The 72,089-nt window shown below is 40.1% G+C and overlaps 2 protein-coding genes and 1 long non-coding RNA gene across 3 annotated transcripts; 2 read left to right on the top strand and 1 right to left on the bottom strand.

Annotated features, from left to right (window-relative positions):
- The first annotated feature begins 21,984 nt into the window (after window positions 1-21,984).
- LOC108550397 (uncharacterized) lies at window positions 21,985-26,215 on the top strand. The gene is made up of 3 exons (XR_001890421.1): window positions 21,985-22,103; window positions 23,804-24,011; window positions 26,189-26,215. It is a non-coding gene; the product is annotated as an uncharacterized LOC108550397 (long non-coding RNA).
- Window positions 26,216-26,235: 20 nt separating this feature from the next.
- Window positions 26,236-50,284, top strand: Pde9 (phosphodiesterase 9). The gene is made up of 5 exons (XM_017904137.1): window positions 26,236-26,279; window positions 45,158-45,395; window positions 45,790-46,176; window positions 46,397-46,648; window positions 47,178-50,284. The coding sequence occupies exons 1-5, from the start codon at window positions 26,242-26,244 to the stop codon at window positions 48,981-48,983; spliced, it is 2,721 nt and encodes a 906-aa protein (XP_017759626.1). The 5' UTR covers window positions 26,236-26,241; the 3' UTR covers window positions 48,984-50,284.
- Window positions 50,285-56,861: 6,577 nt separating this feature from the next.
- CYP6AQ1 (cytochrome P450 6AQ1) lies at window positions 56,862-61,017 on the bottom strand. The gene is made up of 6 exons (XM_017904136.1): window positions 60,934-61,017; window positions 59,540-60,075; window positions 58,711-59,082; window positions 58,439-58,623; window positions 57,892-58,124; window positions 56,862-56,939 (listed from the first exon to the last, which is right to left on the bottom strand). The coding sequence occupies exons 2-5, from the start codon at window positions 60,060-60,062 to the stop codon at window positions 57,942-57,944; spliced, it is 1,263 nt and encodes a 420-aa protein (XP_017759625.1). The 5' UTR covers window positions 60,063-60,075; window positions 60,934-61,017; the 3' UTR covers window positions 56,862-56,939; window positions 57,892-57,941.
- Window positions 61,018-72,089: the final 11,072 nt, after the last annotated feature.

Below are 72,089 nucleotides of genomic sequence, written 5' to 3'. Positions count from 1 at the left end.
AGCTAGGTCTCTGTCCATGGCTTAACGAGTCTGACAAACAGCTAAGGCCCCCGAGGTCACGTCCAGTTGCCTTTTTCGTGCATCAGCCTCGGGAAATTTATTTCCACGGTTCATTGTTCCGCTCGTTAACAGATTTCTGGACCGCGGTTCTGCTCGCGGCAGCGTGCGATGCTCTCGACCAACGAAACGAGTCGCAGAGGTTTCTGTTTGTCGCTCTATCACTTCCAGCCAATGGCGAAAATTCCTGTGACTTATCTTGACAGTTGTGTTCGTTAGAAAAGGTGCATCCGTTGCTCTGTGACCAATCAGATCCGTCTACATTCCTCCTCCGGCGATTGTATCGGCGAGAGTGTGTGAAAGGAGGAAAGAAAAGAAGAGAAAATGGAAGCGTTTCGTCCTGGGCCTGCTGATAGACACGTCGATAAGACTACCTAGCAGGTCCGTACTTCGGACGCGGAATATTAGGCAGGTTAGGAAGTCCTGTTTGCAGGAAGTAGATGGCTCATTGACAATTCCTCTTGTAGGATTTCTAGGTAGATTAATCCTATGCAGACCGAGATCTGCGCGTCTAACGAACAGCAAATCCCTTTTAATAATAAAACTGGTTTATTTAATTAACATATTACACTAAGTTTCTCTCAATTCTAACTCTCAAACACACGATCCTCTATTCTCTACGTCTCGACTACACACAATCGGCCGCGCCCACGCCCTTGCAGCCTTACTTAAGGTCAAAACTCTCTCTTTCCATACACAGCCTTTCTCTCTCAATCACTCGACCCAGTCATAAATATGTCATCCGTTCGCACGCACTCCAGGAATCGTCCTAAACGCCTAAGTCGAAGCCGATGTCGCTGTTTACTGTTCTCCAGATAGGGTCCTCCTCCGCTCTCGCCGCACACTCTGATGTCGAGTGTAGGGTAGTCGCCATACTTTTAAAAACAAATCCGTCAGCTTGTACACGGTGAGTACCGTGATTGCTTCGTACGAAGGTCTAGCTCGTCAGAGCTGAATGTCCAACGACTAGTAACTATTCGCTTACATCTAGTGACGAATAAGGAAGAACTCAGAACTCAAAACTTGGAAGAACTCGGAAGGAAGACGCTCTGTTTGAAAGATTTGCCGTTTTGATCGAATTATTGGCCAATAGTTGGACGTTTGTCGATGAGATAAATAGTTGGACTTGGAACTTCTTGCGAGGCACGATACTCGAGTAATGGATCTGTACACCAAGGGTACACCAGAGGAGAATATCGATCTCTTTTTCTGCTGGTTTTGCTGTGTTTCATTCGCCGCGTGTACGCAAGCAAGGGTATATTAAATCAGAACGCGATTGTTTGCGTAACGCCATTTGCGTTAATATAACGCGCACTCAGCGAGTAGGTAATTGCGATCTGTGTCGATGTTAATGGAATTTGCGGTGTTTAATCAGGGCGAATTTGGCTGGAATTGGATAAGAAGCTCCAATCGCTGTCGAGTTTTCCCCGTGGGCGTGGAATGAAGGATGCTTTCCTCTATTCTTCTATCTGTAAAATTGTGATTGATACTCGTCGTCGATGAATCCTTGGGAATTAGAGAGATTTAACTGAATTGGTAGAGTTGTGTGATAATTTAAATGTCGTTACTGGTTGACTTCTCGATAAAGCATAAATCAACGGGTAATCAAGCGGGAGAAACGAAGTATCTTTAGTTTCAATTATATGTATAATAATTCTCTCCTTTCTATCGTAATTTGTCAGTTTGATTTCACGATTAATTTTATCTCGTTTCACTGGCAGAATAGATAGATCTTTTTATTTTTATCTTAACCTGTTGATTTAATTTTTCTAAATCGCTGGACCGAATTTAACGAAATTATTATTACAAAGTATAAAAATTTCATCGCATGACCAAAGTCAAGCAACTCGTATCTCGGAAGCGCCCTTTTCCTCCGCGTAACGCAAACTTAGGCTAATGACTTGGCTCAACTTCACTCCGTTCAGCTACCGACATCGTCACTACCGACTAGTTAAATTTTCCACCGCGTTCCTTTCGTTTTTCGCGCGAAATCTCCTAGAATTCAATGCCGCGTGAAAGCGCACGGTTCAAAGCCGAACAATTACAAGATTAGGGGCGGTTCTTACGACCGCATGAATTTGCATACTCATCCCCGTCTAGACGAGAGTGGAAACGGCCACGTTCCGTTATATACAGAGCCGTGCAAAAGTTTCAGCCCATCTAACAAATGGAAATGTTTCGTTTCTATGAATAAATATGAGAATACTTCGTGCTATTTTAATTCTTTCGTTATTTCTCAAACACTGTTTAATTCGAAATTTAATATGGAACTCGGAAATGTAATTAACGTGAAATAATCAGGCCTCTGAATAACCGTCTTTTTCTGTTTTTCAACGATTCCTTTCGGAACGGTGATGAATAATTTTTTAATAAACTCATCTCGTCCTTTGCATCGCTCTTCCCCCCCTCCCCCCCGTATTTATTTGATATTTTCATTATTTCTTAAATAATATTTTCACGCTTAATGATATTTATTAAAAGAGCCGACAAACTGCGATTAATTTGATATAAGTAATATTTTAAACAACCTTCTTTCGTTCACCTTTCTTTGAAATTATTCCAATATCTCGCAAAGCTAATTCGCATTATCAATCTCCCCGAACCTTCGCATCCTACGCGATTTAAAATAAAATGAAAGAAGGTGGAAAATGCATAAAAGAAATCTGTACAGGACACGCGCAGAAACAATTCGTACAAGTATATTCAGCCTGCGTTACAATAGCAGCAACACGGATGGCCTAACTTTCGAACAATACTGTATAACGAGGTGGACGCGGTTGTTCGTGTATTTATGCGGTTAGTTGGCACAATAAACCGTGTGTGTACGTGCAAATGTATCGATCAGGTAGAGGTGAGGCTGGCCCCGTGTAACCCCGCCTCGAAATCAATCGGGCCACCTACAACCTGCGAGCATCCTTTACCTCGACCTCAAGAACGTTCCCTGCATGCTCCTCGGTGTACCAAGATCGAACACCCTTTTTATCCCGCACTCAGCTCAAGAATAGACCTTAACCTAAAGCCTCCTGGGTCAATTAAGATGCGACAGAGGCCGAGAAAAAATTCACCGCGCTTCTTCCCTACCCCGATCTCGTTGCGTCCTTCCTGCTCTCCGATCAACGATAAATGATCATTTGTCAAGCCAGTGACCATTAATTCCTTATTCGATGTAGGCTCTCGATACTCACGCTGGAAGACAGGTACTCCAAGTTTAATTAAGTCTGCTCGATATTTGCGAATCACACGAATTCACACGAAGCTCTTCCGCTGCTGATAATGACGATACAAAGAGCTGATAATAGCCACGGAGTGTCACGGGTTTATTAGAGATTTCGAGAGATTAGATAAGAGGAGATACGAATGTTATCGACGTTGAAGAAGCTGACGGATCGAACACCGTGGAATGAGCGGATTACTCGAGAAATTCCACTGACGAGATTAGCTTCTGTGTTTTCTCGTCAGCCATTTCGCAGGACTCCGATACCTCCGGTCGAGTACGAGTTACATTTCTTTCGAAATTTTTCCCTCTCCGAAATCGGAGAGCGTCGAATATCTCTCGGATATCCGTGATTCGATGCAGAGGAAATATTACTATCGCGCTCTGCAGTTAATCCTTTATTACGCGGATGAAACGCGTATGCAAATTTTACACCGAAAAAGGGTTCCAGGCAAACTTTTTTTTATCTCTGCCGGATCTGGGTGACGTTTAACGACCCGACATGGCGAGAAACACGGGAAGAGCCGCGTTCTGCGGTCTATGAAAATATTATTTGCAGCACGTTTTCGCGATATCCTGTCGCGACGTCTCGTCATGGTCGAGCGCCATGTTTCCGTTTCGAAAACCGCTCCATCCCATATTCGGTTTTTGTATCCGCATGATTTCGAATGATCGAGGAATGCACTACAGAATGCCATTGGTCTAATTCCCTTGGAATTTTTATTTTTCATTTACTTTCTCGCCGTAAATATAATTAAGGCGTTTAATTGTGACAAAATTGGTAGCAGGAATTGAACGACGATTATTTCACACTATAGCTATTAAATTAATCGAAATAATAGTTGCTCTTAGAGTTTTTGTTTTTATCGTTTAATTAGGGGAAACTGGCTTTTAAAGTAATTGGATTTTATCGAAACACGGACCTAATTACGCATGCTTGTTTATTTCTCTTCAAATGAGGTAAAGGATCCAGGTTCGAAGTGGAATAGAGTGCTTTTACGGCGATCTTTTGGTAGTTTAATACATTTATTTATACTCTATATTACCCTACTTGAATCTTTCCATTGAGTCTATTAAAATAGCTGCGAGAAAACTATTTTACCTCCGGTTTACTCTACTGATCATCTTCGTCTGTAGTTTAAAGCAACCGAAAATGAAATAAGCAAAATGAACATAAATTTTAATTACAAAATATATATTATAGCGTTAATTGTAAAATTTGGATTATTATGACGATTTCATTTATGACACGTGTCGTATATTTTACGCATAACTGTCAGGGACGAGCGATGGATCTCGAAGAAATAAACCGTGGATGCAACAGTTATGGTCTAACTAAACCTTTCATACTCCCTGCTCGCTGGCTATAAACTTCTTCTTTTAACTCTCTTTCCGAACTTTCTTCTCTCAAGTTTTCACATACCGGCTCTGCTCACCGACGCCTTAAACCTTTGCTTTCCGAACCCGGGCACGTATTTCCATGATTTTTATTTTCCCATCATCGTGTTCGCGCGTCGCTCGCAAATCTTCCTGCCTTCGCGTAAATGGCCACCGAGGTATTTTAAGGTAACCGAAGAACTTACGTCGAGTAGCATCTCGTACTCGAGGTTATCGTTCAATAACGATGATGCATCGGGGCTCGAAGTAACCCGAAGGCAAGCCGAAGTTCTTACCAGGCCAATAACAAGAAATTATTCCTCGTGGAATCGAGAATAAATAACTCGCGCGGATGAAACGAGTTTCGAAAAATTTCATTCCGCAACTTCCATAGAAGCAAATATTATAGAATTTTCGCACGTATTTCGGAAAGGCTTCATTTTATTACGTCCATCCTTTCGTCCGAACTTCTTAAGGGGCCTCGTCTTATTCCGGTTCTCGCGAGCGATCAATTTCGGACGAATTTTACAGCACGGGAAAGTTCAATTCACCGAGAAATCACGAAAGTGAACCCTCGGCCATCGACAATTTCGGTATACTCAATTTTCGGTCGGAATCGAAAGTTGATTCGCGCTCCAAGTGAAAATCGACAATGACTACTCGCCACAGCGGGATGGACTGGTTTTGCCTGTGGTCAGACAGCTTTTAATTCCCTCGTTCGCGCGAAATTTAACGAACTCGAGGAAAGGATTTCTAGAGGAAATACTTTTTTCTCTGCAATTTTTTGACGGGCTGCTGGTCGTTGTTTTCGCAAACGGTGTTTCAGCTATTGCGGAATTTTTAGAGGGACTGTTGATTGTTTGTCGGATGTGACGGAACGAAACTGTGAAAGATGATGAATTCCAACGAATTATATAAATTCAATGTGTTTCGGTGTGATCGCTTACGGACTTGTTAAATTTTCTATTTCTAACGATAAAAACGCGTAGTTGATTTTGGTAGAATTGTTACGAATTTTTATTCAGATAGAAAGGCAATTGTACATACCTATTTTATGTATATTGACCCTTTGCACTCGAGAGGCGTCCCTCAGTCGCCATTCTGATCAGAACCTGAAGATCGATGTTAAATAATATATGAAATTTAAAATTACCCAACGATGCGTGGAATGCGTAAGTAAAATAATTTTACGTCTTAATTTGCATACCATTTCTTATTTACCGTTTTAAAAACATCGTCAACTGTATGGCAGAAAGTCTTCGAATTATTGTTTTCCTGTAACGGAAAATTCATCGAGTGCAAAGGGTTAAGGATGGTCCTGGTCCCTTTTTACGTGAATAAGAGTGAGATAAGTTTTCGTGTATTTTTCAAATATATCTAATTTACGGTATCGGTTAGAAATATTTCTATCTAGCTTAATATAATATATTAAATTCTGAGATATTTTTCTATACAAAGTACAGTCTACAGACATCATTCTCGAAAGGTTAGTAACGCGAAAATTTATTTTGCAAAAATAGAAATTAGAAAATTTATTCTGGAGTTACTACGGAAATTCGAAGGAAAATATAACACTGGTATTACGAAATTAAGTAGCTTTCCTTATTTACTCAACCATTCCTTTACATGCAACGAGAGGCTAGGTGAACATTTCGGTCACCAATTTGGTTCAACTTTGCACATAGTTATAATGCACGCTATGCATCACAGTGCAGTAAACCGTCGGTGCAATGTTTGAGTATATACACATAGTTATAGACGATCGAACCACAAGATGTCGATCAGTTACACAACTTTGACCCTCCATTAATTCTCGAGGCATATTTTAACAAACCTGTCAATATTCCTTCATTTAATAATACTTCGTTACGAGGCAAATTCTCATCGGATATCTACGATTTGCTTTTCGAATTTCACGAAATTTCCAGCTTCATCGGGAATATCGATATTTACAGTGCGAGCATAATGGAGATTCGAGTTTTGAATGTTCGGAGCAGCTTTAACGCTTCACAGATTTGATTACGTGGCTTTAAACGCGTAATGAGAAACGAACCACCATAGCTCCGTGTTTAATCGAAATTAAAAATTTTAAATTAGCTACGGATTACATCTCTGATTTTCTTTACATAAAATCTCCATAAAAGAAACAGACAAGGAAGTCATTCTTCGATAACCGTATTCTTTTCACGCGACTACCCTTCTAAGAATTCCCACATAATAATTCGATCGTCTCAAGGGAGCTAACGATGAAATATCTAGCAGTTAATAAGAAAGAAACTGTCGTCCTACCTCCTACCACAGAACTTAGTTCATTAAAGTCGAACCTGTTAAAGGCGAAACTTTTACTTTGCACTTTATACCCGTCTCGTTACTTTATAACCTGAAATTTTCAGTTATTTCAGGGACTCGGTGTGTCAATTCTTCTAAACTACGCCAAATGACTCGATATTACCTCCATTTGCGCTTTACAAATATTTCTCATCCCTTTCTTTTCATTCGAATCCTTCACGTTCCTCGAATCATCGTACGACATAACCTCCATCTTCCACCCCATTGTTCCATATTAACCTATCAGGTACTATCGATATTTCTGTCTTCAAAGTATTTCCCATTTTCTTCCCATAACCAACCCGAATCATTACCGAATACCATTAAAATCCGTATCACTGCTATTCGCACCTTAAAAATATTTTTCATCTCGTTCTCTCTAATCCACTTCTTCGGCAACTTTGCTCGTCCAGTTACCATCGGTTCCCACTGATATTCATATTGCTCCTAGCTGCACTTGAAAAATATTTTTCCCCATGTTTTTCCTAACCAACGCCATAACGTGCATCGTGTACAGGCGATAGGTACATTCGCGTTCCTTCTACGCGCGCTACGCGCGAAATATAAAAATATTTCTCATCTCGTTCCTGCCGATCAATCCACCGCGATCCTCGTACCGCTCCCGGGGTAAAAGCCGAATAACCTCGGCGTTTCTCGGCGTTTCGTTGAACGAGAGATCATCGATGATCGCGTGGGTATCGCGATTTCCCAGCAAGTCGTGGCTAATTACACTGGATTGATTACTGGAACCGGAGGATATGGCCAATCCATCTATAACGTTTATTTTCTAATTCGTCGACGTATAATAAAAAGTAATGGTACGCGCGGGCAACTCGTAGGAACTCTCGAGCGATGCTTTCCGACCAGCAATGGCTTCCTACACCTCGTACCAATGATATTGGCCTCAACAAAATAATGAATAAATTGAGCGTGGGTCACAATAAAAATATAATCGTCCACCGTACATCCATGATTCACGTTTCATTATCCTATTAGAGCCAATGGACGGTCGGAAGATAGCTCTCCCCCTTCTTTCGCTCTGTATATGTGCCACCAAGTTCGTTTCGTTTCGTACGGAGCCGCGTCGTGTGAGCCAGGACAAACCAGCCGCAAGATCTGTCGCTCGCGCAAAAACCTCTCGCGCGTTCAATCGTGCAGGCTGACGAGCGAAAGAGAGAAGGTAGGAAGACCACTTTGATTTCCAATCGGTAACATAAGTTTCTCTCGCGTCGTCCAAGTTTCGCCAACGCCGGCGTGGAATGAACGAGGGGTGGGCCAGGTGACGAGGTCGGTGTGCCCGAGCGTCGGAGGAAGGGGTCAGTCGGGGTTGCTTTCCCATAGGTAGCTTCGATATTCGAGATGGCGTCGAGTTAGAACCCCTCCAGCGGACTGGCGAGAGCGCCAGGTCGTTTTAGGGCAATTTAACCTCGTTTCAGGTGAATCATCGACTCGCGTGCTTTGCATCGCTTCTGCGCGGAGCATGTGCACACGTACACAGTCGCTCGTCCACCGTTCTTCTGGCGGTAATTCGAGGTTTATTCGTTGTTTCGACGGGCCCGGGTTAATTCATGGGATCGAAGATTAGCCTGGAAACCATTTTCCACTGGAATTCTTCTCCCTTCCCATCCTCGGTCTGCAACTTCACGTTTGCTCGAACAAATCTCGGGGTAGAAACGCGAAATAGCTTCCCTTCTTTCTCTTTTCATTGTTCTCTCTTTAAATCCGATTCTATCAAACGTTTTAATTAAATTGAATTCTATTAACGCAGAGGTACGAAAAATTTCTCCATGCTATCACTGTCTACGACAGTAGTAGATATTTGATGATTATAATAACATTATTTAGACATCGCGTTCAACATCGACACACCGTGTCATTCTACTCTTCCTAATTATTATGCGAAGAACATAGTTCGTTACTGATTAGAAAAACGTGAAAATAGAATCGAATTTTCGTTTCAAGTAGATTTCTGGCTATGAATTAATCGAGACAAAGCGTCGAGTGCGACTTGGATCGAAAATGAATTCAAGTCCAAGGTTGCAGAATTTGTTACCAAATTTCTCCCGCGAAATAATGAATTTCGACGATTTCTTTCCGTTCTGCGAATAAGAAATATAATAAAGGGATAGATGGAGAACTGGAAAAGAAGATTACTTATTCGTGAGACAAGACTTCCCGTGTCTTCCCGCTCCATCCTGAACGATCCCGAAGTTGTGTTCGCATAAGGGAAGACCGGGACTTTGTAAGTTCCGTGAACGCAGTTCTGCCGATGTGAATTGCAAATTCGATGTACGACTGGCTAGAACGAGTTTTAACAAGTCGAACCAGAAAATTGTTTTCCCCATTTGCTTCCGGCTTGTTTCGAGGACGGATGCATTCAGCGGTTGGGAGGTTGTAGATAAATGCGAGAGAGCCGACGAAACCATCGGTGTTTCTATTAATTATTCTAGATGAAAACCCGCGTCGAGGTGATCGCAAATTGATCGGCGGTCGAGTCGCTTTTAGCCGGTCTGCAAAATCGAAAAGCACGACCTCTCGTTGAGTTAATTGGTTTAAATGGAACACAACGAGCAGCGGAGGTGACGGATTTAACGAGTATGTCGACGAGACGATTATTAATAAAAAAGGCTTTTCACGTGGATGTTTGTACTGGAGAAAATTGGCAACTGATACCGGCTTTTCGATATTCCAATAGAAATTTAAGTTCAAACGAATCAATGGAAAATTGGCCGAATTACGATTCCTCCATCTTCGGTAATCTATTAGACGCGAACGTTAATAAACTTTGAATTTTCATCGATCTATTATCTTCAATTTCGAAAATAAGATTTAAACATTAACAAATTTCCAATTTTCTCCTGTACATTATTTCCTTTTAAATTAAAATTAAAAGATATTGCATAAATAAAACTTGATATGCCTTTTACGGAAATTAATTAGATTACAACTCCTTGTTATCTTCATTAGCATAAATATCGAGGCATCTCAGATTTTTCTATGAACGTTGTTTCCAGTCTTCGAATTAAAATTACATTGGAAAGAAAAATGATGTAAACAAATTTTCGGAAACCGGTTAAATCGCAACGCCTCGTTATTAACCATTCATTAACCCTTTGCACTACAATAACTAGTGCAACTCGCCGTAAGTTCTTGTCGGATATTAAAATTATACGTTGCACTTGTTGCACGACCAAAATTATATTTAGCGCGTGTTAATCTGCTAAAAATTTCAAAAAATTCTACAATTTTTCTATAATTTTATCGCGAATGGAATAGAGATACAATGGTTAACTAAGATCAAATACTTTCTCGATATATACGTTTCATTTCACCAGTGTGAAGGAATTCCAACTAAATCACATATTTATGATCTTATTATATACGATAAAGTTTCTTCTCGATTGTCCCGGAATTAATTGGTAACACGACGACGTCCTCAATCAATCAGTTGATTGCCATAGATATTACCAAATTTCCAGTTTTCGTCCATATAATTGTCATATATGCGCTATAATACCACTTGCGATTCACCGAAATCACTGGAAAGTCATTATTTCGAAAGCAGCATTCAGGCTACGATCGCGACTCTGAATGGAAAAGCATCGGACGAAGCGTCGCGACGCCGCGGCTAATTCCAGCCGTGATCGAGCCTGGAAACGACGAAACGATCGGTCGCGCACATTCGCGAAGCGCGAAGCGGAGTGGGATCGCGAGGATTCCACGAACCGCAGGCCACCCCCGCGTTCGATTAAAAGAGTTTACTCTGCAAACGACCGCTCATGCCGCGTTCAATGAAAGCCTGCCCGGTCGATTTTTATGGCTTGTCCAGCGCACACCGACACGTCCACCCTCTACCCTCCGCCGCCCCGTTTCTAATTTAAGACCCTATTATTCCCGACGTCGCTGCCCGGGCTAATATTTGGCTTGGTAATTTCGACAAGTGTAATTGCCAGTACGGTCGCTCGATTTCTACCTTTGGAAAACTTTCCCGCCGACCTTACGTGACGCGGCTTCCGACCACGCTGCACGAGGGTTGCAACCCGAGGGTAGTTAATCGGCTAACGATTTTCTTCGTGCTCGTTCGTTTCGCATACGCCGAGCTCTGGCTGTATGTTACCCGAAGCCTTGGAGAACAACAGGTTTGGTCTTTTTCAGTCTTTCATGTTCTCTATGCCTTGATCCTATGAGCATTTTGGTGTTCCATGAGTTTGGTAAGATGTTAAGTAACGTCGTTTTTCATCGAATATTTTTGCGCGGTGTATTTTCTTGGCCAAGCTTAAGAGTGTAAAATTTAATAAAATTTAGTAAAATTTATTGGGTGAGAGAGAATATTGGTGTTTTGTGTTAGGTAAGATTTGGGCAATGTAATTCTTTAATTGGGAATCTTTTGAGCAAGGATGAAGATGTTCCTTGTTTCGTTTGACATGCGGTTTTAGAGGTATGGTTTCTTTAAATTAATTTTTGTATTAGAAAATGAAAAATTATCTGCGATACCTCTGTGTGAATTGTCGTGTAAATAGTCACGATGTGTACAATGGTCGACGAAATGCATTTTATTGTATCTGAATTATTCCAAGAACTAGTTTATTGTTATCGAAACGACACGAATAATTTTGCGACTGTTCGTACAATTATTGCGTTCGCGGAAAAGAGGCTACTGGAGAGCGGGAAAATCCGAGGATCGTTGAAAATATCCGATTTCGATAGATCTTCGAAATGCGTATTACCGAGCCATGTTAAACGTCACGTATATTATCTATTATGTCGTAATTATATTTTATCATTGAAACATAATATTCGACGCAAGATCTTCAGTACGCTGATACCTAATCTCGATAATTTGGAATTATTGCGGTTCGTTTATACCTAGATCGTATCTCTCGGCGACTTCGTTCTTACACGGTCCAATTACGATGTATTAATACATAAAATATTAACACACAGTGTGATTCGATTATTATAATGCGAGAAATATTCGTGCGAATATAATTTTCGTTCAATACTCGCGAGAAAATTTTTGAAAGGTATGTCTACCTTTCAGTTTCAATTATACTCGTAATTATCTCGAACACACGTATACACTTTATACCATAACTTCCTCGAGCTGTAAACATTTTCTCTCCTTTCAACGCGTGTAATTTATGCGAAATCAATAGAGGACATTTAGCATCTCATGGAAATGGAAAAACGTGGCGAAAAACGCGAAGCGAATCACACTTCAGTTTACTTTTACGAGAGCTATTCTCCCATGACTGATTGCTGATTTTACGACTTCGCGAATCCTTTATTTCTCTTCTTTGCTGCTTACGTTAACACGTATCCACCCACACCTGTAATAACAGCAGCGAGTATCTGCTCATGCTATGCTTCGAAGCTGGATAAGGGTGTGCCTGGGTTTCCTTTTATTACTTTTGCCACCATGAATTTCACACGATTTAAGGCCATTCGGTCCGACCTTTTCACACATGTTACTCATAATGACAAGCAATTAATTTCGTTACAATGTGCGGTAATTGGTAATTGCTTGAGAAGCTGTCAAAGATACGTGATAAGGCGAACTCGTAATTATCGAAACAAGCGAATAAATTCGGAATTTATATCGCATTTATAATATTATAAATAATACGGAAGCTCGTTAAATAACGAGTAATTGCAGCAGCAGAATTATGTTACACATGGTCAATTAAAATCATTCGCAATGCATGTGCAATTAAATGGAAACAATTATCTTTCGTTTCACTCGCCGTTAGAAGAACAAATTTTGCATTGCAGAGAAATTAATCAACGAAGCTTCCAATTCGCCAAAGAACAGCGTAAAGTTCGAAAGGTAATGAACAAACGTTTAATCGCTCTTCGTCATTTTTTCACAGCCATTTTCATTTTTCCAATGAATAGCAATAATTTTCACCTGTCGAAGGAACACAACGGCTTGTTTGGGGAATTTGAATGGAACGCCGACAACAAGCTGACCAACGATCAACGGGTGTTTATCGATTCCCGGGAATCATTCGTTCGTGACATTCTGACCAATTTTTCGACCGAGGATCGTTTCCACGCATGGGATACGCGTTGAAGACAGTGTCAGACACGGGTGCTATGTAAATCTTCGAAAAAGGATAGGAAGCGGCCATAAGGCCCTCCAGTGGAAACTTGAACGAAGAAGTTTCTTGAAATTTGTGGCAAATGAAACACGTGTAATAGTAGGACACCCATATATACGAACGTATCATTAAATAAGATTCTCGTGTTATTTTTCGTGATGCGATTGTTGACGTTTCTGCCATCGAATGGCAGAAGTTGGAATAAATATTCGTTGGAAAAAATTAGGAAATAATTAGGAAACATTACGATTCGTGTGAAAGGGATCAAATGATCGATCGAGAGTAACGAGAAAAGTTACAACTAGCTTTAATCGGTACGCGACTTTCCCTCGTCGAATGAAATTTCTTTTAACGGAATATTTTATTCGGTTAATGATTATTTATTTCTGTTCACTGTACTCGCAGGAATAATTTATTATTAATCGCTGGAATAATTTACTAGAATAATGGTTGTGGAATTAGTCGAGTAATAGTATGAATAATTGCTCATTGTTTTCGTTCCCACTTAATTTTGCTGGAGAACGTTTATCATGTACCGGGTGCACCGAACGTGACCATTCCTATTGCTTTCGTTATTAATAAGTCAATCTTTTCCCGCTCTCTGTTAAACGTAGCATAGTTAATTTAATAGAAATCAAGTGTCGTTATCCCGGACGTTCTTTCGCGTCCAAACATTCTCTGTCACACGGTGCACCCCGTACATTTCCAATACCCATTCTTGCTCTTTCGTTAATATTATATCTCAAACTTACATATCCTCTACGAACAAAGAAAGGCGTATTATTTTTCACAAATTTGTTCGAAACAAATTTTCACTCAAGCTCACATTTATTAACCCCGATCGAGCAAAATTCGATCGCTCATTCGCCCTTCGTTATCGTTTATGCGACGAAAATTTCACCGAGAAACCGTGGAGTGACATTTCGGTTAATTATCAGAAAATGGAGAAAAGACAGGTACTAATATTCTAATGAACGATTAATTTCAAGGATCATTCCGACATTCGCGATCCTCGTTCGTTACGTAGGAAGGGTAGAATTTATTAAAATGGCCTCTTGAATACGCGGTGGCGAAGCCTCGCAGCACGGTTTCCGTTTTTAGCGTGGAATTCGAAAGAGCACGGACTATCGTTGTAAATATTGTTCGCGCCGGTCTACGAACAATTTCAGTTTAATTAGCGACCTCCATTCGGATACACGCGTGGGCGTGGGTACGCGAGCTGCACTCGTGCCGTGTTCCCGTGTTCCGCGTGCACTCCCTGGTCTTCGTTGCGCCTCGTGTACAACGGGTGTACAGGAAGTTCATGAATATTGGAACGACACGAGCGTTGGAATTTTCCTCGACGCTGCTACGTGTTCCTTTTTCCTCTATCGCGGCCGACCCGGTCTTCTTCTTGTACGCGATCATCCTGCGAGAACGCGAAAACCGAGGAATGGCTACCGGCGTGTCGGTTTTATCTTTGTGCTTTGGGAATGGCGAGTTAAAATATTAAAAAGGAACGAGTGGAAAGGAAATGGCACGATAGATATCTTGCTGCAGGAGATATTTATTATCGAGATATTTTTATTTCAGAAGATCCGAAGGGTGTAATATCCGGTGGTTGGTTTTACTTTTAACGCGGTTTCAATTTTCTATTTGTTTATTCTATTGTTCGTTGTCGTTAACGTTGTTCTATCTTTTCGTGGATAGATGTAATATAATAAGAAGGAATATAATATAATAGGTTGTATAATATTGTAGGATAGAAAGAACAAGAACGCGATAACGCAAACTCAAAACTCGTAAACTGATTTAACTTAGGAAAAAACACCAAGATAACGAAAACGCGCAAAGACGCGCTCTTTTAAAACTCTCTTTCCAACACCAAGCGACTCACGCTTGTGCTGGTCACAACCGATTTCCAAGGACTCTGTTTTGGTTGTCGAGGACCACGCTTTTATGCTTTCCTTAACCTACGCTTCACCTCCCCGTAGAGGAGTGGTGCAACTCAATTTTGTTATATGGAATACCTTTTCGATTTGCTTCTAGAAGATATCGATCGGTTTACAATTTGTTTTCGTTGGCAATAGCCGATTCGCCATTTCTTTTGGTATCCTGCAATATATTGTATTAATATAAAAATAGAGTATGTATATTCCAACATCTATTTGTATTACGTTATCTCTCCATATCGTAATGGAATCATCAATTTTACAGCTGGACATATTAATTAAAATTAATCATTCTTTTTTCTTAATTTCTAACAGTTATTTCATTCTTAATTTGTACTTTATTATTCAATTATATTTTCCCATAACGTTATTCACTCTCTTTCCATCCAAACGTAATCGCAATTTCGCTGCAGCAAACTTCTCGTTTAGAACGGAATACCAAAAAAGAAAAATAATGTTCTGAAAATAACGAACATTCCCAAATTCCTTCCATACGATCTACTCGAATTTTGCCAAAATTTTTCGGAACGAACTTCGCAATGCTTCGATCATCCTGAACGCATCCTTTTCAACGTTTCACTATAGTAGTCCAGGGATTGCGGAATTTTTCGTCCGCAGGAATATTTTCTAGCTTCCCCCCCCCCCCCCCCCCCCCTTTTTTCATCGAAACGATTCGCAAAAAAGGGGGAACGCTTTTCACGATCGGCAAAACCGCGAGAGCATTTCGTGTAGATATTTTTCGAATTATCGCACAGGACGAGGGCGAAAGACGAGGTAGAACATCCCCGAACTATCCGCTGTTTTTGTTTCCAATTTTGTCCGAGCTGTATCCGCCGAAACAGAACACCACGAGATTTCATTTTGCAGAGGAGCCCAGTTTGCGAAATTCTATTTCATATTTGCTCCCCCGGGACGCGCGAAATACGCGCATCAGCAAGAAAATAGGTAAATATATTCGACCCAGGTCCCAACAATATTTTCGTCGTTCACAAAGTGTCCACGTAAAATCGTTCAACGTTATGGTCTAGTGACAGGTAACCGTGTCCTCGTCTACTCTGGTGGTCAATGTCAATGTCCGTAGGTTTATATTTACTAAATTCGAACGATGAAAGAGAAAATTTGACTTTCCTTAGATTTTTGGAACTTGCTTTTTCGTATTTGTCAGCAGAGTGAGAAATGTTTGTTAATAAGTAATCGTCGTGGTAGAATACTCGATGTTGATGTTACTAACTTTTCATTTGCCAAATTCGAACGAGAGAAAAATGAATTTAAATGAAATTTCTACCTTCTCCTTCTTTTTCCATTCTTTCCGTTTGTACTCGCTATTAGAATGATAAGGGTGCATTAAAAACTGATTATCGTTAGCAGGCTCATTTTTCATTCGAAGAATCGGATACCGTGTAATTTACTTTGGTTTCAAATGAACTTTTAATTTGCACGTTTCCCAGAATTCGATCGGAATAATGTATTTCAGAATGTAATTTTCTTCCCGAATTCCTTTCTCTTTTTTGACATCGAGAAGGGAAGCAGCACGTAATCTCCCTTTATTTTAACGGTAAAGAAGCGATAAATTATAATAAATAAATGTTTCCTTTTCATCGGCTTCCTCGGTTAATCGCTTTCTTTGGCGTTGTTTGTTTGTAGAACTTTTTCTTACAGGTAGCGAAGAACAATTTATGCGTCATATTTACGGAAAATACACGGTTTTCTTTGTAAAAATACGCCGGGAAAAGAATTCTTATTAAATAAAACACGCAAATATAAGTGAATGCGTACCTGTTTCAGATAGGGTTTCAATTGATACGAAATATAAGTTTTACGTAAAACTGTATAATTTAATCTGACAGGGGTGAAATTTAAAAGAAAGTTAACCCTTTGCGCTGAAGAGGCGCCTCTCAGTTGTCATTTAATAAGATTCTAAAAATGGGTGTTAATTAATATATGAAATTTACAATTATCCAACGATGCGTGGAATATCGAAGTAAAATAATTCTACGTCTTAATTTTCATACGATTTCTTATTTACCGTTTTTCTTATTTACCGTCGACTTTATGGCAGAAAGTCTTCGAATTACTATTTTCCTGTAACGAAAAAATCAGCCAGTGCAGAGGGTTCAAAAATTCTCTGGTATCTTTATATTAACCCTTAGCTCTCGACGATTTTTTGGCTAGAGAAGAGTAGAAATTCAAAGACGATACTTTTTTGAGCAGTAAATAAAGAATTGTATAATAATAGAATTGTAGAATTATTTGATTTCGATACCTCGCACACTGTTACATTACATTAAATTTGATATATTAACACTAGATTTACAGAACCCGTGAATTTAACGGATAAAAGACTGTTAATATAATATATAATTGTTTTTAAATTAAACTAATCGTTAAGAAAAAGGCACGCGATTTCCTTTACCTGTCAATTTGTCAAGTGTTCTTAGAAATAGGTACACATAGATAGCGTCCGTGAACCTAGTGTTAATTGATATCGATCTTCCAAATTTGATGCAATGGCGACTGAAGCTCACCTCTCGAGTGCAAAGGGTTAATAAATGAAATTGTACATCTTCGACAATGGTAATTACAAACCATTGAAAACCAACAAGGAAGTCCATTATGAAACGATTTTTAAATTTCCCCGTAAATAACCGAATCTTTTACAAGTAATTTCATACGATACGAAAGAACGAATTTCCCAAAATCCATTGTCATAACGAATACTATTTAAACGTACGTCGGTTCGTTATTTTTTTTCTAGAAATTTTCCGTCACGCTTTCAGAATTAATGTACAACGCGTGCTTTCCTCGCGGCAGATCAAATTTCCGAAGTGAAGATGCGCATCTGTTTCATGCAACATTTCATTGCGTCGTTTGAACGTGCTTTGGTCGAATTCAGGTGAGAGAAATTTAATTAAAATCCGTGGCTCGCGTATTTTTTCCCGCCTCTTTACCATGTTTCCGCAGAACGGACGTCGATCATTCGTGGACGAGGAGGACAGGGAAAAATGGCGAAACTTGCGGAAAGAGCAACAGCTGAATTTTATTAATGATCTTCGTACGACATTTTTCAACGAAGAATCATGAATTTCCTCCGCGGAATACGAGGGAGCGTAAGCTCGCCATTTTGTCGAATCGATAACCGGAACGACGTGAAACTTTTACCCTTCTTTCTGCTTTTTAAGCAACTGCCGGGTGCCATTAGCGCTTTCTCCTTTTTTCCGCCGTGATCTAAAAACTAGACGACTCCTTGCTTTTTATCCTCTTTGCAATAGCAGCATTAGATACTTTGCCGTTGAATACGCCTCCGAGCTTTTTCCCCTATGCTTTAGTAGCTTTCCATGGAAGTAGAATCTCGCGAAACCTTCGTAAGACGCGTGTGCTCGGAATCGTGTAGATTTTACGTAGAACTTTTATATTTCCCTGCCGCTTTCTTTTCCGCTCGTGTCTGTTGCCCGGTGCACAGATGAAATTTCTGAATAGATGAAAAGCATCGTGTATTCTTCTTCCGTGTCAGCAATTGCATCAACGTTCTCGACTTACTTGCGCGTAAATTATAATTGATAAATTATGTCGGGGAAACGAAACGTTATAGCGAAATGGACTGAAATATGTTGACTCTCGCAGATGTTTGCAGAATGTTTATATTTCACTTCTGCCTCTTTTCTACTTATGTATGTAATTACGATGTAAGAACGGAATTTGCCGTGCATCAAAAGCATTAAGTATTTTTCGTTGTTAAATACTTTTAAATCTCTAAATTAAAGGTTGCGCCATTTTAAAAAATTAAGATTAAGAAATTATACGAGAGAAACGGTTTTCGTAAATAAATAAAAAGCATCGGAGGCTTCTTTTTATATTCGTTTAAAGAAACGAAACTGTCAGTAAGAACTGTGAATTTTTCAAAGGAACGAGACATCGTAATAAGTAAACCGAAACATGGACTTTCCTATCCCCGTTGGATTTAAACGGGAGCAGGGCCAAATAATGAGAATAATAGCTCAAAGACTTCGCTTTCAACGCCCATATCGAGCCATCAAAGTTAACTCCTCGCACGATATATCATCTGAAAGCGAATTCAAGCTCGGCTTATTTCCGCGAGCATCGGTATCCGAACTCATAACACATATACACGTGAAAGAAGAAACATTTATCATCTGTCAAGAAATGTTCTGTCACGAGGTATCGGCACTGTGCGTTTTACGTGACTTTCGGTAGCAACATTGCTGGTAGAATCCATTCTATTCCGAGAATAAATCTATTATAACTAACTATAAATCTCGACTAAATCGTCGAAATGCGAATTGTAAAATTGGGAATATATCCTAGGAACATTGTCCTATTGATTAAGTGGATAAAAAGAAGCTGTTCCTTGCCATTTGTCCCAGGATCCACTCATAAGTCGCTAATATACAAAACAGATACGAATAAAACAGAGAATAAAATGAAGAAGAAACGTTACTTCCTCTCCGCTGTAAATCATCGAAACCTCTTTCCACGTAGCCACAAGCTTTTTCAGGAATTATTCGATCAGCTCGATTATACCTTATCATTAGCCGATCGGAACGGAACGTGGAGGATCGGTCTATTGCAACCGGTATAAATCCACATTAGAACTCGCGCACTCTACGAACCGATGATTAATCGCCGTCGGGTCTTACACTCGCGCTACCCATTACTCATTTGGGAAACGTGTTAATCCCCCATAATACAGAGGCGAGAATATTTTTCAGTATCCTCTCCCCACCAGCTCGTCGTCGTGCATTCATCAGCATTTCGTTCGACCTGAGCGCTTGTTCGCGCTCCTGAAAGCAGCGTCCCGCGAAAGCAAGAAACACCGACGCGGTTGTTAAATGGTAATTTCGTTTGCCTGCACGCGGGATTTATGCACCGGTTCCTTGCCGCGATGTTAGTTAATCAAGATCCGCGGGTTCGTTGGATGCTGAATTTATGGAATCCGCCGGTCCCGCGAGCTCGTTACTCTGGGGAAAACGACGGTTCGACACATGAAACCGGTTAATACCGTTGCTATTAATCCGTGTGTTTAGATCTTGGTAGATTTGTGGCTTTCTTGATAGGAGGCTAGGGTCGCACGCTCGGCCGAGTTACGTGGGATAGAGGGTATAGAGAGGGTGCGGAATTTCAGGAAATGGGTTGATTGATTCGACGTTGATTCGCTTAGAGGATTCTTGGCTTCCAGGTGACCGTGCGCGGAATTCGATCAGATGGGTATTAAGTATCCTAAATTTCCTGCCACGAGGCTAACGGAATGATTTAATTCGATTTATAATGGCTACTTCGTCCTTTGCGCTTCGATAGCGAATCGCTGCGAGTAAAATGGCAACGCGTTGCTACTAATCACTCCATTCGAATATTTTACAGCTTTTTACGTATTTCTAGATATTTTAATTTTTATTATACCAAACATATATTTTTGGCAAATTATTTTCTCCTATGTAATTAAATGCAGCTTTACCGAGTCCTCCGAAGAAATAATCGTGTTATTTATCGAATTCACGATATTCCGCGAAATAGACCTGTCAGGTGCCGCGTATTAATATTTTTCGAAGTTTATATCTGTTAATTTCCTTGTCTTTCTATATATGGTTATGTATTCGATGACAATAATATCGTGCGAAACTCGTGGTAAGGAAATCGGTCCAAACACGAGTGTCACGGGTGGGTAACGTGGTTCGTAGATGAGGCCCAACGTAAACAGATCACGAGTCAGGCTCGTGATTAGTTTTCGCCGATGTCTTCCTGTCTCGTTTACGTGTTATTCTTCGTCGCGTTCGGTCGAAATGGCTTGCCGTTTGACCGACCTTGCTGTAGATTATGGCACGCGCCATCGAAGCTCAAATGGCGAGGCAAAGGGTTAAATTTCAACAATTGCCCATGCAGAATGAAAAGTAACTAAATCTCTACTCGGGCAGCGGGCCATCTCGGACTACCGAGCACTCCATCCTCGACTTTCGCTATCCTGCTCTGTTCCAGCTCGTCCCTCGACTATCTCCATACTTCCCTCTCTCACTCTCTCTCCCTCTATTGCTACATTTCCGAGCCCTGAAACAGAGAGGCGACCACCGGGATAGAAAATGTCCCCGTAAATCATCCGTGGTCCACGGACAGATTTGCAACGCGTGTCGTTGTACAAACAGCTCACACGCCAGGCCATTTCCGTGTCTTTCTCGCGGCGTTGAATAATTTCGGCGAAAGTGGATGGAAACGAACGCGTGACGGCCCTCGTTCCACGGCATTGTGGCCGTAATTGCGCCGACATAATGCACGCGTTAGGCCGAGTTACGCGCAACTGCGCCGCCCGCTTCCACGATGAATAAAACATGCACTTATAAAATGTCGTTACGCTCGATATCGCCGAAAGGATACAACGCTTCGGGCCCTGACATTTGAATAATGAATTCACGGCCGGTCGAACGGTTTCTCATGGATTTTTAACGCCAAGTCGCGCCTCCTCTATCGGCGTCCAACTATCGCGTGAACCGGGGGTTGCTTCACCCTGCAGGAAGCTAATGGTCGAAATGGTTGGTCCTTGACGTCGGGGGTAGCCTTTGCTTTGTTCGCGTAACGAGAGTGTTGGAACGTTTGGAAATTTTCGGACGGATAATCGAACGAAATTAATTGGAAGCGAAATTTGCTCTTCGTTGCGTTATAAAATGGCTTCGAGCGTGTTAACCTCAACTTTCAAGACTTGGGGCGGCTATTTATTGACACCCGTCAATGAAAGGAATTAAATTAAAAATAATTTCAATCTAGACGAACGTGCCGAATTTGTAGAAAACTCGTTAACGTGCTACGAAAATGCAAACAGGTAATATAACAAATTTTGTTCGTCAGAAAACGTACAACGCTAGTACCTCAAACTTCCGCGAAATTTAATCATTTCGTAGAATTTTGTCAAACGGAAATTCAAGTTTTGAAATATAACGTAATAGAACCCTAACCGTATCTGTTGCAGAACTGTTTAGAAATGCAGCAGAGGCTGGCCCTCTGGACATCGTGAAGCTTCGCAAGGGGGACAAGCTGTTGAACATTTCGACTAATTTGCCGGCGAATACACTCGATTCCCCTTATGTTCTCCAGGTAACGATCCAGCTATCTCGCACAGCTGTCTCCGCCATTTTGTCCCGTCTCAGCTTCTCCCAATCTTTCTTCGGCACTCTTCGTTAAATTATGTGATTCCCTGTTTCTTTCACTGGGTCCCTCCTCTTAACGTATGTCGCAGGGTGTCGTTTTGGGTGCAATTGAAAAACTTTTGCTCTATAACGACACTCCGAAATAACGTTCTTCTTTTCTTTTTTTTTTTTTTGCATTTCTCCCTTATGGCGATCGTAACTGAGTCTAGCTTATTTTTCGAGCAATTAGAAATTTTTGGTTCGTAATGAACGTTTGGTTCGTAATAAATCTCGTAATAAATCTCGTAATAAATCTGGTCGCGACTGAGAAGAAAGTTCGAAAATTGATAGTCGGAACTCCTTGGTTCCGATACTTTCAACCGAGATTCATTCTACCGAAACGTTTTTATCGTATCATTGGAGAAGACACGACAATCAGCGACAATTCGAGAGTGAAAATTACGCGACTTCGATGCTCTCGATTGAACCTGATTCAAGTGAAACCTTTCCGAAACTCGACAGATTCTCTCGTCGACGAGTGTTTCGCTCTCGTTCATCGAGGAGCACTTTACTCCGAATGATCCACTGAATTGCGTCTATTATTTCGCCGACTCGCTGTTAATTTCGACTAATGCCGAAGAATCGAGGATGAGAAAGCAATTTCAAACGAACGGATATTACATTGTTTGGGACCACTGTCATCGAGTAACATTGGCAAGCTTTTCTGAAAGTATCGTAGAGATTAAACGGTGCTAGTGTTTATCGATAACGATTTATTAACGATATTACGAGAATCTGCTAATAACAACAAAGTTATTATAGCAACTTTTGATTTACCTCGATAGTTCTACTCTATTTTTCGCAACACTCAACTCTGTTCTCTGTTCAGCTGCAACTCACAATCTCAAACCACTCGACTCTCACTCTCAAACTGCTCCCTCCGATCATTCTTGGCATATTTTTGATTTCTTCCCCGTCACGCATACGCTTTCCTATATTTCCCTTAAACATGACCAAGTATGGTTATGTCAACGACCTGACGCATCGCGAAGGGTTTTCCCAGCGGACTTGGACTCTTCACCTTAGATCCTCGGTCTCTTTGTAAAGTGTACATGGTGAAAAAAGTACGATACTACAGTATTAATACATTATTTTTAAACTACTTTTATCTCCGTTAAGCAGGTGATTCGGTAATTACGAACTCCTCGAATGTCGCTGTTTATTCTAAACTCAGAGCAACCGTGGTGTTATCTCAGTTACTTGCTTAAAAAATGTCCAAAATGAATAGATATTTTCTTCCGAATAACGAGATTTGATAATTAAAACGATCCATCAAGCATAGAGATGGAATCTCTGACTAAACCTAAGGCACCATTCCACAACGCGTAACATTAATCTGTAGAAAAAAATATTCTAAAATATAAATTGCAAAATGAAGTATTTCCGCTTGGGGTAGACGATGGTTAACAAATTCTCGTTCATTTTGCAAGAAAAGGGGAAGCGAATGTTAGCTCGATAAAAAGAAGAACGACGAAAGCTCTCTTCCAGCCAGCGATGTACTTTATCTAGATTACAAGGGGAACAGTTCACGCTGTTGCGATATACTCTCGATGTACACTCGATGGAACTTGGAGCGTGGCTGTAAGAAGTGTATTTCCTCTTTTGAAGATCGTCGGAGCGCATCCGGCTTCGTCGGGTGTGATCGAGGCGGAAGTTCTGTGGGCTCTCGAGAGACGTGTGGCGGCCTTGGAAACGCAACTTCGGGAGCATCAAGAAGCTCTGTACGCGTCGCCATCTTTCGCTCTTCGTGAACTAAAGCGGCAGGTCGACAGTTTCAAGAACAAGTTGGAGCACAACGACCAGCTCAGTTGGCTGAGTAAGTTTTGCCATTTAACTATTAAATAGATAACAAGTATTTTCATCTAAATTTTAAATCGGATTGTAGTTAAAAAAAAAAAGGAAAAAAATTAAACAATTTACAGCGTCTCTCGAGGTCTGCAACGAGTCCAAAAATGAAAAAAGATTCAGAATTTTCGAATTGTACTCTTTAAAATTGTTTTATCGGGACAGAGAGAAATCTTTCATTTGAATGAAAAATTGCACGGTACAACTATCGTTGTACGATAAATAAAGGCAAGGAGTATTTTCACCCCCGAGGATCAAATTGTAGGCAATGTAAAAGAGCGAAGCAGGCAAAAAAGTTGCAAAGAGATCAGAATTTTCGAGTTACCCAATGTCCCTTGCAAGTTTAAGAGAATAAAGACGACTCGCAGTGTTCAAGTAATAAACAGTGGGATAATCTTTAGAATTTTTTTACGAGCAACGAGAAAGACACAGTCGAGAAGATTAAACGAGAATCGTAGTATTTTTAGCGCGGTAGAGAAAGAAAAAGGAGTAATCCTCTTAAAATGTATTTCAGCCGTCGAGTGCATATTTTCAAGAAATATCGGGCTTCTACCAACGTTGCTTTCCATTTATTTTATTTTTCCCATCATCTTTCTCTTTCTCCTTTCACCCGATCGACCACTGTCCACCGCTTCGAAGTCGATTTCAACTGGGCCAACAATCGAAATGGAATATCGAAATGGAACAAAAGCTTATCATTCCCCGTTTTACGTAATAATTTAATCTAGCCGATCGCGCTGCGCAAACATTGGCCACGCACGAAATTGCACACCCGGCGAAAGAGCTCTTGCACCGGAAAATAAAAGGCCGGATCGATGTGGACCAAGTCAAATCGACGCGTTTCCAGCATTTCCACTCTCTCGGCTCAACTCGTCCCTTCATCGGACGTTTCTTCCGCTTTTGTCGGCTCGCACAATGCGAAACGCGCTTGCCGGAATACATATTTTTTCTCTATCCTCTGTGAAACGAAACTCCGACGGAAACTTCCTCTCGACGCGACGTGAAACTCGTCGCTTCGGTATGAATCGAATTTTCCTCGGCGCGTCGAACGTCAGAGCTCGACGTGAATGACGGATGGAAAAAGAGAGCAGCGAAAAGGGGAGGAAGGGGGAGGAAAGGGGAGGAAAGAGGAATAGAAGCGTGAAAGAGGAATAGAAAAATGGACCCTGGCGCCTCGTTTTTTCCCTCGAATTCCACTCGACGGGACCGTTAATGGTGGTCGTTTAGAAAAATTTCCGGCCACTCGAGGCGAGTCGAAAAATCGTTCTGACGCTACCGATCCTCCACGGACGATGGATATACGCGCGGATAAACAGTGCATCGGCCGAATACGCCTACCGCTGAATAAATATTTGCCCGTGCAAGGAACCGTCGCAGCTATTCCTATCTTCGGTTTCTAGTCAGACCGCGTATATAGATACAAGGTTTCCCTACGAGCCGGGCTACCGACGAGCTTGACCCCGAAACTTCCCCATCTCATCGCCTTTCCCCGCCAATAGCCAGATTTTCCTCCATTTTTCCCCATTTTCCTCCCATTTTCCTCCCATTTTCTCTTTCTCTCAACTCGGAAACGAGCTGCGAAGCACGATGACAAAAATCTGGACGCGTTCCACACGCGAATTAAGCTCTCGAGCTTCTAATTTACCTACAATCACAGCTTTCGTACTCGAACCTCATTTTCTACCCTTCCCCTGTCTCCGCCGAGCTCGTTTCGACTGTGAATCTCGAGTTTCTACGTTTCGATCCTTATTCCACTCTAAATCCAAAGATTTCGCGAATCTCGTTTCGAGCCTGCTCTGCCCTGAGTCTTAAAATTCTGCCAGCCTCATTCCGAGCCTGAATCCGAACATCTACTCGACTGCTGCGACGTTATCCTCGAACGTTAGACTCGCGTGCCCTCCATTCTGTTACTTCGCTTCGTTCGGCTCTCGAACGCGTATCGAGGAGCAGCGAAGCTCGCAGAGGCATGGCCGAAATGAAATAGCAATTGGGATAATTAGTCGAGTGGCTAAGTGGCGGCGTACAGAGCGCGAAATCGCTCTGAAATAGCGTTCCAATCAATCAGAAACGCGGTTGGCCCGTCGCCTCTTGGTCACGGCACGCCGGGACGTTTTCCGGTTCAATCTCCCAGACCGCTGTCACTTTCAGGTTTCTACAAACAGCTTCCAGAGCCCCTCTACGCGGATTCTAAGAGCGACAGCATGAAGCGGAAGGTGCGAGAAAAGTTCCTCAATATCTGGTGAGTCAATAGATATCGATGCTCTCTTCGCGGCTTACCACGGGCTTCTTCTTTCTTTGCCGTTTTACGACCGGTCATCCGACTTCTTCACTGGCAAGAGCCGCCATCTCGGTCGAGACACGTAGGGGACAGGTGAAGGAACGATAAACTGGCCGATCGATTTTCTCGCCAACCGATGTTTACGACGAATCGTCCGATCGAAGGAAGAAGTCGCGTGTTTTATGCTAGATTTTTCTCGCATCATGGCGTCGATCGCGGCTGGTACCCGGTTTATTTATAGTTTCGTTTGTTATTTCGTTTCTCTATATGTCCGTGATAAATATGGCGCTTGGCTTCAAGAATATTTCTCCGGATTTTTGCCAAGTGAAACTGGAATCGTGGTGTTGGACTTTTGAATCTTTTTCTACGTACTTTTAGCGTGACTCGTTTCGCGCGTGTTTTGTACAATTGACAGGAGATTTTACGTTTCCAATAGTTACGTGAAAATAGTTTCTTTAACCCTCTTACGCTCTCGTCGTTGAAACGTGATTATTTATTTAGTAAACGAGAATATCTCGCGGATATTTCGATATGAAATTTCTCGAAAAATATCCTGACATTCACCTTTACGAAAACATTGCTCATTCGCGAAAAAGGGATAATTAGCAATATCGTAAACACACCCTGTGTAACTGGAAATATCGAAAATCGATTTATAAAAATTATTCACTTCAAACGACCGAAATAAATCAATCTGTGAAAAGCATATCAATTACTACCCGTATGAGACTCGATATTTTCGACACCGTACCATACCCGTATGAGACACGAGCGTGAAGGGGTTAATCCCCAATTAGAATTCGCGAGTTCCTCACCGCAAATAACCAAGCCGAGAACTTCTCGCAAACAACAACAAGAAATCCCGAATTATATACACACGCAACTTGGGCTATTTTTAATTCGTCATTTACGATTGACGTCCGCTGATTCGCTAAAACCGTCACGTTCATTGAAACTTACCATTTCGAATAAACTAATTTCACGTGGACCATCGCTCCGCGCCGTACGACGTGATCGAAATAAACCACGCGAATTCGCGAAAATACGAATTATATACTCCCAGAGTTCACCGGGGTTAAACCGTGGTCGATCCGTGCGCGTTTCTTTCCTGGTGCACAGTATCATGAGACGCGGACCGTTCGCCGAACACGTTCGCATCCATGCAAATTTCCACGACGGATTATTTTGTCACGAAGGCGATAGCTATCTCTGGTTTAAACGTCCGATCGCTTCGACGCCGATGATTAATTTCCCTGCCGAGGAGACGTTCGCTGTGATCCTTCGGCGCTGCTGGCGTAACACCACCTACCTGCACGCCTCGCGCCGTGTCCATCTTGCGAAGATCGATCACGCGCAGATCACACTGACAGCGGATGAAAATAATGGAAAAGAGATGAGAGAAGCACGGGGAATAACAGGAATGTCCCTTTCGCGTGCCATCGAAGGCAGGCGGACGGATAGGTCACGAGGAACGACGTCGAGTCGAGTTTGTATCGTGGAAATCATTTCCACTGTAACCCGTTTAGCTCGAGAAAATGGATAGGTCGACGAGAAATCTCTGGTAGTGACAAATAAAGATTGCGATCTTGATGGACGATTTTGTGGCAGAAAATTCGTGGCGTCGCGGAGTTTTTACTTCTTCGCTACTAGCAGCCTTTCAGATAAATACGTGTTTCCTCTGGCTCTGATAAATATCAGACAACAGGTGCGAACTTGTGCCAGGTTCCCTCTGTTTCAGATTATACTGCCAGGTTATTCTCTGGATCGCGTGTATGGGAAAAAATTGTGTATTCCATGGCATATTTCGATGTGTCCCTTTCACATTAAATTAGCGTCGAGGTTTTAATAGCATTTTGAGTATGCTCGAATGGTTTGAATCCATTTCGTGTATTATTGACTTTTCTATAACACGGTGAATTCTTCCCTTGTTTCGTCCAAGCGTTCCTGTCGTATCGAAATCGTGTTAAGCGAAACTTAAAACGAATGCGGACCAAAGGGATGTGTTAAATGTTATTTAATGTGAAATCGTGTCGTTAAAGATTGTGTTTAAATTGGAAAGCAGCAGATATTATTCCAATTTTCACTAAAGCGATGTATAATTACCTAAAAAGCGTTAAATACCTAAAATTATACAGGGAATTCGGCTCTCATATCACTCGCAAGAAAAATATTTCCAAACTGAAACGAATAAGGCAGGTGTCGAATCGATCCTTTAAATATTTTTCTTCCACATTTTTCTTCACGTACCACATCCTAGACAGTATCCGTCCACTGTACACACCCCACAGTGCGTAATTAGAAAACTTCGTACAATTTGTTTCACCTCGCGCTTCGGTAAAAAAATATTCAACGTACCATCGGTGAAACGCATAAGGGAATGTGGGAACCACTGTTCTGGAAAAATCTAAAACAACCGCCACACAGCTTTGTGAAGCGTTCTGCAATCTGTCAACTGAATCCCATTTTTCATTCACCTCGCGAACTCCTCTCGATGCCACGTGAAAGCGAGAAACCCACGAAATGTGCGTTCTCGAAAATTTCGAACGAAAAAGCTCGATATAGAAGTGGAAATGGAAACGAAGTTTTGACGGGTCTTGCTGCTCGTTAATTGCGGCCAAATGCACGCATTCGGTAGAAATCGAGCATTATCGCGACGCGCATGAAACGAATACCAATGAGCCACTGCGAACTTGTTAAGCTAGACAAGTCACTGGTTCGCGATAGCTGGGTATGATTAAGTACCGCTGATAATCCGATCTATTAAGCCGCTGTTTCTAACTGCGATGTTCCACGACGACAGTTAGTCGGTTAGAGATCGATCACGATCGGTTCTCCGCGATGCGTACAGCGTTTCTTGATCTTCCCTGTACGAGAGAGGTAATTAAGATTCGAATGTTTCGTCGAGTGGAGAAGTGCGAAATGTGGCGAAAGGCATCGTGGCTGCGATGTACCAAATGCGCGTGGTGGAATAATAATGGGAGCTTTGTGGTCGTGGTTTTTATGGTAAATGATGGATAGTTGGATGGACGAGTAATTAGTAATATCAGGGAATGGATAAGTTACGATTTATAAATTTTATTATTTTGGTTCGTTATTTTATAAGAATTTAATTGTTGGCACAATGATCGATTATTTGAGCTTTTAATGCCGTTTCGATGTCATGCTTCTGAATATCATGGGAAAAATATTTTAAAATTGTATCTTCCAGCGAAAGGGATTAACGATCTGTTAGCGGGCTTGCATTTGGGTAGGATTCTAAAAGCCAGGCAGAATTTGATGTTTCCGCGTGATCTTTGACATTCACGGTCTGCTGTTATTTTCACGATGCTTTTTGATGTTTCCATGTATCAATAAATTCCAGCTAAATAATCGAATATAGCATGCTTTCAGTTCGTGCGCGTTGAAATCTAGAAAGTGGAATTATCGTGGAAAATTCATATCAGTGTGGCACAAAAATATTCCTTTTCCTCTGACGATCCCCATACTCTCCCTCTCATTACGAGAGAAATAATAAATGGTATTAAAATTATTCGTTGGTGTTGGTTTAAAGGAAATATATGAAAACTCAGCTTTTTTTCCAAGATGCGTGTGATAATCAAGTTTTTATCCGGTAGTTGACGCATTGGACTTGTTTGTCATATAATTCGTCGAATTAAGGATTATCGTGTAGCTCGTAAAGTTAGTCGATAGTATGAACGAGTCGTAAAAATTAATCAAAGAACCTCTGTTCCATTTTTTCGCCTGACTATGACGTTCTTGATCCACTAATTTCGCCCGACTGATAAAACTGGAATGAGTTCGTTCAATCGATTCGATACCTCTCGAATCGTTCGAGTCATTGCTTCCACATCGCATTTGTATCGGTCATTAAAACGCTGTCGTCTTGTATAAAATTTAATCTACTAACGCAGTGCCGTGTTACGTCCTCTATGGACATTTTTCCCGATTTTATTGAATTAAGCCAGCGAAATATAAATTTTTATCAAAATTCCCTCGAAAATATACTTGTCGGATGTTTCAGCTACATTTTCTCGGAATAATATTACATTTAATTATTCGTTTATCCCTTTGCGCAATGCTGTAAATTGATACTGCAGCTCGATAACCTCGTTACACCACTTTCGAGAGTAGCTCTGTGACGATCTTAATTGATCCGATTAATTTCAATCAGTGTCTCGAAAAGAGAAGCAACTTAGTTTAGTCTGAAGCCAGTTTTAAGTGCTCGTTATGCCATTCAAATTTTTATGGTAACTCTTGGATCGACGCAAATATCACAGAAATTTTCGCCAGGGCTTAACAATTTATTATATTTACCGTGTGCGGCCATTCGTCGAAAACTATGCGAAGTTTTCATTGCGAAATTGCGAGTATTAACGGAACGTAATTTTGCACGAATAGATGAATTTGGAAGGTATTATAGAAATCTCGTAATTCGACGTTTCGTACGAAGTCCCGCGCTTGGGCGAATTTTAATTACAAACTTTCACAATCGCGTTATGTAAATGTTACTCGGTTATCGGATATGACGCGACGGCGAGTAAACAAATGCGTCATACCACAAAAAGCTGATTTGTATCATTCAGGAATCTTCGGATGCAGTTTATATTCCGCAGTAGTATAAGTCAATCAATAATCAGACGCGGTTCTTCGACATACAAACGAAACTCATTAAACTTCGTAATATTCGCGAAGTGTCACTGCATATTTTTACAAAGCATTGGCAGTACCTTCCTCGCGATATTCTAGCTACCACGTGTTCTCTGTCAGCGTGTTTGTTAAGGTAAAAATTGAAAACGACATTGTGGTCGTCTCGAATAGTTCTTTCTCTGTCCCCTTTTGACTTGAGGAATTAAAAATATGCTGCATAATTTCTAATCTAAAACCTGACGAAATATGTCGTATCGACGTTTTGTTTCTTTTTTTCATTTTTGTTAACGCGAATTCTTTTCATTATCTGGATATTGTTTTAAGTTATTTTAATATTATTCCAGGACACTGTAAGGAGATTTCAAGGTCAACTAAAGAATACTCGTGAAAGTGAGTAGTTGAGAAACGAATGAAAATGAGCGATCTATAAATTCGAAGAAATCTTTGAGGGAAAGGAATTATTCGGAAACGAACGAATCGGTGACAATCACAGTCATGATGACGACACTGTGTTTGTCAGAAATATAGATTTCGCAAAATGTTACAAGTCGGTGGATTGAAAATTTTTCCTAGGCGACTAGCCTAGGCTTCAGAGAATATTAACCGACGTGCTTTTTCGAGACTGGCGTGTTTGTGTCAACGTTGCCCGATACAATTTTCAGGGGCACACTTTGATCGCGTGGAACGCAGATTGGAACGAGAATGCCGTATAAAACAGTGACGACCGTGATAAATAATAGTCAAGTTTCATTTGACGCGCGTGAAAAGTATGAACGTGGATGTCCAGCGCAAACCGTGTCCACCATGCACCGGCAATATTTTTTCAGCGAATACGCCGTCATTAAAATTGGTCAGAAGTTATCTACATAGAGTAATTCGTTCCCATTTGACCCTAAAATTTCTTCCTTTTCGCAATGAAAGTGAAGTCTAATTTTCAACGATGGCAATCGTAGGAGGAGGAGGCTTTAAATAAAATATTTCAACCTTACTATTTTATATTCTAGAATTTTTAGCATTTCAAAAATTGAAAGTTTGACACGGTACTTGTCTATGCGTAATCGTATTAGATTATAGTTCATAAATACTCGGAAACGCTCACTGACCTATATCAAACATTTTTTGCGGAACCTTTTAGAAATTTTCCGAATTTATTTACCGTGTCCACATTAATGCACTTTACTCGGACTTTAATACTCCTTCGAATCTTAAAATAGAATTTTACACATTTAATTAAAAACCTCGATCCAATTATACAAGTTTTAAACAGCATTAAATGACCTTAAACGGCCTTCAAATGTCAAAGTATTTGGGTTAACGAATTCATCTTGGAACGAGCCATCCGCTCGCATGAAAGAAAATGCACAGTTCCGTTAAGAGAAACCAAGGTCACCTTGAAATCTCGGAAGCACGTCTACCTGGCAAAAATGTGTCATCATTATAAGATGTCCCCCTCGAAACATAGTAAGTTCCATGTGAACGATTATTTTAAACAAACCATAGCATTGGAAATAATCGTGTGCGAAACTTCAAATGAAACATCCTGCGTATACGTATAATTTTACGTCAATTCCGATTCAGCAAATTATCACGATTACAAACAGGCTTGCATGAAATTCACCGTCCTTCGTTGAACTCTCGAAAATTATTCCAGGAATCTCTCAGCAATTTTCTCAAGCCCCACATGTACCAACGAGTAAATGAGTCGAAAGGAAATTCTCAAATTGCAAAATAAAACCTTTTATCAGCTCCCTTCGCAGCCACAAGAACCACGCGGAAACCCTCTCCGCGCATTCCTCCGTGGAAGAATTTTCCAATAATTCAAGTCTTCGTCGAATTATCCCCGCGAAGCCTGTACCGAGCCTCCATAGGTTCCCTTGCAAAGCAAACAGCTCGCGACCAGCCGACTCCGTAACCGCACAAACACCGGGCCCTAAATCAAAATTAGCCGCGAGAGAAAGCTAAATAAATTAGACTGTCTCATAATTTCGTTCATACACTGTTAATAGCGGGAACGGTTACATCCGTGGGGATTATAAATCAGCCGGCTGTATTTGAACGCGCGGCACACGCGAGGCGAGTTCGGAGCACGAAGTTCCATAATAAATCAAGTCGTCGCCCCGGCGCGTTAATGCCCCCTCGTCGATCGCTGATAGCGCGAGACTTTTATTTAAGGAGCCGGGACGAAAAACGGAAGGGGTTGGCGCGGAATTATTTATTCATTTATCCGCGGCACTTTATCGTGCTGATCGTCGCGGCAGGATGTCGCTCGAGGCGATGGCCGCGCGCGTAGAATTTCGAATCGCGGCTCGCGTGAAAGGAGAGAGGCTGGCGAAAACGAAACGAAAGGGGGAAAAAAAAAAAAAAAAGGAAGGCCGCGGAGGAAGTTCCGTTCCCGTGAATTCCGCGTCCTCTGAATCATCGTCGGGCGCAAGCTAGGAAAGAGAGAGGAGCAGAGAGGCACCGGTCTACGTGGTTACGTAACCGGAGTTACGAGACGATTTAGGATTTTGATTAGGCCGGTTGAATGGAGGCTGAGCTTTTCTCGGTCTTGAATAGCTTTTCTCTTGCTCACTTTTTTAGGACAAAATGATCGTCCGTTTACAAGGATGTCCATACGCGCGCATCGTGAAAGTTGGGGAACTCTTTGACAAATGAAAAAGGGAAATGAGAGATTTATCTGCTGGTGGAGAAATTTGTAAAATGAGAAAGGTTCATGTGATAATAATCATGCATAAATTAAAAGGGAAACAACAAATACCTACTACGATAAGTGCAAAAATCCTCGACAAGATGGACGTGAAATAAATCGTAATTAAAAAAGGAAAAACAGAGATTTTCTGCAATTTTGGCATTGGAAATTTGGTAGTTGATTGCTAGCTTTCTTCGTGTCTCGTTTTTGTCTCTGTAGACGGGACAGAGATGTTCGTTTTGTGTTTCTGATTTTGCGGAATAACATTTTGAAATTGAACTTTTAATTTTAATTCTCTTCTCTGTGGAATTTGAAAGGTGAGAAAATGGCTACTCGTCGTGTTTTGCTCGAAAATCGTAGAACAATATATCGAGTTTCGAAAAATTTTCCTCGCAACGAAATTCGATGTATTTGGAAGGGTTTATTTCGGGCGAAAACGAATGCGGAGCTCTGAGGTAAATTAACAAAAGTAACGAATCAGTTAATCTGACAAATTGGACAGAGTGAAATTTTGACAGAAAAATCTGCGTGCCTTTGAATATTAAAACTCATTCGGTAGATTCATAGAGGATTGGAGTTTTATAACAAAATTCTTTCGAAACAGAGATACTTGTTTGATATCTAATTTTTCCAATTAGTCCTTTAGTTATATTTTTTGCAACTTTTTAGTAATTTAACGTATCTAATCGAAAACTTATGAATAAAAATGTACGCGGATATGCAAAAAGTTTCATTTCTAAATTGCGCATTTTACATAATTATGAACTTTATCAAGTAAAATTAAATGAATTTTATACGTCAGGTTTTATAAAAATTCCTAACAAGTTTCGCGTCCAGCTTAAAAAAGTCAGATATCACGTGTACAAATTTAAATGCAAATAATAAATATCCCGAAGATATATGATATAAAAATAACAGAACAAGCAGGTTTTATAATTACTTTTCGCATAATGAAGTTTTACATAATTATATTAAAACGTGTTTTACACGTCGCTGTCCGTTGCATCTTTTATCTCGCATGCACGTTGCTTCGTGAAATGTAAAAAATTCATGATGGATAATACCAGGAGAATTTCACGTTTATCGAATCATTATTGATCGAAAGAAGAGCGAAGCGAGCTTGAAATATTCGAAAAAATACCTCTAAGTAAAATTCCACTTCGTTCTACTGCATCGTTAGTCAGTGTTAGATGATTTATTGCTCTGCTTTCTTTTGATTTTGAGATCGCGAGCGAACAATTATCAAAATTTGATTAATGGATCAGAAGAAATCGGATTTGATGTATGATGCATGAATCTACGAGAAAAGCTTCTACATTGAATTTTGCTATTTGCATCTACAAAATTGAAAAGAAAATATTCCTCGCGCGAAATAAGTATGATTAATTAAATAAAATTTCGCACTTTATTTAAACGAAAAAGAAGAAGCAAATAGAAATCGGGAAATAAATCTGTACATGTATAATGACAATTAGTTCGAAAATTCGACTGAACGGCGAAAAGGTGTTGCAGGTGTTTCGGCAATAGCTGTCAAAATCCCAAAATATTATTCCTTTTGGGACTAACAAAAGCTCTTTCGCTTTACAGAAAGTCGTTCAACCGTTTGATGAGCTAAAAAATCTGGCCTCGTTAATACGAGTAGGTGTGCCTTTGATCTTACCAGTCAAGTGCTGGCTTTGTGTGACATAAAGAGAACAACATTCGTATTGAATTCTGAATGAACAAGGGGAAAATATCGGAAACTGCTTTGTTTTTAATTTTCTTCCAACTTAACATAACCCTTTTTCCTCCAATTTTTCGATAAATTTTCGAGGAAACATGGATACGCGTTTGCAATTTCCCTCGCAGAGTTTTGGTAAGTAAAAATTTTCTGTAGAGGAAATTGTTCAATTTCGCCTGTTTCTCCTAGAGAGATGATCTCGGTTCCGAATACAAACAGTTTCCGAACAAACATTTATGTATACTTAGGAGTCCATTAGCTCAGGTCAATAGCATTCGCTTCCCGAGAGAGGGCTGAAATGGAAGCTCCGCAGTTTCCGCATTAAACGTGGTAATATATACATATATACGTATTTTTCTTTTCTTTTTTTTTTTGACAAATTATCTTGTCGGAGTACGAATTAACGTGGGATTAACCGAAGAGGATAAATAACTGGAAATTACTGCAAAAGAAACGAAAAATCACCGGGTAATAATTATCTCGATAATTAACTTATCCCTGATCTTCTTCTATTTTTATATTCTTCTGAATTTATCATCCGTGACGTTTACATCAAAATTCAATCTCGTATCACCAATACGAACCTCGAAGACCAATAGCGATTTATAAATCCTCGCAAAATAATTTTTATCAAATCCTCTGCTATTTTTAATGCTCGATACTCAACTCCACCGTGTATCATTCGTTATCTTAACACAGACACAACGGTTTCCCAAACTTCACCCCTCCGATTCGCTTTTAAAGAACCCTCTTCGAGACTCGGAGGAGCAAGCTGTCTGCCAAACGCAGTATTTATCATCCGCGACGAACTTTGTCGTTCAGAGAAATTAAGAACTTCCAAGAACCTTGTTCAACACGAGCGCGTCACAATTTTGAACAATTCGAGAATTGGTTGTACGATGAGGAATAGGAGAGTTTTAGCTGTCTTGAAACAGGGAACGTTCCTGTCTAGAGGCCAAGGTGGACGTAGTTTAGCTCTCTGGATGCATGGTATTTCGCGTTTCATCGACTGGCTTCCGCTGATCTACGCGCTGATCTACACGTCGATCTACACGTCGATCTACGCGATGATCTACGCGTCTAGCGTTCGACAGCGATTCGATCGAATGGTTCGCGCACGCGCGAGTCTCCTCTCGTGTGAATAGGGAATTTCACCATGAAGAAGCGAAGCGTCCAGCCGAAAGATCGGATTCAGCCGCGATTGAAACCCGTTCCATCGTTGAACGCGATTGGGGTTAGAGGAATTTTGATGGTTTGGCTTGGAATCCACGTAGTTGCTGTATATTCGCGATTTAATGGCGGTGTTTTCCTTTTCCCTTTTTCCTTCATTCTTTCCTTCTCTCCTTTTTTTTTCTTTCTTCTTTTCTTTTTTTTTTACAGTGAAGGGCGATGAGCGGCGATCGATGTAGGTTGAAATTTCGATGGTTCGCATTGGGATTCGATGGGACGTGTTGGAAGCCGTAGGAGGAACGAAAGTTTTAATGGAAATTTCGCGATTCGAGTTTGAAAGTGAAGTGTAGGAATACCGTGGTAAATCAGCTGTGCTTCAGCGTCGTAAACATTATATCCGACTATGATAATTCCTCTATTATTGATAATAATAATTCGTTCATGACATATCGAAATGATAAGGAGGAGCAATTTGCACGACTTTCCATCGTCGTAAACATTATATCCGACTATGATAATTCCTCTATTATTGATAATAATAATTCGTTCATGGCATATCGAAATGATAATATAACAACAACGCTATAACAACATTTCTCGTTATTTTAAGATAATTATGCGAAGGGGGGTCGTTTATAAAATCTTCCACTTTTCTGAAAGGAGGAAGCTGTAACAAAAGAAAAGGGAAAAACGAAGACGACGAGATGAACTTGGCGAGTAGCTGTTTGATGTTACGCAAAAGAAAGAAGATGAGCATCAGCGTGGGAACGGTTTACGTTCGGAATTCGAATTATTAATTAAAAGAATAAACGGGACGACAGAAGACGTTAATTAGAACCTTAATTATCTTCGTGCAATTACTTTCACGGCAAACAATCGACGCTCGTTGCACTCGACCCCTCTGGAGGCTTTGAAAAAATAGCCTGCTCCTTTGAAACAGGTGCAACAGGCTAAATGAACACTTTAAGCTTCCTAAAGTTACATCCACCGAATGCTTCAGCTGCAAAATGTAGCGGACAAAGGCCTCGTTCCATTAGCTCTTCCCATAAATCTCGGCGAGTAGCTAATAGATCGTCGAACAGGCCGGCTCGTCGCGGACAATCGTTGAGTCGTGTTCGATTTGTTTATCCTGTAATAAAGTACAGGCAGTTCAACGTGAACAGCAAAGCTCATCGACTCGCTTACCCAGCCTCAAATGCCAGTTACGTTCGTTTGGCAGTTTTAATAACTGAGAAACTTTGATGTTCCTGCCAGGCATTTAAATGTCAAGTTATAAATAAGAGGCCACTGCTTCCGAGCATAATGCCGGGGCCGATATGCAACCGCGAACACTGCATTTTACCACGGTAAATCGTGCATTTCGTTGTTTCCCGAGGAAGAAACTCGGTGAATGAAATTAGCGCGGGATAACGAAGTTTCTTTTAATGGAACGAGCGATAAAAAGCGGAGAATCGCGTTGCTCGAGTAAACAATGTTCGTGGAGGCTGCTAGAAGCAGTTAGGATTCGATTAATCCCCAGAGGGATGTTAATCGAAGGCTAGATTGAAATTTCAAGTTGCGCTTCGATTCGAATAAATTATTAATTTATTCAGTTGGCGACAGTTTCCGCCCGAATTAACAGTTTGGTTCCTTGGAAGTAATTCAAAGTAAACGATCCCTTTGAAATCGCACCAGACTGACAGCGTGATCTTCTTTCGCCGAATATCCGCTCTCGGTGTGCTTTGAGCAGATTCATTATGTTTTCTCCAAGATCTTTTCTATTCGACGTTGTCGTAGACGATCTATTTTTCATCGTCTGTTATCGCACGTTTCAAAAATAGCTAATTTTCTTCGCGTTTTAACAAAGAATCGCACGCGTCAACGCGCTTAGCGAGGTGAATTTCTTTCAGTTCACGGGGTACCCAAGTGTCGAGCTTATTCGCGTATCCAAGTCGTCTCCAATGATTCCCGACAATCGATCTTGATATGCTAAGTCTCTCAGCAAACCTCTCTTGTCAAACGTCGATTTGCGTCGATCAGTGATACGTTCATATCAAAATCTTCGGATGAAAATTTTGTAAATCAATTTTGACACTGTCGTATCTTTGAGACGTCTTCACCGTACACGCTTTTATGTGCTTGCACTGCATTTTCTTAGGAAAATATGACGAAAATTCTGTTTGGAATTATCTATACAAAAATCAATGTCAAATAAACAATTCTTTTCAACGAAATTGTGGAAGACCTTTTTAAAAATAATATTTATCGGATGTACGTGAAATTTGCAGTTTGAAATGAAGTTATCGTTAACACGATATATTTCGAAATTCTTCGACTGTAGATCGAGGTTGTAGAGCTACCACAGAGTAAGGTTTAACTTAAGGTTTATGCTACGTTTTCTATGCTTCTGCCCTCGTGTCGTATAATAAATGGAATACTTTTTGTCAATTACGAATGCGTGCGAAGAGGAGTTGAAGCATTCCTTTCATTTCGTATTTAATTGAAACGTAACGCAATGTCATGGAGTACAAGGGAGGATGAGAAGGAACTCCTTGCGAATTTATAATCCATCATTCGCTCGGTACTTCTTGCCAGTTGGTTATTTGTTTTCATCGATCACCCTGTATTTTTAATACCTTGAAAGAAAGACATTTTTCAAGCTTCCACTCTTCTGTGTTAATTGCGGTCCAAGTTATTCCAACGTACGAACGTTATTGCATTCTGGTATGAATCAAAGGTGGATATAAACAAAGAAATTTCTGGAAAAAGAAGAAAGATTTTCCTATATATATATTTCAGGATTTTTATCAAATTTCTAAGGCATAAAGCTTCTCGGTTGCGTAAGAATAATTGTTTTTCGCTGTTCGACTTGTGGTACTTCTTCGCAACCACTATGCTCGACATCAGATCGTTTGAAAATGGCTTCCCGTGGTCGTGATTCTTCGCGTGGCCGCCATTGAGCCGCGTTTCATTGAAATTCGCTGTTTCGCGTCCCGTTCCTTATGCATTCACGCGGCGAAGATCTCGTGGCGAGCAACACGTTCGAAATCGTTTCGTGAGCGATTAAGCCCGGGGCCCGTGGGATTTTCGTCAAGATTACGCCGAATTACCGGGGCAAATTGAATTTCGTGGCGGATCGTACGGCTCTGCCTGCCGGGAATTCATTTTTGTCGCTCGAAACAACCGACACACCCCTGGGACCGTTCCCAGTTCTGTTTTCGTCGTGATTTTCGAACGGGAGGGTCCGTTCGTGAAAGCATTTCGAATCAATTTCATCGAAGCAAATTGTTCCGAGACCGCTTGGCATTGCACGTGAACAAATATGTTGCAGTGTCTTTAAGTACAATTAAAGTTTCATTATCGATGTTTACATGGATTTGTAAAGCTGCTTTGTTATTTTGGATAAATTTCGGGACATTGAACGCGTTTCCTCCGTTGGAACCAGCTCCACTCCCTGTATTGGCAAATTTTAACTATCTTTGGCAGCTTTTTGTATTTAGAAAAATATGTATAAATAAAATAAAAATGTATATAGAAAAATATTTTTCGTTATATGGAGATAAGCTATTAATTTTTGCATTTTCTAGCGGTTTTCAACGAATTCGTTACTAAAGGCAACTCGAAGGTATCCAGTCATAAAAGGAACAATAGGACTGAAAAATATAAATACATAAAATTTAATTCCATAATAACACTGAAACCGTCAAATAGATCGAATATTCGCGATATAACCAAACAACCAATAAATATGCATGTCCCGTTTCATGGAAATTTTATTTATACTAAAGTTTTATTTGTCTATTGTGTACGTCGCGTTCTCGGTACGTTTCACATCGGAACAGCTGCATTCTCCCGAACATTTCCAAATTTATGCAACATTTCCGCTCTTATTGCAACTTTCAAACCATCCCCCAGATGTTCGAGAAGGAACGGAAATAGACATCGGCGAGACATTTCCAAAGAATGCTCGCTCAGGGTTAACTAGCATCCCCCTAACAAAACGAAAAACCTTCAAAAAATCAGTGAAACATGGAAATTCTTTTTTAGTTCTCATATTATACATCCCCATGTTGATACTCGCAATTCTCCACGAGGAATCCATCAAATGGGTTAAATTTGTTCGAATAATGGAACATTCCTCGTTAAAAATTCGATAACCATGTAGCATTCATGCTTCGCTATGTACCATGGTATATCACGTATTTGAACATGCATTTTCCGTCTTTCCGTTTACAGGGTTTCGTTCTTTTTTCTTTTCTACGGCGATTCGGTGTTTCACGCAAAATCCGCCATTGGGGGAACATGAAGCCTCGGAAACAACCGTTCTGCGATTTTCCACGGTGTTAGATGATGTACATTTTTGTAAAAGTGTAAGAAAATGCGTAGAAAGTATGCTCTGAGGCTTATTTTTAAACTTTGATGACCAATTATAGTTATTCAGAAACGCGAATAATTTGAATTATAGACATTGATAAACTCGGGATTCTCTTACCTAACTTGTGAGATAACAACGAACCCGTGAAACGCACATTTTTCGAAAACTATGGGTGATAGAGCAATTCCGATTACGGATTTGTGTTCCGGGATATTGGAAGAAAAGTTAAAATTTGTTGCAAATATTGGACATTTCACGAAATGATCTGTTTTATTTTCCTTTCTTTTTTCTTTTCTTCTCGCGAAAGAGAGAAGCGTGCACGGAAACAAACGCGAATCGATTTTCTCACGAGAACAGGGAAAATAAACCGGGGTAAACGCGTAATTGTGTACGAAACACCGACGAGTAAATGCATCGATCGGAAAGCAATGCAAATGTTGTAAATCGGCGTTCGCGGAAGTCGTGCGAAAATATGGCGGTTCACGCCGGAAGTTGCGGAAGATGAAATTATTAAACGGTCGCGTTTCAAGAGTACGCTGATTTCAATGCTCGATCGTTTCGTTCAATGGAATTTTTCATCGCTCTGATAAAAATGCAAGTGGTATTTTAATTTCATCGATAAAATGCTTCGAATCGATTCATTGACCGTTTGCACGTTAACTCCGCTCGTTGAATTTATTTTAATTTCGCTGCGCGAGCATTTGATGATTAATCTCGCGTATGTCAAATAAATTTCAACTCTTGTTCCACGAAGCTAATCGATTTCACGAACGACTCTCGTCATGGCATATTTTCGCTTCGGAGATATTTTTCGAGTATATAATATTTCTCGTTACCTATCTTTCTTGACGAATACATAGATCGTCTTGATATCCGATCGTAGGATAAGCTACAATTTTTCGAGATCGTTGGGAAAATATTTTCTCCCTTGGTAGCTCTAGATGCGCTCTCCATTTCGCTGCAGCGGCTCGTAAAGCATGGATTTAGACAGCTGGCATGAAACAGCGTGTAGACAATCCGTGAAAGAATGGACGAAATGAGACGTGGCGAACTCGAGGATCGGAATTCTTCTCGGTCTCGTTCCACGTACGACTTATTCGATCGCAACGAAGGATGTATGATCCGTGGCGGTAGCAAGCTTCGTGGCGTTACCGCGAAATGCCATTAAGCTACCGTTATCTCTATAATAACCTGCTATTGCCTGGTTATAATAGGGAGCATCACAAAGCAAACATTATCGCGCACCACGATTGGATGCCCGAGCTAAATGCGGATTGCCAATTAGCAGTCTTCGCTACGCGTGCCTCTGCTTAATCTTCTTGATCCTGCCTCGATCTAGACACATCAACTCCCGCGTAACACGGAGTAATTGTATTTAGAGATCTGACGTGATCGGACACGGCGGAATTTTCAGAAGTACGCTGATACCTGTTGTTTCGGAAGACAATAGGAATTGTGAAATTCGTCGCGGAAGCTGGCTACATTATATTTCGGCAGCTGGCAGCTTCTAGGCTTTATCGACCATGGGCTTTCATCGCGGATGATGTTATCGAGAGGAATTTTCGGGAAACAATAGAGCAGGTTAATGGTTTACGTCCAGAGATAGTTGAATCTCCTAAATTAATTGAAATATCGGTAAAGCGATGGAATCAACGACAGAGGTTTGAACACTACGAGCTTCTGTTCTAGGACATCTGAAAACACTCGTGTGAGATTTCCCTTAACCTAGAGTCTTATAGGACCTTCCTTGGGTCCCCAGAACCGAGGCCGAACAGATTCCATGTTATTTGACATACATTCTTATTAACGCGTATCAGGAATGTAACGTTCTTACTAAGAAGTAATATTTTAATTAAAGAAGTAATAACAGCGTGATGTACAGTTGGGAATTCAGAAAACGTCAGCTGTGATCAACAACGGATCAGTAGGTTAGCCTAATCTGAAACACTCGTGTGAGATTTCCCTTAACCTAGAGTCTTATACGACCTTCCTTGGGTCGCTTGTCCTAGCCCCAGAACCGAGGCCGAACAGATTCCATGTTATTTGACATACACTCTTATTAACGCGTATCAGGAATGTAACGTTCTTACTAAGAAGTAATATTTTAATTAAAGAAGTAATAACAGCGTGATGTACAGTTGGGAATTCAGATAACGTCAGCTGTGATCAACAACGGATCAGTAGGTTAGCCTAATCGCGTGCAAACAGGATGATGCACGCGAATTTCTTGACAGTCACGTCTCCACTAACTCAAAATGTTTAGGCATCGTTTGACGAGGATGACGAAGAATATGTATTGAAAGAGACACTCTCGCTTATGGTTGTTTAGGTTAGGTTTGGTTGCTAGTGACTTCCTCTGAGCTCTCTACAGCAGATAAGCCGTGACAAAGGGAACAAACGATACGCGTTGGAAAGAAATACTCTTGCCTCTGTGTCATCTCGACTGACTTCTTCCGAACTCGCTATACTAGGCAACGTGTGACAAAGAAAATGGACGACAGGTATTGGAAAGAAATACTCTTATCCGTGTTGTTCATCCCGACCAACTTCCGATCTCTCTGTAGCGACATTTACGTACGTACACGACATTTGCATTCGCTTTTACAAAAACTCTCGGTGTTCAGACATTGCGATGCAATGTTGAAGAATGTTTTATCGTATAACAGTAACGGTAATTATAGTTTCTTTTTCCGACACTTCTTGCTGGTAATATTATGATTGGAAAATCGCGTAGCGCTGAAGCAACGCCCACGACAGATACTCGTTAATGCAGACATTATGCGAGTACATGCTCGCGTGTTTAACGTCACACGGTTTCCGTGACGACAAGAGCGGGAAATGCCTAAAGGGCTCGCGAAGCTCGTTTCAACAACGCTGCTGTGAGTACCATCTAATAATCATAGTTCTCCAAATTGGTTCAACCCCTGGTACATAGCTACTCGCATAAACGTTTCTACGTGGAGTAAAGGGCGTCCAGAGCATAACGCTGTTCCGTTTAATAGATCTCCTGCCGTTTATGCCATTGGAATTGATACTTCATCGTCGGACACGGTATCACACGGTGTAATATTTGCGGAACAGCGCAAGCTTTTCTGTTATTTACAAAGTGACGGAACTTTTCCTTTTTCTTCTCTCGAAGATATACACGCTGTTCGATCTTCTCACTGTGGAAAAGCTTTGCTTGGTATTTCACGGTTTTCACGTAGATATGGTATAATAATCGTGATCAGCCACGTATGTTATCTAGCACGTTACACCGACAAATCGATACATCCCTAATGTAATTCCAATCCGTCGTAGGTCAGGCTTCATGTTAATTTAGTTCAATAAGCGCATAACCCATTATTGCACAAAGTACCGAATGCCGATCAACAAGCGTACTCCGACGAAATGACATATTAATCCGATTAATTCCATCCGGATGACGAGTTGCAGGGGTATGACGTGCATGATCTCAAAGGGTCTGCAAGCTTTCAAAGGGAACATCAACCCTTCGTTTTTCTGCCCCCAAGGGGAAGCGGGCTGTATAAATTAGCATCTCGGTTTCTGACACATCTCCAACTACAGAAGCAAGTAATTAAGTAGATATTGCTACTGCGAGAGAACGCGCGGGACAGGGAAGAAAAGAAATGTACAGTTTAACGCTCCGAACACGAAAGTGCTTCGTCTTTTCGTGTCTGTAGGATTCACGGTTCGACGAGCGGTGAAATTGAATTCAATTCCCAACTTGAAACGTCGTCTCGGGCTTCGTTTGGCATTCTCGTGTAATTTTCCGACATATTTCTTCCAAGCTTATGACAATTTTTCTGACAAATATTATATCGGCATCATTGAAAATCGATGGTAATTGCCAGGTTTCTGAATAGATCGATGATAAGAAAGAAATGCGAGAAGTTGGAGGAATTTCTTAACAATAAATTCGATAATCTATACATTCTCTGCGAATCATAATTTATACCTACTTATCGGTCAACGTCGAGGCTTCATGAAACGGTATGTTCAGTTAATAATGCGAAATTAAATTCTGTAAAAGTTTATAGTGATAGCTATAATGTGTTTGCGTAAAATGAGCAATGATTAATGCATATAATAACCTGTTTCCAGGTGATATCTCAGGTTTGATCGTAGGGAATAATAAACGTGGTCGTAAAAATTAATTGACACCAACAATTCAATTTCGCGATAAAAATCATCCTGTACTTTAATTATACAGATAAAATTCCGTAATCGCGAAATGTAATTCTTGCAATTTATTACAGCGACGTGTCAGTGTCGTCGAGCGTTCGAGAGTGGCTACGTTCGCCAGCCTTCGATGCACGGCAATGGGAAGATGAAGAGCTTCTGCTGATGCTGCAGACGATGTTCGTCGAGCTCGACCTACCTCAAAAATTTAACATTCCTTTACCAATCCTGCGCAACTTCCTCTACGAAGTCTACAACAACTATAACGAAGTGCCGTTTCATAATTTCAGGCATTGCTTCTGCGTGGCGCAAATGGCAAGTATACGCGACCTACGCTTGCATCTAACTGCAACGTGTTTCGTTTCAACGAACGAACAGCAATGGTATAAATACGATCGGAAATTACAATTCCTGGATGTCGTTTGCGTTTGCATCGAGGAATGTTAATTTGAACTTGCACTCGAACGATATTTAAAGTAAACGTAACATCGGTTATACGGTATTAAAAATTAGAAAAGTAGACGCGAAGTGAAAGGTTATGGAAACAGCGACGAGAGAGAAAAATGAGAAATAAGAAGATGCGCGATTTTATAATGGTAACACGAACGTATGACAATCAGCTGTATCAAAAAGAACGCATAGCTAGCTGGTTTCTTTAGAAATTAAAATTGTACTTGAATATGCTTTAATCAGTGTTCAATCTATGCAGATGTACGCGATAGCCTGGGCAGTGGATCTTCCGTCGCTAATCGGCGACCTGGAGGTTTTTATACTAATCGTCTCCTGCATCTGCCACGACCTAGATCATCCGGGCTACAACAACATTTATCAAATAAACGCCCGCACCGAGTTGGCCCTGCGTTACAACGATATCTCGCCTCTGGAGAATCATCACTGCTCCGTGGCCTTTCGTGTCCTCGAGGCCCCGGAATGCAACATACTGGCGTCGTTGGACAATGCCACCTATCGAATCGTCCGCGAAGGGATCATCAGATGTATTCTCGCGACGGACATGGCCAGGCACAACGAGATCCTCGGACAATTCACCGACATCATCCCGGAATTCGATTACTCCAGCAAGGCTCATATCAATCTAGTAAGTCGCGTCACCTTTTGCGCTGCTTCGTACAGTAGTAACTCTAAAATGGAACACTCGAAAGGAATTTTTTAGTACAACCTTGTAATTGCTGTAACATCCAGATATATTTTTATTTGCCATCGAATGATCGAATACGGACAGTGCAGTTTAGAAATTTCGCGAGACGATTTTTGAGATTCAGAGCGAAACAGCGATAGGTGTTCGTCGTTTGTTCCAGTTATCGATGATCCTCATCAAAGTGGCGGATATTAGCAACGAGGCTCGGCCTATGGAAGTCGCGGAACCATGGCTGGACAGGCTGCTGCAAGAGTTCTTCAAGCAGAGCGACGCGGAGAAGCTCGAAGGCCTTCCAGTGACGCCGTTTATGGATCGCGACAAAGTAACCAAACCCTCGTCCCAGGTCAGCTTCATCGGTCTCGTTTTACTTCCTCTTTTCGAGGCCCTAGGGGTACTGCTTCCAGAGCTGCAGGTACTTTCGTTATCGCATTTACTGTTCGACGACTTCTAGCATTGTTATAGTGGGAATCCCATCGCGATGCTCCAAGGATTTAATTCTCCTTCGGAAGGAGATAGTGGCTCGAACGATATCGTTTCGTCAAGTAACTCGAGACGTATTAAAATGACTCTAATCTAAAATTCGTGTTACATGAACTTTGTTTAGCAGACTTGAAGGTTTAAAGAGAAGTATGTAGAACTAACTAGTACGATATTAGGAATCATTGTATATCTGTTTATATTCATAGTGCATGGAAAGTGTCAAAGTCGAGTAGGTTAGATGGATTCTTGAGTGGCTAGGTGATTAGAAAGTGATACATCGAATCCATTCAGTTTCTAGATTCATAATTTCACGATTTTTAAATAGTCGGATAGAAAGAAAGATCTAAATGTTAGTGCTAAAGTCATCTTGACGTGTGCATAAACCAGCGTGTACTGTCAAGAAGTCACCGAGACTTCTACATCTACCAGGTCTAACGAAGATTGAAAAATCTCTGTTCCAGAGCCTAATAGTTCAGCCGGTGAGGGAGACATTGGAATACTATCGCAGATTGCACGAGGCAGCGAAAGACGAGCGACATCAACGGAAAAGCCTCGCGGACTTGGGCGAATCGACACTGGTGACTACCACTTCCGGCGGCAATGGAACGTCGAGCGTGGTGAAGTCCACCTCATCGCACAGCATGCGCTCAAAACGTTCCACAGGCACGACCCACTCTCGATCCCGGTCCACCGACGACGATATCACCGAGAACCTGACGGGAGAAGACGCGGAGAACCTGGAGAGTTCCGATCCAGAGACAGCGACGGAGGTGGAGGTGAGCGAGAAAACGTTAAAGTTCAAGATCTCGACGGAGGGAACGCTGTCTGGGCCGGCAACAGGTAGGAAAAGCTACCCGGGTAGCCGGAAGGGTAGTCGAGAGAAATCGTCATTGGATTATCATAATCACGACCTGGTCAGGGCTGTCAGGGAGCACGAACGCGAAAGAAAACGAAGTAAAGGAGAGAACCTTGGCAGCGATCTGAGCTCGCCCGTCAGTGCATGGTCCGCGGAAGAAACCAGGATCCTGGAGGAGTTGGAGAAGGACGAAACCGTTCAATTAGACGCGAAGTTGAACGACCGGAGGATAATCGAGGGTAACGGGAACGTGGTGGTCGAGAACCGGCAGAGGAATAACTTGAAGAAAACTAGTAGCTTAGTAGAGAACGATCAGGAGATCAGGTCTAGTCGTATAGAGAATCAAAGGGAGTCGGTTGGTCTCCGGTGCTGTTGCGAGGATAAAACTGGGTCTAACAATCACAAGTCCATCTTCTCTAGATTAAGAAATCTTACGGATCGATTGAGTATTAGTTTCGACTCGAAGGACCCTCCCGCGCCGAAATCGACGAAGCACGTGACAAAGGCGCTGAACAAGAGCAACTCGGTGAGCAGCGCGGTCATGGCGACCACTTCTTCCAGGCACAGTAACTCCATAGTGGTTTGCAAACGTTGCAATCTCGTCAAGGCCTCGATAAAAGAGAGCAAAGCTATCGCGACGGTGGTGGAATTATCCTCGATGGACAAGCACGCGATGACGCTGCCAAAGGTGAGAAAATCGACGGATTACAAGAACAGAAACTGGAGGATGGTGTTCGCCAAGGAGAAAAGATCGTCGACCTCGTTGGAAGCTTTACCTGGCGCGATGTCGGACAGCTCTTTATCGAAGCATAGACGGAATTCTTCGAATCCAGAGGGCAAGTCGCACAGTCTGAAAGAGGTGAAGGGTCAGAAGAGTCTAGACATCGAGTTTACGGAGATCGAGGTGCATACGAAGAAGCAGAAGCCGGAGATCGTCGTGAAGCCTGAGCGCGGATCCAGAGAAGCTGTGCAAGAAGACATAGGTAAAATAGAAATTAGAAGAAGCTCGGCCAGCATGGAAGACATCTCGAAGATGGCGAAGCAGGCTGAAAGCGTGATGCTGGGTTCGTTGGAGCCAAAGAAAGCGGAGGAACGTCCTCACACGGGTAGCTTGGACTCGATGCTGTGCAAGGAATCGACCAAGTCCCGGAAGAAGCCAACCTACTCCTCGCCAACGACAACATCGTCAAAGAAGTCATCGCCAGGTTTGCTGTCGCGGTTCAAGTCAGGTATGAGCATCGACAGCACTAGGAGCAACAGCAACAGCGATTCCTTGCACGATCAAAGCTCACAGTCGCCAAGCGGTTGGATTTCCTCCCTGACGGCGAGCTTTCGCCCGAAGAGGCAGGTACCGGAAGTCCCCGTGTCGTCGCATTCTCCGCGTTCACCGAGTCGAGAAGAGATCAAGTGATACGACCTGGTGGCCGAGGACTCTTCCGAGAAACAGTTGTCGGGCCTGCACAGGTGGCTGGCTGAGAATATTTTGTGTTGCAACGGTTGAAACGTGCACGCGTTTCGTTCATCGATCCTCCAACGAGGGTTGCTACTTTCTCGCGCGTTAAACCAGGCAAAACGATGATTATCGGGGGTGGGGGGAGACGGAGCCAAAGATCGTTGACGAAGGCTGAAACTAAAAGAAGATCGAGAGAGATATCGCGACACTAGGATCACGGAACACGGAACACGGAAGCGAAGGAAATCGAGTAACGATGAAAAGAGCGTTCGTGTTCTGCCGACATTGCCGACAAAACCCGACTAGATTGTATCGTCGGCCATCGTCGGATCACGTCTGTCCGTTAGCTGGAAACGATTATTTAGCCCTCGACCTCGCGGGCTAGACGTTCTTCGTAAACACAAATTTCCGATGAGGCTTTTCTCGATCGCAAACACGCGTCGCGTGCGACACTGGGCAGCGAAATTTCGCGTTTCTCACGCGAAACTCGAAGCAATTCCGACTCGATCGTGTTCCTCCGGGTCACGTGTATCCGGTATCGGGTGAACGCGGACTCGATCGTATACCACCGCTTTGTTCGACTTCCGGGACGAGCCTTCCCTTCGACGAGGAGGTAAAGAGAAGATGAGAAACATTCGCACAAAGAATCTGACTGTTCTGCCACATCAGGGATGGCTTGGAAATTTATCCGAGCGTAAGAGCTGAGAGAGAAGAGCTGCAGAAGGAGGAAGATAGTCTCTGGAACGTTGCGCGAGGATCAAACCGCAATTGAAAAAGAAAAAAGGAAAAAAAAAAAATAGATGTCTTATAGTACGTGCGTGTAGTATGTCGATTAGCTGTTTCCAAATGTAGCCAGAGAATGTGTGAGTGTAATTAACGTTCGTATCGAAGCCAAACTGTCGAACAGCTGGCGAATACCAAATATATGTGTATATTGCTCCTAATTATCGATCTCCGTTCCGAAGGCAGACTGAATGAAAGAGTGGGAGAGAGTGTGAGGGTGTGAAAGGGCGGGAGAGAAAGGTAGATGGAAAAATTGCGTACGACGAAATTAAAATTGTCGAAATCAGGCGGTGTGAATCGAGTTGAAATCGTAGGAGGATGGAATAGACGAGGAATGAAGAAGCTAGGAGGAATCGAAGCAAGAGGAAAGGAAGAGAAGACGGATAGGACGGCCTGAGAGATAGAAGAAGCTGATAGGCGCGGCATATAAACTATTTTATTTATTGTCCAATTAAAAGAATAGCCTAATGAGTAATCATTAATGTTGTTCGTTATTATACATATATACATATATATATATATACATAAAAAATATATATATAAATATATGCAAGACGCAATGTATACAAAGACGTGGAAAAAGATATGCAACTCCCATCGAGACGAGAGCATAACGTATATAAATATTATAAATACATAACGAAAGATGATCGTACGGAGAAGCAGGTCTATGTAACGCGAAAGTTCAACGTATTGGTAGATAGAGCGAAATGGATCTAGACGGACACGTCGTGTCGAATTGCGATGGAAAATTCAACAACCTGCCCCATTTGAAACAAGATGGAAAGGCAGTACAGGAGGAAGAAAATAAACGCGAGTCTCCCTTGTAACGAAAAACGAGATGGAACAACGAAGCAGAGAGAAAGATAGGAGATCGGATAACATTTCGTGTTTCGCAAACGTCGCTGTGAAAGGGACGAAACCGATAGGTTCTAACTATTTCGAGGCGACCACTCGCACGGAAAACGATTTTGTTGATCTGTCAGAAATTTAGATGAATGTTAAATAAACGCTGTTCCCACGCCGAGAAGGTCTGTCTTCCTCTGTTTCAAAAGCCACGAATATTCCGCTGGAGAATTGTCTAGAAATCGCTCAAGTTCTTCGATCTAACGATACGACACGCTATAGTACCTTCTTCTACTCGCACAGCCAAGTAATACGTTGGCCCTGGTAATCGTTGCTCGTCTACTCGCTAAATTTTTAATGGATCGACAAAAATACACCCTTGGTCTATTCTTCGAACGCGTTTAGAACGAGGAGTGTAAGAAGCAAAAGAGGATGCACGATAAATCTGATACAGCCTAAAGCAGAGGAATCCTCGTGATGCACGCGTTTCCAGCCTCGACACAGAATCAGTTCTCTGCGTAACGGCGTCTCGCTTTTTCATTTTTAGATGTTTATATTTTTATACTCCACCAGCAGTGTGTCTGTACGGCGATGAAAAACCGCATGTATTGTTGAAGTCTAGTCTTACGTTATCGTCTTCACCACCCAAAAAACTCGTCTCTCTCTCTCTCTTTCTCATCCCCTCTCTCTCTCTCTCTCTCTCTCTCTCTCTCTCTCTCTCTCTTCCTTTTTTGAACATTCTTTGTTATTCTACGGCGATCGTAGAAAAAGAAGAGCAACCCTGTTGCGTCCACGCGACCGGCCCTCTGCATTCTGCGTAATGCTTGTTCGATTTTCCTCCCCTCGCGAGAAGCCGCGAGAAGAGATTCGTTCAGTGCATTTTCCCAATTTACAGCATCTTATCGACGCAAAGAAACTCTGATTTATATTTATATGAGATATCGAAGCGAATCTGTCTTTCTTTTTTCTTGTTTCTTTTTTTTTCTCTCTCTCTTTCTTGATCAGATCGTCTCAGAAAATTTCCTCGTTCTTCCTTCATCGAATATCTCCATTCCGAATTTCGCGAATTTGAATGAAAGAACTAACGTAAATTTTCAGCGAAATTTAGATTGCGAACGACCAACCATTTTTACCGTTTAGTATTACTTATAGCCAGAACTTTTAATTAGACTTTTAAACGCGCTCTTTGATTTCCGCTTTCGACGTAGTATTTTAACTCGGCGACGTCCATCGAAAGCACCACCCGCATCTTAATCGAGCAACCTGGTTTAGAGCTCGCTCTTTTATTCGTTTCTCGATCGCGAACACGATTTCCATCGATATCCACGCTTTTATTAGCCGATAAATCTCTTCCCGCGGCAGTGAGGACTCGCGCGAGCATTCTCGACGCCCAGCTCGAGTCCACCGTAAAATTAATCGCGCGAATCCTTCCATTTCGTCGTCGAAAGCTCGTGGAAACACTCGACCCACGTAGACGAACAGAGACAGGATGGACGAGTGTGAAGTTGTGTTCGAGCAAGCGAGCCACGTTGAAGCACACAACGTTGTATACACGCTGTAATGTAAATTATTAAACTTTCAGTGGTAGCAGGCAGAAAAGAAGTATTTGATCGCGTTGAATTTGAACCAACCGCGAATCCTCATCATCGTCGAGAGATCGACGAGCAGTTGGATTCGTTCGGTAACCAACGACTGATGACTACGTCAAATGCTTTTTTTCCCCCTTCTATCACTCGCTGTCTGTGCCTGACCTTTGTCAATATTTATTTGTCTCTTCCTAGACGTAAAATCGATTGTACGTCAGTATCAAGCGAGTCGATTTTCCTAGAAACTCTCGGACCACCCCGTGTCGACAATCGAAATACTCCCCGTTGTATCGTCGCTGTCAATGGCGGATCAACCCTCGAAGCACTGAACCGCGTCGTGGTCAGCCGAATTATCGTCTCGATCGAGGATCGAAACGTAGCCTCGAGGCGACCGTGAACTGGACAGGAGAACGCAACTCGATGGTCCAATCGTATCCTAGCAGAAAGTTGCGATGAATTTTTCAATTGATCGTCGAATTTGCGACGAGGCAACCCTCGTGTCTTAATTATTCTCGTCAATTACCGGTTTTCTGCTGTCGACGATCGTCGAGAGAGGAGATCGAAAGATCGGCACGATCGAGCATCGTCGAACTGAAGTGCGGAGTGGGATTTTCTGCGATACGCCAGGATCGAACGGATCATTTCGTCTGCAAGCTTCGTGATCCTCGTTTCGTCGCCCATTCAACCACCTCCGGCGAGATCGGAGCCCTAATCGAGAAATGAGGGATCGATGTTGAGCGAACGTGTGGCGACCAACGTCGTGCGATCGAAACGCGTTGCGAATGATCTCCGTCGATCTTCATCGTCGAGGATCTTCCTTGAGAATTGCGAGTCACGTGAATTTCGAGAACGAAGAGTGCAAATGTATACTCGTTTGCTTCGATTCCGAGTGGGTGAAATATTTAAATACTTGTATTATTAGCTGAGAAAAATTTTTACTCTTTTTTTCTTACACGGAGTCGATGATCTCCTGTGTCAAGTGCGAAGGAGGTTCCTAAAATTTTTGATACACGTTAGACCGTTTTTAGATTTTCTTGTGACTTGAAATATCAGTCGAATCGTTAATAAAGCCCAGAAAAGGACCCTTTCGAAAAAATGTCGAGAAAATTTTAATTCCGATTTAAATATTAAAAGATAGAGAAAGAGACGAAGTTTCGACTGAACAATTTTCATTCGGATCTCGCTCGTTATTTCAGCGAAAGAGGAAATTGATAAAGAGCGTTTCTGCGACGAAAGGGGTAGAGTAATAGCAATTGTGAAACTGCGACGGCAAGAATATTCTTCTGCGAATAATTCGCGTTTTAGAACATTGATAAAGTATACCTTTTGTAACTTGTAACCTCTCGGAAAAAATTGTAATTTCTTGGTGTTTCCTTCCCTCTAAATTTCTGCCCGAACAAGATTAGAGAGAGCGAAAGACGAGGTTAGATATAAACACAGTAATGTGTAAATCGCGTGTGATATGCGGGAGATATTTTCGCAAAATTGCCGAGACGAATGATGAACGATGTTGCACTTCGAATAGCAGACGATAAATAAATGGAAGAAATTTATTTAAGGGGACGCATAATCGCGATATATTAACCCGATGAATTAACGCTGGCAGTAATATGTTACTGCAGAGAGTGTAATTAACTCGACAGGCTGGTAGCCCTGGGGGATCTATAGATCATATTAGAGGCAAGTGGAAACGTTGTTTCGTAATTCACTAGCAGCGTATGTTATTTTTGACTGAACATCACCCGGTCGGGAGTAATGAAATATTAGTTTCGAAACGAACAAGTGAAATCTAATGATTAAACACTTGCGTTAAGAATCATGCCGGCGAACATGTGTCTATTAACGTAATGCAATCCTCAGCGATGGTTGAATTGCTCCCTTCTTATTTATTTTTTCCACAAGTATGGCGAGAAATTTTGGAAACATCGAGCACGAGACAAATAAGAAATACCTACCTTTTCTTTCAACCCCTTATGCTACGACCTGATTAAAAATTATACGTTTAATTTTAATTACACAACAGATTATACATCTGTTTCGTTCGCGCTGAAACTCTGAAGAATTCTTAGAATGTTTACAAATTTTTAAATATGTTAATTTGAAAAGAGAAGTCGATGAAGACCTGGACTCGCCATTGTAACGCCAAGGGTTTACGTCCCTATTTTTAACACTGGAACTACCAATTTATAATGACTACCTTAATACGATATGATTATCGATATGATTATGGATGATATTCAAAGTAGTACAATGAAAATAAAGAAGCACACATAGTTATCATCAGATTCGAATAAAAATTGATATTAATTTTGTTAAAAGCATCTGTATACTCTCGGCAATTGCAAAGATAAAAAATCTAGAACACGTTATTTTAATCCCTTTGGTGGTTCTAGTGTTAAACTAGAAACAAAATTTCGAGTTCACGATAACGCTGAATAAAATAGAAAACTTCTCCTTATTACTTCAATTTCTCCATGGTCCAGACGTCCTGCAAATATTCGAGCTACGACTATGAGGACAAGAAAATACAAGTTCCTAGTACCAAATCTCCCTGGTTTCTCGTCTGCTATTCGAACAGCGAGTTCACGTGGCTCCAAAAGTCGACTGAACGGTATAAACCGAACGAAGCTGCGTTAATCGGCGAGTTAAGGGTTGAACGCGCGACAGGGGTCAAACGACGCAGCTAACAGCAGGGTAGGGTTGCGATCGCTATGACGAAGAAACGGGTCGAGAGAGATGCGAGTGGCGTACGAACAAAACGACTCTAGATGTATGTATAACGTGTATTTACCTGTCGAGAAAGAATTATGGAACGGAGGACGTGAAATAACGGCTAAGCTCGCGGGCGAGTTACTATCGCGATATTGTAAACGATGAATTGTATAGTTATTATGTGTGTAAGAGTATCCGTGAAAAAAAAAAAAAAAAGAAATTCATGCATGTTGTAGAGGCGTGTACCCGATGCTCGCGCGTTGTTCGATGAAGTCTATCGATCGCTGTTCGTCTGAACAATGAAAAGATTGAGAAAGGAATCCGACGAATTTTTGATCGAAACAGCATGGTTGTATATCGAAGCGAGGAGAGACGATCGAAATTGTTCGATTTTCTAAAATAATTTCAAAATTAGGAAGCCGAACTGACGAATCTCTTACGAATCTTTCGATCTTATTAGCTTGCAAGTTTCGACTGCTTAAAAAGAGGAAGAATAATTATTAACACTAGAACTACCGATCCAGTCAAAAAGACTGGATCGGAAATATCCTTCTTGCAATTACTATAAAAATATACGTACCTTTAAAAAAATCATTATCGACTGATATTGAGATAGGACTGTAATTAATGTATTTACTTATCTTCATTGTACCACTAAAATTATTATGGTCTATGCCCGCTATGTTTAAATACCCATTAAATATCGGTAGTTCTAGTATTAATTTCAAACAAAGCTACATCACGGATGATGCTAAATTCCAATGTGAATTTCGGAAAAAAATATTTTTCTCTACTGGCTTAATCTATGGAGTTGATCAGTGAGGTTTTCACGTAGTTCGTATTTCTTTCATCTTCTTCTTTTCCCAATACAGATAGTTCACGAAGGGGTATAATCAACGAAGCGAATTAAGGGCAAATTATATCCTCCGATCGGTAGAATCTCCAAATCTTATTGTATCTTTCTCTCATAAGTACACCACCTTACGCAATTTCAATTTTGTCGCTTTCAACTTTCATAATGCTATTGCCTCCATCGCATTCGAACCCCTATTTCTAACCACTGAGCACAAGGGTGAGTCGCGACTCTCACTCGACGACACGAATCAACGACCTCGACAATCACGTTCGACGAATCGACGATTTCGATCGTTCCTCGCTGCGAACCGTGAACGCGAACAGCAAAGGGGTGGCTCGGGGCGGTTAATTTTCAAAGAGAATTGTCGAACAGCGCATCGACCGCCATCACCGTACAAATAGCGCGACCCAGGTGCCGGGATGCCGCACGGTATCCGCCATTCCAATCTGATTCCAAGGTGTCGTATTAATATATCACAGAGATTTAATTGTAAGTTAAGCGGCGGTCATGCACGGGCCACGTGGCGGCCGATTAGTCTCTTTTGTAAATGAGAATAAGTGAATGAAATAAATATATATACACGTGACCGCGTAAGTGAAACGGAGCCGATGGTATTTTCCTGTGTACCCGATGTACCTTCTTTTTCCAGCGACGAATACGATAGAGAAGATGATGGTAGACGGAGTCGTAGTCTTCGAGAATACTTGGTAACATTTATTATTGCAATTGAAAATCATCTGGGATAACAATTTTCAGATAATCAAGGTCATGTCACGTCGGAGAAACAGAGGTAGCAATTTCTTCTCAAGTTGCTGCCGTAGCTCCAAAATTGTTTGATAACGAACAGTTAAAATAGAAAATACTTAGTTACAAGAAGCGCAATTCGCTCGTGATATCGGTTTGGGTATCACGAATTAGAAGCTCGAGAATAGATTAGACAATTCGGTGCAGTTTAACCAGCCGCGGTGATGATTTTACGGACGTTCAGATATATTCCATCTATGGGTGTCGTGGTGAGTCCTTTGGGGTCTAGGACCATTGGAATTGTTGTTTTCTCGCAAGGTGAGACCTCGTAGCTTTTCAGTACCTGAACGAGTCCTAGCTTCGACTGCATGAGTCCCAATCGCATGCCTGAAACGAGAAAATGAGTCAAATTTACGAAATGCATTAGAATGTACGTCTTTCAGTGAAGATATTCTTTTTATAATATATATTTAATTAAATTTCCTTTCTCGTTTCTCTTCTGTTTCTATGTCCTGAAAAAAGTTGCAAGTTCATCATGAAAAGGAAAAGTTTCATTTCAACTTCACCTCAACGAGTTAAATGGCAGAGTATTTTTCATTAATAATGATATATTTCCCAATCACGTTTACATTATCTGCTTTTATTAATCTGTATCGTATTCACTGAGAAAACTAGAGAAAATGTAGTTAAATTTTCCAAATTGTTATCTCTAAAGTCACGATCTAAAGCGTGATTAAATATTTCTCCTTCTTTTATCAATTTGAATTGAATTATTATCATTGTATCTCATATGTTTCTATATCAGCATAACTGACTGTTGGTTGCCGAACGACGTAATAGTAAAACAAATTTTTTCGATCAAATTATATTTCGTGTACAAATTTTCCAGTCACCCTTTACCGTTACGTTTTTATTTTCATACGTAACCGATGATATTTACTTTCGTGCCGTAAATTAGGAATAGCATGATGCTAAGAAGGTACCAATTTTTTAAATTCAAGGTTTGGTTCCTGTCGGTGCAATATTTTGTAATGTATCGCTTTAATCATACATCCGGCGAATGTAATAATTATTCATCAAATGTAATAGACACGAGTACGAATAATTTCGTATCCTACTGTCAATGCAAAAAAAAACTAATTTGGCTTGCGTAAGTGGTAATAATAGAGGATCGTACAGAAAATGATTATTGTCGTGACTGGCACAGATAGAAAAATAACGTCCATGGTTTATTATTATTATTCATTACCAAGATAAAGCTACACGTCAAAGCCCTAACTCGTCATACTTAACATACGTCAAGAATAGCAGAAAATAACTGAAGAAAATTATTACTCACCGATACAAATATGAGGGCCCTCACCAAACGGGAAGTAAACGAAATTCGGTCTAGACTTCTTCGCCTCCTCGGTAAACCTGAGTGGATCGTACTTCTGTGGATCCGAGAAATACTCTGGATCGTAATGCATACCCATCATAGATATGAACACCGGGGTACCTTTCTAATGCCAGAGGAGGGTATTTGCGAAGGGTTTCCGATACTACCATATCCAGATATGGTAAGGACATGACCTGCACAGAATAAGATTCGTTGAACGTTCAAAATAGCTACCTATCTCGAATTTAAGACCCGAGTCGGAGGATTTGCTATTTTCGATAATCCGCATGATTTTAACTGCGTTAAATTATGAGTCGTTAAATCCTTAATCATTTTTCGATGCCTTTTAGACGATGCATTTCTTCCAGTAATAAATTCGATAATACAATATAACGTAAACATAAAAAGCAGCGAGGTTAAGCATAATTATGTGAGGTTATCTCGGGACGTGTTGCTCCAATAATCGCAAAGAAGATAATTAACAAAGTATTATTTACGGTTTTCCTACCATTTCGTATGAAATCTTGCCATCGGATTTCATGAGGGCGTCCTGAATCTCTTCCCTAAGGGTCTTTTGTATCTCTTGGTTCAGAGCTAGCTCGTACAACGTGAAGGACATGGTAGTAGAGGAAGTTTCGAAGCCACCGCTGAAGAACACAGCTGCTTGTGATACCAAATCGTCGCCGTCGAATTCTGGAACAGAAATGATGAAAATTGGAATCCAAAGGTACATTAGGTACAGTAAATATTCGTGGAAGGTATAGAAATTTAGTTACTCACTGAATCCTTCAAGAGTGGTGTCGTCCTTGTGTTTCTCCCTAAGATCGATCAAAAGATCGATGAGATCGTTCCTCTTCTCACCCGACTCTATTCGTTGGTTGATCACGTCCCAGAAAACGTTTCGCATAAAGTTGCTCGCCTTCTTCCCGAAGAATTTCGGATGAAGATACTTGCTCATGCCAGGGAAGAAGAATATAGTAAGGAACTCGAAGGCGCGACCCATGCTGTAATCAAAGATGTGTTTTCCGTTCTTGCGGAATTCTGCTTCCTCGTTGTTCAGTGCGTTCACATTCAAACCGAACGCAGTGCTACCGATCATGTCGGTGGTGAAGTTGGCGCATAGATTCTTCAATTCCAATACTTTTCCATTGCCTAAAAAAGAAATTTTCAGATAACGATGCGAAATGAAAATGCTTCGAAACTGTCCTCTGAATCATTAGAAATATTAGATAATTACTATTACGGGTATAACATTTAATCGTATAATAAAATAAGTATTAGAATTGCTGAGTCTTTGCCAATTTTTAATGAAAGGTCAGAAACAAGCTGATCTCTATAATAACACGTAATTTTAAACGTGATTTCCACAGAGTAATTAGTGCTGATGTTTTTAGTAATGTTTAGTTTGTTTTCTTTAGCAAATTAAGTTCCACCGTTATTCAATTATGCTGCTGCTTGTCACGAGGAAAGATTGTAATCAACCTGAATGTTTTTCATGAATAGGAATCTGATTATACGAAACACAAACGTGTTGTACTGAATATCGTGTATCGATACGTAAAACGTCGAAAAAATATTACGAATTATTGTGAACAAGAATACAACTTACCCTCCAAGTGCAATAACTCAAGATGCTTGCCTAGATCGTCCGCGATCATCAACATCAGATTGAACATCTTCTTCAGCTTCCCCGTGGTGAAGATCGGTGTCAGCTTCGCCCTGAGTATCTTCCAGGATGGGTTCTTCATCATGAACACATTCGCGTACCCAAGACGGTCGTGTTTCTCATCCGTGGACGCGTTTCTGTCAGGGAACACATTGAAATCCTTCACCAGAATGTGTTTGACAAGTTCGGGGTCACGGGCCAGGAAGTAAGGCTTGTCGAAGATATAGAAACCCATGTAAGGTAACCCCTTCGACTGATCATACAGGTCCTTCACGAACTCTGGCGCTGATTTCTTCAGCATGAAGCACTTTGAGAAGTTGCCTAGGAAGGGTGTCGGTGGGACCTCATGAATGCCTCGCTTCGACCAGTATTTGAATTTGCGGGTCATATACAGGTAGAACGAGGCTATCAAGGACATGAAGACGATGATGCCGTCTAGGCCCCAGTATGGCGTTATGAAGGCCATTTTGAATCTGATTCTGAAAAGAAAGGAGGTTCTTGGTTTTCTCGCTTTTAATACAGTTTTTATTTTAATTGGAAAGTAATTATTAATTTAGCAGATTCTTGGGTTTAATTTAGGTTTTAATTAGGTTTATGTCAGAAGAATCTAATTTTTGTGGGAGTCGAAGCTTCGATGAAGTGTTTGGAAAATTTTTACACTGATCTGGAGATTCAAGGAAAACTTCGCAGTAAAAGGTATTTTTTGAGAAAATGATTTAAACATTTTTTAAGAAGTATAATTGTAGTCTAACTTATTTAGTAAGTTAATTTTTTTAAAGGAATTTACTGAAAATTGTAACGACGAGGAAGAGTAAGCGGTGAGTAAAATATCCTATCGAAAGAAAAATTTTGTCATACGACTACGATTGCTCGTACTAGTAAAGTTTAATAGAATGGCACGATTTCGAATGTTCGATTTATTTATATTACTTTAGATTGCACAGAAGTGTCGTAAATTGTGAGATACGCGAGTATCAACGGGCTGCAGTAAATAAAGAATATTTGCATCGAAATATCATTCTCCAAAATTAGAAATTAACAAAGAAATATCTTCGGAGAAAGAATGAAATCGCAGCAATGCAATGAAATAGAGGAAAAAGGAGAAATATCCAATTCAGAAAGGAGAAAGAATAGTACGTTTCGACCAAAAACAAATAAGTTGTCCTGTAAACAAAAAAACGAGATAAAAACTCGACTTCATCGGTCGAACATGCGCAGTTTCATGAATCAGGCTGACAATACACTCGAATTTAATCTATGAAGCAAAGAACAAAGAGTATCGATAAACAAGAAGAAGAGATAAACTCCATCTACGCGTCACAACGAGATCTACGTACCACTGAGGAATAAAAACTTTAATTTCCACGAGCACTATAATTTTCGACGAACATTGAATTCACACTGCCACAGAGAATATGCGACCTGACTTGTTAAAAGTAACGTCTAAGTTGACTACCCCCGTATATATGTAAAACGCGATAAGCTCCCCTCTCTTCGCCAGACTATTTACTGTCATATCATTATTTACTAGCAGGATGTAATATATCTATGATTCGATAATGGATCTACGTGTAATTCTCACAAAGAACTTTAACGTTGCGAAGATGATAAAACTTTTCATGCAAACCGAGCATACTGAAAAGGTTTACATTCTTATCGTTCAATAAGAGTTGAAATTAATAATAATTAATCGTGCTATCTGTAGCCAATCCACTGGTAAATACATCCACCGATTCGTAAAATTTAGTCTTCTCGCAAAAATCATTTCCGTTACAATGATTACGAAATAGGGTCATTGCGAAAACGACGATAGATAGATGATAGATGTGAAAATATGAAGTTCTGTGTAAAGCAGTGTAACGTGAAGATTATTCGGGAAATCGAATTGTTTTCAATGAAAATGGAGGAATACGAACCGATGAAACTTGAAAAGAAATTATGAAATTTTTGGAAAACGAGGGTCTGCAATATCTGCAGTCAGTGAATGTCTGAGAACCGACTGATCGTGGATCCACAAAGTTACTCGCGGTTTCAAGTGCTAACAGGAGGAGAGATACGTTATTTCAACGATAACGATGCAAGTATTATCACAAATAACAACGAGAAGCATATAACAGAAGTAAATAGAACGATTATTGATTAGAATTATGTTTCATGTCTTTTCTTCCCTCCAGTGAAATTACAGTTCGTAACACAGTTTCCAAATGCAATGAAAAATATATTGGCAAAGGTTATTTCGTTTAACTCTATATTATCTACCTCGATAAACTGACCGTCCTTCAGTAGAAAAGTCTTCAAGGGAACATTCTGCTGTAGAAGAAAACAATGAAATAAATACAAATTCTCGATTCACGTTTATTAAATCATACGAATTTTTTTTTATATTTTATTTCATAATATTGTTAACCTTTGATATTAATTATTACTATTGTATCTCAACAAATTTGAATTTGATATTAAAATATGAATTATGTAATAATACTATAATCACTAATACCAATATCTAGCATATATTAAAAATTGTATTTCAAAATTACGTTTAACATTAATGGTACTTGTCCACCACTCAAACGTACCTATCGTAATATTGATCGTGTACCATAATTTATCTGTCGATATATATTAACTATGATTAAACCGACAATTATCTTCATTATCCGCATTACATTTAGCTAAATTTAGAATAACAGTTGCATTTATCGTTCAATTGCTCAAACCATTGTTTTGTTTCACACTCTATGAAGTAATTTTTTAATTCCTTTATCTACCACATTTATGGAAATGTGCTGCAAGCCATACAGAATAATTCGCGTGACATTACAACGTGCATTGTGTTTCGTGTTTATACTTGTAAATCATGCTTCAACATTTATGTTATTCGACGTATTTCATTTTGTATTGTATCTTTATCTACTGTGAATAATTACTATGCAATGACTAACGCTATCGAAGTAAAATTCTTGTTTTTAACTTTCTTTTCCCTAAATAAGTGGTAATCTTCTATGATAACAAGTATTAGTCGTTTTTCGCGTTGTCACTGCACATCATAGACAAGCTTTTTTTTCAATGCAATAGATTCTATAATTATCGTTACCTAATGTTTTGATTAAATGACGTTCTTATTCATACTGTCTGTGATAGGTGTCATTTTCCAAGGCGTTCTTCGACGCGATACGATTATAAACACTATACTTGGGAAATAACGAGTAAATAACAATTAAAGTGGAACAAAGAAGATTAGCATCTATTAATAATCAATTAAACACTCGAGAAATTATTCGATAAATAATAATTAACATAGAAGAAACGAAATTAATATTAAAAGCAAAAGCGAAAATTGATCGTAATTGTAATCGTAATCATATTAATCGTAATCATTATTCGGAAAAAAATTGGACACGTAATATCTATTTAAAAATGAAAAAGGAAATAAATATTCATTAATAACAAGTATTCGTTATAAAATGTTACAATTGATAATATTATAATTATTGGAGGGAACGAAATTAACATCGTTAATAACAAATATTACTCGGAAAATGATCGAGCGAATAATAATTAAAGACGAAAAAAGAGAGTTATCAAGATTATTATCAAGATCAGTGGAGAAATTTTCTCCGAGAGCTGATGCAATTAATTTCGGTTAATATGAAGGTCCGGCTTAAAAAGTGCGGAAGCAATTTTCTCGCTAAATTCTCAAACAACCTGTTAAACGCTTAACTTCGGAATTACTCGAGATTTCAGACGTTTCTACGATCGAGTGTTCATTCAACAGAAAATTGCAGGGAACACCTACAACATAAACTCCAACTTCTTAATTAACTCGACTTTGATTACCGGACTTCGTTGGTGCCGAAGATTCTGAACGTTTCGACAGCCGGAAAATTGTTGTCAAGTGGTAAGAATAGAAGCGATAACTACTTGAGAAACTGGCTAATTGCTTATTCCATACTGGATCTCGAAGAAAATTTTCAGATCCGGACGAGAATTACACGTAACGGCCCTTGGACCAAAAATTATCGATATAACTTCGATGTAAAATCGAACCAATTTTATACATTTCATACTCCACCCATTGTTAACACCATATTTAATATCCATGGATATTTAAGAATATTTTTAACATTTTTTAATTATTCAAAATTACCAATAATAGAAATCGCGTAAAATGGTATCACTTCTCGAACGAGATATCGAATTTTGAGATATCGAAAACGGTGTGTAATGAATCTTTCTTTCACTGCAACAACTTTCTATACCTTACCACTATCGCAAAGAAATAGAAAGCTAGATTAAATGCTGTACGAAGCCACTGGCTGATTAATTTTACAGTCTGATCTATATATAAACACTTACTGGTAATAATTTTTAAGACATCTGAGATATTTTCTATCTAGATATTTGGAAGATCTCGATACCCAACGATAAACTTTACCGAGAATAGCAGGAGAATTAATTTTCATAACATACATTTTTCTTTACGCTTCTTTGTCATTAATTTGTAATTACTTATTCTCGGAATGAAACTCGAAGCATTTTCCTTAATGATAAATCATCGTGCGAAATACCGACACCGCGAGTACAGTTTTCTATCAATTTCCTCGTGTGATATATCGAGTCACATTGCTCGTGCTGTATATTCGTATCACGAGAGGAAGTTTAAAAATTCATCATCCGACACGTTTTCCGAAGTCGTACGTCAATTTTTCAGTTGTAATTAGGAAAGGTGTAATTTCCTCTCACGAAACACTAGCGTAGATCTTTCATTCAAAATCGGTGAAGAGTTGCGAAGGCGCCCTCCTTTCGCAAAACAATGCATTCTCGGACAAGACTGCAAGACAATGCGTGTTTCTGAGAATTTGACGTTCGAGAACGCGGACCATCTATCCTATTCACCAAATATTGCTCCACGAAGAAACATTTTCTGTTTCCAAACTCTTGAACATTAGAATATTCGCGTAAGACTTCGTTCTTGTCAAAAATACAGAGGAAATGAAAATATTTTGACATACATATACATATTAGAGATATATATACCATGGAGATACGAATGCAGTTATAGTTTATAAGAAATCTATAAATTATCAAATTTATCAACAATTGCAAATTAAAATTGTTATTAACAAATTGCATAAAGCATAAAAATACTTCACATAAATGCATCACGAAAATTTATATTCTAAAAGCATAAAGAAAGTTTATAAATTATAATATTTATTGTTAGTAACAAATTAATAATGTTAATGTCAAATTGTTCACATAGTAAATTTATAATAAAACTGAAAAAATTAATAAATTATTGGCTATTATTAGAACTTACGACACACTTGTGTTAAAATGTATTCGTACCATTTGCAAAAAGTTTATAAATAATTACACCAATTGTTAATAACAAATTAAAATTGTTATTAACAAATTGCTTGCAACGTATATTTATAATAAAAGTGAAAAAATTAATAAATTATTGACTATTAAGGCGAAAAAATAATAATTAACAGAATCGGTAAAGTTCGGAAATTTCCGATCGAGGTGGGGGACTTGGCCGATCGGCGGCTATATAAAAGGCGACGCAACGAAACATAACTCAATTGTCGGTTGGACTTCGGAAGTGTAACATCTAAATTTTCGTTGCGCGCGAGGGGTTGGGATTAGCCACCCCACCCTCACCCCTCCCCATTAAATAATTTTTCTTTTATTTCCAAATATTAATTATTTTTTTTATTACAGCTTTTAATTAATTTTTTCTTTTTTCAACTTTTAATTATTTTTTCTCTTTCCAGATGTTATTTATTCATTTCTCTTTATTTTTACTTGACATTTCGAATATTTCGTATAATATTCGAATGTTTCGTCGTTGGGTTGTTTGTATCCCATCTTTGGGTTGTTAAATAATTTTCTTTTTCAGGTCTAATCTATTTTTCTTTCAGCTTTTAATTATTTTTTTTCTTTCCAGATTTTAATTATTCTTCTCTTTCCACATATTATTTTCTCGTTTCTATTCATCTTTATTCGAACATTCGAATATTTCGTATAATATTCGAATGTTTCGTCGGTGGCTTTTTTATGTCTCATCGTTGGGTTGTTTGTATCTCATCTTTGGGTTGTTAATCGTTTTCTTTTTCAGGTCTACTCTATTTTTCTATCAGGTTTTAATAATTTTTTTTATTTTCAGATTTTAATTATTCTTATTTTTCCACATTTTATTTTCTCGTTTCTATTCATCTTCATGCGAACATTCGAATATTTCGTATAATATTCGAATGTTTCGTCGTTGGTTTGTTTCTGTCTCATCGATGGGTTGCTCGTTCCACTTGGTTAACCTTCATGGTTTCTATTCGTTTGTTTTCTTTCCTCGTATTAATCCGTTTCTTTTCAGGTTTATATTAACAATAATATATTCTGTTTCAGCTTATAGGTTCCTTAAGATTCTCAAGTTTCCTCAAGATTTCATTTAAGACACATCGATGGACGACGCGGAATGCGTGCGTTTAGACCTAAGTACATCTAAGTAGTTCTAAGATAGATGCCTAGGCTAAGTCTCATGTGCGCGCTATCTGTAAAAAGGTAAGCTACCTAGCTTGAAGCGAATATATACATTTCATATTTTTCTAGCTTCACCCCCCTCGTTTAGACATAAATAAGACATAATTTTTCTCGCGATAATCGCGATCGTTCTTAAGTACCGACTAGTTTACGTGACGTACTCTTGTGTACTCGATAACTCCATGTTTCGTAAGTCATCCAAACGCCTCGTTCCGACACTCACCCTCGCCACTGCCACCCTTGTCACGCATCGGCTCTAGGGTGGTCGGCGGGCTGGCACTCACCTGGGTCAATTCGAGGGTCTGTCGGCCATAGTCGTCCTGTGCACCAGCGCGTGCACGACCGGGGTATAGGTCCTGTAGCCGGACATTGCATATGGGCCTGCGGTCAGACCCCATGGGATGATTAATTTCTCCCCCATGTGGCGGGGACTTGCGTGACCGGGTACAGGGCCTCGCTAGGGACCCTCGGCTTGATTTTGGATGTTTCGTTGGTTCGTCGATCGCTCTCGTTCTCGAGTAAGTCATGGCAGGGTCTGCGGTGGCTGGGTGGGCTAGGTTCAGATCGGGAGGGTGCCGAGGCATGAAGTTGTCTTATACACGGGAGTACGTCTCGTAGACTAGTCGGTCTTTCGAATGATCGCGAACTCGATCGGGCGCGATCGCGATTTTTAACTTGCTCGCGTGTTTGATACTTCATTCCCTATTTTTATGGGAACTGGAAAATATCTTAGCGTTGCGATAGTAGAGTTTTAGTGTACCGAATCGAAATCCCCTTTGTAAGACACGAAATAAAATAAAGTGTCAGTAGAGTCACTTTAATTTAATTCGCTACAAATTAGATTAGGGTACCTTTGATACAGATAGCACCAGTAGGTTGCGCCACTAGGGCGCATGTCGGGTCTCGATGCGTAGCCACCTCCACGTGGTGAGACCTGGTAAATGGTATCGTTTTCCAAAGAATAATTTTTGGAAAACGATACCAAGCTAAGAGCTACGCACAAAGTTTAAGATATTTCCTATCTTTTATAAATTTTCAAAGTTCCCTTTGCACTCTGAAAATAGAGAGTGGGCAATATCTATTTAAATGATATTTATGTGATGAGGAATTAAGATAAGTAAGGAAAGGAATACAAGTAAAGGAAGGTAAGTAGTAAGGTAAGTATAAGGTAAGTAAAACAATTAAAATGTACTGCAAAGCAGGAAAAGCATTGTCCAAAGAATTCTTAAAAATGACGTAATTTCTTGGATATGGTCAGTAAGCAACCTACTATCATGTTATGTTATCCTGATATAAAATCGCGAAATCGTCCGAAAATTTTACGCCGAAACGGCAAAAGGATTATCCAAAGAATTCTTGGAAAAGACGTCATTTTTCGGAATCGGTCGGCGAGCAACCTCCTTTCGTGTTATGTTATCCTAATACAAAATCGTGAAATCGTCCGAAAATTTTACGGCGAAGCAGCAACAGTATTGTCCGAGAATTCTTGGAAATGACGCCATTTCTTGGAACTGTCTCGGCGAACGACCTCCTATCATATCATGTTCTCCTGATACAAAGTGGCGAAATCGGTCAGAAATTTTTCCTCGAGGCCGCAAAAGTATTGTCCACTGAAGCGGCAAAAGTATTGTCCAGTTGCGGGGAAAGTATTGTCCATCGCGGCGGCAAAAGTATTGTCCATGTAGGCTGCAGAAGTATTGTCCGAGAATTCTTGGAAATGACGTCATTTCTTGGAACTGTCTCGGCGAACGACCTCCTATCATATCATGTTCTCCTGATACAAAGTGGCGAAATCGACCAAAGATTTTACGATGAGGCGGCAAAAGCATTGTTCGAGAATTCTTGGAAATGACGTCATTTCTTGGAACTGTCACGGCGGGCGACCTCCTATCATACTATGTTCTCCTGATACAAAATCGCGAAATCGGTCAGAAATTTTTCCTCGAGGCCGCAAAAGTATTGTCCACCGAAGCGGCAAATGTATTGTCCAGTTGCAGGGAAAGTATTGTCCATCGGGACGGCAAAAGTATTGTCCAGTTGCGGGGAAAGTATTGTCCATCGTGACGGCAAAAGTATTGCCCATTTGCGGGGAAAGTATTGTCCATCGTGACGGCAAAAGTATTGCCCATTTGCGGGGAAAGTATTGTCCATCGTGACGGCAAAAGTATTGTCCATGTAGGCTGCAGAAGTATTGTCCTCGGAATTGTTGGAAATGACATTTTTTGGAACTGTGTCGGCGAGCGCCCTCCTGTCATGTTATGTTCTCCTAATATAAAATCGCGTAATTAACAAATCGCATCATGTTAATGCAGCAAAATTTGTAAGCCCCGAATTCTTGGAATCCTATCTAACTTTTCCGAGCTATTTATGCCAGTGTAAATTAATAAATTTCTCAATTTCTGTAATTAACTCATTAACGTTTATAACTGCATCGCAAAGCTGCAACTTTGAGCAATATTCTTATGCCACTTTCGAGGATAATTTGATGTGAATCAGTTAGTTATTAATAATTATTTGAAGGCGTACGTGATTTCATAACAGCAACCGTCATGATCTTTCGAGAAAATATTAAATAAAATGAAATATTAAATAATCTGAACAAAACTATAAGTGGAGATGCCCAAAATTTCCGTTTTATAATGAGTACATAGAACTTATAAATTAATTGTATAAAAGGAAATAATTATTGTCAAACCATGAATGCCTTCAGTATCAGTTTGTCACCCTCTTAGCAATAATTATTACTAATTAATTAATTAAAAAAGAATTAATTTGTTCAGAATTGCCAAAGAGACCAAATGCATAAAAGAAATAAGTACGTAGAATTATCTTCCTATCGGAATGAAATCAATAGTAACTTTTGATACAACTATAAATTTTCAATATTTTATGCATGAGACCACTTTGATAATTGGAGTATTCAATTAAATCAAACTCTTGATACAAAGAATATACTGTATCATTTATTTAACTATACTATACAAAACAAAACTTAATCTGTAATATTCATTATGCAATTCTTGCAGGGTTTACTTTCCTTGAAACAATATCTGCAAACAAAATTGCTCTATTACTGACAGTTTTCGAAAAATATTAGTTTCTCCAAAAACGTGCAATCTATATGTGAGATCTTTCTCCTACTTACATTCCATATGCAATTGTATTCATTGCTTCTGCAGAACTTTTATTCTGCAGATGAGCTACCAAATACACAGCTTCCACTCACAATTTCTTTTCCAATCCACTCATACAGGAGTACTCTTGTGTTATCCAATACTGTTCGATTAAATCTTTCCACTCAGTTGAGGTGGTTACAGTGTCGTATAATCCAATATAATTACTTTCTGTTTGCACCAATTCTTGCATTCTAGACTGATAAACACACCTCCCTCCATTATAGCATCTAAGTCTGTGTGTTATTCCACTTTGCTTCTGCTGCTGCAACATAATTAAACAATCTCTGTAATGTTTCAGCATATATCACAAAATTAGTAAAATCTAAAAATGTCATTGCATACCTATTCCTGTTCCATGTCTCTGGCTCTCTAGGCCCTCATATATCAAAGTGTATAATTCCAAGCTGCCTTTTTGCCCGTGTTCTCATCCCCCAAATGGTGTCCTCAATTGTTTTGCATAAAAAAAGTATCCTGCATTCTCCATTTCTTGCTTTCAGTACTCTTTCTGTTAATTTTAATAACAGAAAGAGTATAACCCAATTTTCTGTGCCACTCTACCAGCTTTTTGTTTCTCTCTACTAGTATAAAGTCCAATATTACACATATTCTGTACAAATATTTCTTCTTCATTTTCATGAACGGTTACTTCATATTTTTTGGACATTACTCCACTACCATCTCTAGTTATCAGATTTACTGACCATAAATTCAATATCAAGTGTGGAACACAAACAATATTCAAGTATCTGGCTCTATTCTAAATTTCACTTTAGCTTCAATGGAAATATTTCTTTACACTGATCCAAATTCCACTCCTATTTCTTCCTATTTGTTAAAATATTCTAGTTTATTAACCATATGGCTCGTTCTTCTGCAATCCACAATCCATTATTCTGTTCCATCGTTCTCTGTCAAAAAGCATGTGTTCTGTTTTTTATTTTGATCTCCTTTTCTTTCCTTTATGTTTTCAAAATAACAGTCCAAATGATTTTTTTCAAATAATTGGACTTCTTACATGTACCACATGGAGATTATACTTCTTAAGCCTCGTCCTTTCTTCTTAATCCTAGAAATTTTACTGATTTTTATTCTAATCTGCCACAACTGTAACATTTAATTTCTTTGTTACCTTTGTTGTTTTTTCAACATGCACATGCAAGATGTCTAATGGAATTGTACTTGAAACATCACTTCTCTTGAGGTTTGAAGGTGACAGACCTGCTTCTCCCCTGGCTTCCTTTGCAATCAGTTCAGTTTTGAAATTATCTATTGCCTTTTCTTCTTTATGCATTTACTCCCACGCATTTGCAAATACACCTCCTAGAAACATATATAAGATTTTAGTTATAAGCATTGCTTTCTCTATCTTCCTCCCTAATGCATGTAATTTGAAAACTTACCTCTCTGACATGCAATGTGAGTTATAATATCACGTTCAAATTTATATTTATACGTGAAAAATTCCTCTATAACGGAATATCTTTGCTGTCTTTATCCTCCTCATAGATATTGCTGAATTTCACCCATATTTCGATTCCTCCCCTCTCGTTGAAATTATCAGATTTTGTACCTATGCATTGTTTGTTAACCAATCATGTTTGTACTTTTCTATATGTCTTGGTTCTTTCATTGTATGTTCATACAAACCTTGAGATTATAGCATGAAGACCACTGTAAATTTTCAAATATAATATCCATCTTGATCTTATCATCTATTAATACTTCCAATTTCCTTCTCGAATTTTGTTTTCCGCACTCAAACACGTGGCCAACATTCTGTTGGCAGCACATAAACTGTTGAATTATTCTTTTGCTCAGACATGGTTAACCAACACACATTCCTCTTTACATGTACCGAATAATTCTAATCAATATCACAGTGGACGATCGAGTTCTGGCATATGCAATCGATGACACTTGACTATTCTGTTCTATTATGATTCACACTTACACTCATTCATGTTGCACATGTATCAGTAGACGATTTGCACTATGTTACTTCACTTTTTTCTACATGTATTATATTACCACCGAACAAATGTTCATAGTCATTTATCCTGGTTTTGGTAAAATTCTCTTGATTTCTTAAACTTTTGTTGTAGTCCTTTCGTAAATATCACGAAGATGTTACTAAAGTTGTTCAATGTTCCGAAGAATAACTGATACTGCGCTTTATCGTTGTTGAATATTAATTTCGTCAGTGCAGTAATTAAAACACTAATCAATGATGGCACTACTTTACGAAACGTATTGTTCCGACACTGAAACTTTTACTTTCACGCGCGTAAACATTTGTCCATGTGTTACCGGCATGATGGATTGGCATCGACTAGAAGTGGGCTGCGATTGGACAGACTATGCTTGTTTTCGCGGGAAGATGTTTCTTGTCTGAGATAGCCATGTACTAAAGTATCGATGTAGAATATCAGACGGTCTTATATTTATTAATAACAATGTTGCAAATTCAAATATGTTTCTGTTATGAAAATAATAAATTAAGAAGTACTTATTTTCCACTATAGAAAACTTATAAATTAATGAAATTAATTATTAAATTAATTATAAAAATATATTGAATAGTATTATATAATATATTCATGTGTTAGTTACAAAATTTGATACATGAGCAGTATGACCATTTTTATGTGTCATGTAATTCATGAATTAATTGCATAGAAGTTAGTAATTAATGGAAAGCCAATAGCATCTTTGGTATGAGTTCATGTCCTCTGTGCAATAATTATTAATAATTAATTTATTAAGGAAAAATTTAT

Source organism: Eufriesea mexicana, unplaced genomic scaffold (genome assembly GCF_001483705.2).
Source record: "Eufriesea mexicana isolate 0111107269 unplaced genomic scaffold, ASM148370v2 scaffold2720, whole genome shotgun sequence".
NCBI classification, from domain to species: domain Eukaryota; kingdom Metazoa; phylum Arthropoda; class Insecta; order Hymenoptera; family Apidae; genus Eufriesea; species Eufriesea mexicana.
Note: the sequence above shows the minus strand (reverse complement) of the source record. Positions and strands in the feature narration are given on the sequence as shown.

Coding starts and splice junctions, on each gene's coding strand:
- CYP6AQ1 (XM_017904136.1), bottom strand. CDS start 60,062: ATGGCCTTCATAACGCCATACTGGGGCCTAGACGGCATCATCGTCTTC. Junction 59,083..59,539: donor TGAGTTATTGCACTTGGAGG/GTAAGTTGTATT, acceptor TTTCTTTTTTAG/GCAATGGAAAAGTATTGGAA. Junction 58,624..58,710: donor CACCACTCTTGAAGGATTCA/GTGAGTAACTAA, acceptor TTTCTGTTCCAG/AATTCGACGGCGACGATTTG.
- Pde9 (XM_017904137.1), top strand. CDS start 26,242: ATGAAGCGGAAGGTGCGAGAAAAGTTCCTCAATATCTG. Junction 26,280..45,157: donor GAAAAGTTCCTCAATATCTG/GTGAGTCAATAG, acceptor AATTTATTACAG/CGACGTGTCAGTGTCGTCGA. Junction 46,649..47,177: donor TACTGCTTCCAGAGCTGCAG/GTACTTTCGTTA, acceptor TCTCTGTTCCAG/AGCCTAATAGTTCAGCCGGT.